The 71,645-nt window shown below is 43.1% G+C and overlaps 2 protein-coding genes across 2 annotated transcripts; one reads left to right on the forward strand and one right to left on the reverse strand.

Annotated features, from left to right (window-relative positions):
* The first annotated feature begins 9,654 nt into the window (after nt 1-9,654).
* Adss2 (adenylosuccinate synthase 2) lies at nt 9,655-36,296 on the forward strand. The gene is made up of 13 exons (NM_001292059.1): nt 9,655-9,944; nt 16,945-17,047; nt 17,767-17,835; nt 19,104-19,154; nt 24,426-24,492; nt 24,775-24,882; nt 25,772-25,853; nt 27,494-27,620; nt 29,001-29,155; nt 30,727-30,851; nt 32,057-32,154; nt 33,467-33,616; nt 36,229-36,296. Exons 1-13 carry the CDS (start codon nt 9,762-9,764, stop codon nt 36,279-36,281), a joined length of 1,371 nt encoding a protein of 456 aa, NP_001278988.1. The 5' UTR covers nt 9,655-9,761; the 3' UTR covers nt 36,282-36,296.
* Nucleotides 36,297-43,173: 6,877 nt separating this feature from the next.
* On the reverse strand, nt 43,174-55,715 carry CUNH1orf100 (chromosome unknown C1orf100 homolog). The gene is made up of 4 exons (XM_027418868.2): nt 55,660-55,715; nt 46,174-46,269; nt 44,802-44,974; nt 43,174-43,338 (listed from the first exon to the last, which is right to left on the reverse strand). The coding sequence occupies exons 1-4, from the start codon at nt 55,713-55,715 to the stop codon at nt 43,178-43,180; spliced, it is 486 nt and encodes a 161-aa protein (XP_027274669.2). The 3' UTR covers nt 43,174-43,177.
* Between the last annotated feature and the right edge of the window lie 15,930 nt (nt 55,716-71,645).

The raw sequence follows: 71,645 nt of genomic DNA on the forward strand, positions 1-71,645 counted from the left end.
ACAATTGTTCAAGAAATAGAGAAAATGACAAGTTTTGATGTGAATTCATAATTACTGTGTCTTTACTGGATGGTGGTGGCCCATGTCTTTAGTCCCAGCACTCAGGAGGCAGAGGCAGGCAGACCTCTCTAATTTTGAGGTTAGCCTGATCTAGAGTCGCTGCCTCCTGGGTGCTGGGATTAAAGGTGTTCACCACCACCACCTAGTAAAGTGAATTCCAGGATCGGTTCCAAAACAATACAGTGAAACCCTGTCTCGAAAAGGCACAAACCAAAAACCGACGAAGCAAACAAAAAGTGTCTTTAATGTAAGAGACTGCCTGCATAGTGACTGGACCCCCATCCTACACTCAGGGCAGACAATTGCTTGATGGGGAATGAAGGGTTGCCATTCTAAGAGAAATCTTGAGTAAGAGACAGATATCGCTTGGAGGTCCTAAGAAATTCAATAAGCAAAATAAAGTGAAATCATAGGATTGAAAAGCAGGCTGGGGCATAGATCAGCTATAGAAAGCAAGCTTAGCGTGTGGTACGGGGTCCACTCATTATAGAGGGGCTTTATGATGTTCAGTCTTGTCAACTTGACAGAATCTAGAATCACCCGGTAGTCAAGCCTCTGGGGGTGACACGAGGGGGTTTCTAGATTAGGTTGATTCAGATAGTAAGCCTCACATGAAATGTGGGCAGAACAGTTTTATGGAGGTGGGACAGGGCATCCTTACTAAACAATGAAAGAGAGAAGTGAGGTGATCACCATCGTTCATCTCCCTCTGCTTTCTGGCAGTGGCCACAGTGTGACCACATGTTGCTGCCGTGTACTTCCTGCCACGATGAGCGGAACCCTCACACTGTGAGGAAATAATGTTTTACTCTCTTAAGTTGCTATCATAGGGCTTTCTGTCCCAGCAGAAGAATAACAAATTCAGAGAGGCAGAGAAAACACAGAATGCATTTCTGCAGAATATATAAATGGATACAGGATGCTGATTTAATAGGAAAACTTAATATTCCTCATTATGTCATTTTGAATCATTGCAATCCCCATAAAACAATCTCCAAAGAATCTTTCATGTAATAGCTGATAACCTATTTTCAAATTTATGTGACTGTGTCCAGGTCCCTGGGTGAATAAGACTTCTGGCCATGGAATGGAGGACCTTCCCGGGAGAGATCCAAGGTCATGACATTATAGCACTGGAATGTAGGATGCCGCAATAGGCATACTCATCAATGGAAGAGACCAGGACACTAAGCCCAGAAACAGACCCAAGTCCACACTGAAGATCTGTGGGGGACAGACATTGTATGTCCAACCAATTAAGAAAAATAGGGACGATTTAATAAGTGGTGCTGATCTAAAAATGTACCTAGGAACTGGAGAGATGGCTCAGGGGTCAAGAGCACTGTCTATTCTTCTGAAGGACTGGCATGAGAATCTTAGCATCTACACAGTGCCCCACAATGTCTTTAATTCCAGTTCCAAAGGTATCCAAAGGTACCCCCTTTTGGCCTCCTTGGGAACTGCACACATATGGTGCACAGTTACACATGCAGGCAAAACACCCATATGCATAAAATCTCAAAAAAGTTTCAAAAAATAGATCTAGATTACATGGAAAAAGAAACTGAATGGCCAGTATCACTTTGGAAAATACCCATCTCCACTGGAATTAAGAAGTCACCAAAGAACAAAATTATAGCAACTGGAACATCTCAGCCAGGTTTATGTGCAGTCCCAGAAATGGCAATGCTCCATTTCATAAAATAGCAGAAATGTTCTGATAAGCCAACTAGAGTGGGTTGGCCTCACAGAAGTGTGAGTGTGGGAGGAACTAAGAATAAAACGTGAATTGGTCGTTTGGAATCTCTAAGACGGGAACAGGGAAATCGATGGAAAACAACAGACAGACCACCTCACGTCAGCTCCAGTTATTTTTTGACTATCTCTGAGCTCAGTAACCGCTTGGGTTTGGTCTGGTAAAATGGGGATGTTATCATGAGCATCTCCGTTTCTATTCATCGAGTTTGGCCTGGCTCAGGAACTCACTCCAAAACAAGAGCCTCCCATGAATTCTATTAAACAAACATGGTAAACAAAAGGTTAATGGAAGAAAGAACTCGGGCAGGGAAGAAGTCGGTCCATACAAGACACCTGCCAAAATAGCTAACGATGAAACAGTTTAAAATTCATTTGGTTAAATTTCAGGAAATCTATCACTTATTTTCCTCCATCACCTTTTGAATCTAGGGATTCACGCATGTCTAACATCAAGCTATACCCTCTGGTCCCCCAAATTCATCCTTTGAAAGAATATTATGGCTGGGTACATAGCTCAGTTATTTAAGTGCTTGCCTTGCAAGCAGCAGGAGAATGCACACAATGAAAACCCTGGCACGGTGGTTCCTGCGTCCAACCACATTAAAGGGTATACATTAGAGGTCACTGGATGGTTAACCTTACTACTTGCGAAGTTCCAGGTTAGTGAGAAAACCTGTCTCAAAATAAAAGTAGACAGTGGTTGGGCGTGGTGGCACTTGTTTTTAATCCCAGGACTTTGGAGGCAGGGGCAGATGGATCTCTGTGAGTTTGAGACCAGGCTGGTCTCCACAGTGATTTTCACCCCATCCAGGGCTACACAGCAAGACCTGTCTCTAAATAAATAGTTAACTAAGCAAATTAAATAAAGGTGGACAATGCCTTAGGCACAACAACACAAACTTTTCATTCTCTAAATCAATACTTTATATGAGAATTACATTTCCTTACATTTATATGACTTTCCTATTTTACCTTTCCCAAATCACTCTGCTTCAGCTCCTACACACACACACACACACACACACAGTGAGCTCGAGAGAGAATATTATTTAAAAGTACAATTCTGATATTCTGTGAAGCCCTGAGAAAAAAATAACATCTTTTTCCACCAATATGGAATTGGATGTTAGCACTCCTTTACTCATTGATAAGACCAGGGGTGACTTATTGTAGCCTGGGAGTCCAATCATACCTTTCAGTAAATACATTTTTATCATCATGTAATCACGCCCTGAGTGCTGTCCTCTCTCAGTAAATACAGCAAGATTTTATTGCTAGGAAACATCTAAAATATATTCGCTATCTGGCCCTTTAGATACCATTGGCGACTTCTCTGTGTCCAAGACAAAACAAAACAAAAATCCAATAGAGCTCACAAATTCCCTACGTTCACAGGCATCCTTAATGCTCTCAGACTCTCATCGGTGATTCATAGTTAGCTTATGCTGAGCGCTCTAAATGTAAGACTGCATTCAACCCACAAAACGAGTTATCTTTACTGTGAAAAGAAGGCTTACAAAGTTGTTGTTGTTCTTTTTTTTTTTTTTTTTTTTTTTGGTTTTTCGAGACAGGGTTTCTCTGTGTAGCTTTGGAGCCTATCCTGGCACTCTCTCTGGAGACCAGGCTGGTCTCGAACTCACAGAGATCCGCCTGCCTCTGCCTCCCGAGTGATGGGATTAAAGGTGTGCGCCAACAACGCCCAGTTTAGGCTTACAAAGTTATCAGAACACAATGCTTTTGCTTCTTCTCACTCATTTGTGCCATTGGCTACTCTTTTTTATATTTAATTTTAATTAATTAAGATTTTTTAAAATGTGTACTGTGTTTTGCCCGCCATACACATGCAATGTCCGCGGAGGACAGAAGAGGGCGCCAAATCCTGTGGCACTCAGTTGTAAGCAGGCAGCGGGCTGGAAACGGAAGCAGGGTCCTCTGGAAGAGCAGCCAGTGCCTGTAACCACTGAACCGCCTGTAACCACCGAACCGCCTGTAACCACCGAACCGCCTGTAACCACCGAACCATATTTCCGGGCCCCTGTGTTCGATTTTTAATTCATTCTTTAAGCAGAATTTAACTATTTAGCCTAAGTTTGCTTTGCCTTTTGGCCCTCTGAGTGCGGGGCTCACTGTGCACCAACACGCCATTCTAGGGCCACCCGTCTTCCTTCACAAGTCACATGACATAAGAGACCCTCCCCTTCTCATTCTAAAAACACAAACAAACAAACAAAAACTTTACAATTGTTTGATTTCTTGTTGGTCGTGTTAAATGTTAATTTGGGGGATAATACTTATTTTTATAGACCATATTCGAAGAATATGATTTTTCTGGTTTAAGGTGCATTTTAACCCGCGTTGAAACTTAAAATATATTGATATTCCTTTCTAGCTGGAGCTTACTGAATACTGACTAACAACAAAAACCACCAAACCTGCATTAAGGATCTCTCAGTGAAGGGACCAGCTTCCCTTTTGGCAGCCATAATGGCCGAACACGTGCTTCTATGACCTTGTCTTAGACACTAGAAAGTCAGATGCCTGCCTCATGATAAGGAAATAATCAGAAGTTAGTCACTAGAAAGTCAGATGCCTGTCTCGTGACAAGGAACCAATCGAAAGTTAGTTAGTCACTAGAAAGTCAGATGCCTGCCTCGTGACAAGGAACCAATCAGAAGTTAGCTGGTGGCGCTATGCTTTACGACCCTGGGTGTGCTTTACAGACAAGCGCACAGCAATGACGTAGAGAGCATAGCAACCACCCTGGGAGGGCCTATGGGCCATAACATCCAGTTGACCAATCAACACAGGGCAAGCCGTCCAAGCCTGGAGGCACACCAATCATGAGCCTGTGCGTACCTCTAGACACTCCCCTTACACTGTCCTATAAGATCTCTTGGGAGACCCTAGGAGCCATCCGCCATGGTGGGTGGGTGAAAGACCCGAGCTAACATGGGGTTAGCTCGTTAAGTTACAATAAAGCCTCGTGCAGTTTGCAGCAAGCTCTCGAATCTGCCTGGTGATTGGGGTGACCGCGAACGTGGCCTGGGACCCCGGATACTTGAGTTTTCCTGGGGTCTAACATCAGGACTTTATAACATCTTCAGTCTCTAAATCAATACTTGGGAATAAATCTCGTTACGTTTATGCAGCATTTCTAGTTTAGTAAATACACTCTCTAGAACCACTCTGCTTCAATTTCTTAAAATAAGATGGAAGTAAAATGCTCCTTCCTAGTCATCTCTGGTTCTGCTTTGGGGGAGGAACAAGGATACAGCTCCAGGGAGCACTTAAGAATTCATGGGGGCGGGGGAGGGAGGAGCAGGGCATCAATCCCCAGCAGGAAAAAAATGGGGGGGGGGCAAGGGGCGGATATGCTCAAAATATGCTTTCATATAAATGGCCTTACATATGTAAGCGTGTATACCTATCATCCCACCATCTATCTACATCTATCTACCTATCTATCTATCCATCCATCCATCTGTGTAACTTTTTTTTTTTTTTTTTTTTTATGATCTAAGGCAGCAACGTGAGGGTTACCACTGCCCTCCTGCAGAACCCCGTGTTGCAGAGGGCTGCCGGTTCCCCGTCTCTAAAGACTCCCAGGCGAACTCAGGTCATCAGCTGGGGAGCTGGGGAGCTGGGGACCAGGCGGGGATCTGCAAGGCCAGTGGCCGGGTATGCAGCTTTCTACCTCCACACTGCCGAGGCGCAGCAGCTCAACCACCACAGCAGCACGGCCACTGCCCGGGCCGACATGGCGCCAACTCCACCTCTGAGCAACCGCCTCTGCAGCGCCACCCGGGTTAGCACGCTCCGGGGTCCTGGTCGGCTCCTGCACGCGCAGAGCGGGAGAGAGTGCGTGCGCGTGCGCACGGGACATGAGGAAGTCTCCCAGGGCGCCCGGAAAGTTAGCAATGGGTGAACTCTTAAACCCAATTTTCAGTAAAAGCTGCACCTTGAAAAATCAGTTGGCACGATAAAAGAGAAAATATAGATGATTTCCCCGACCCCCATATCGTCCTATATAGCACAAACTGGCCACAAGCTCTGACTAGCTGAGGATGACCTTGAACTCAGGAACTGAAGCAGAAACCGGGGAGGATTGCAGCTTAGTGGCTAGCTCCCCCGACGGCTTGCTCAGGACTACCTGCCCAGGGCTGGCACCATCCACAATGAGCTGTGTCCTCTTCAATCCGTTAATCCAGGAAATGTTCCACAGACTTACACACACAGGTCCATCTGACAACTTCCTCAATTGGAAGTTCCTCTTCCAGCACAGTATGTATGAGACTCTCAAATAATTGACCAAACATTACATCTAATTTTAAAAACAGAACAACATCATTTTTCTTATTTTCAAGGGGGGGAATGGACAGAAATGAATAATGACGTGTGTGTTCCTGCAATTAAAAACCAAATACATATGACAGCATTATTGCTTGAGACAAACTCTATTATCATGTAGCATTGTTTGTTTACTTGTTGAAGGCTGCAGCTGTATCTTCATTCTTTTCTATTGTCACTATAAGCAGGAAACACAACTCAGTGTTACTAGCAATGTGTACCCCTCTGACACTGAAACAGTCACTAAAAAGAATTTGGGGAGGAGTACAGCAGAGTTAGTGAGTTTATTGATTAAACATAATGACACAATCCTTTTGAAGACAGTCCAGGGAGGAATAAATCCAATAGCTACATGTGATCCACAAATAAAGTTTAGTATTAGAGAAAGTATGGGCTGGTGTATTTTTCTTATCCATTGAAGTCTATCCATGAAGAAACTATTTTGAAAGATGTTAATCCCAAAGATGGGAGGAGAAAGACCACCTACCCAAAGCATCAGGACTAAATTAATTAAAGAAAGCTTTATTTTTGTGTGTGTGTACATAGGCTGCCTCCAGCTAAGGCAGGGTTTGAAAGGTCAGCACTGGACATAAGGAAGACAAGGATTGTATTACAGTTCGGGGGTAGGAGGCTTCCAAACGGGGGATTTGGTGGGCAAACTCATTAAGATTAGAGGAGCTGAACATAAGCATAGCAAGTTAGCCCTGACAACCTCCTGAAAGGAAGACATGATTGCAAGGTGGGCATAACAACAGGTGGTCACAACAAGGCAGTCATAGGTGGTCAAAATAACCTTTTGGAACAAAGGCAGGGTTGCAAAAATAATTATACTTTTGTCACAAAGTCATGGTTGCTGTTTCCTGGAACAGGCAGTACAGAACCATTTGTAGTTAAGGTTACAGGTGGGAAATAGCCCAATCCTTCACAAACAGAGGTTTAATCATAATCAGGAATGAACCTAGTTTGTCTTTACTGTAAGATAGCTTTGACTTTTAAGCCTAAGATACAGGCAGGATGAGTCATTAAAGATACATTGTGTTGGCTTGCAGATGGAGAAGGGAGTGCCAGTAGAGATAAAACACTGATCAAAGGGATCCTGACTATTTGTGACATAGGTTGGACTTAAGGCATACATAGTTCATTAGCCATGTAATCATCGCATTTGTAGAGCTCAGAAATGGAAGTGCTAGTACCTCTGGTTAAAGTGGAATCCTGGGTGTCAGCTGAAAGATAAGTGAGAAGGGAAGACAGACAAGGTCATGAGGGACCTCAGACAGTATAACACCTTTACTTGGGAGGAAAACCTGCAGAGGAGCTCCTATTGGGGTCAGAGCCCCCAGTCTGTTTATAAGCTGGGATTGTTACAGGGCAGGAAGTGGGCAGGAGGAGGTGGAGGGGAGTGTAGAAAGGTTTCCTTTCTTTATCCTTAAAGAGGCTGTTGGTAGGACTACCAAGTGAGTAGTTAAGAATGTTAGATGATTAAGAAATCTCCAGTCATTAACAGGGTATGGGGTGGGGTGTGTGGCTGGAATCTAGGGAAACAAATGACCTTAGTTCTTTCTATAGTGCTAACTGCTGTGGTTTCAAGGAAATTGACACCATGTAACCCAAATGGAGGAACTTTTCAAATGGCATGGCCATTTCTAAAATAGCCATCAAGGGGCAGATATCAGAACCAGGAGAACGGAAGTGGAAGAACATTTTTAGAACTTCCGCCAGCGTTCTTGCTTCACTGTGTCACCCGTGCCCAACAGTCTTGGTACGTAGTAGGCTCTCAATGGCTAATGATAACACAGTCTAACAGGAACGGCAAACATGGTGATTCCGGCTCAGAGTCTAAGAAGACACCGACCTGGCTAGTATGTGAATAAGAGAAGTAGCAAATGCTAAGCTGGCTTTATGGCCCCTCGGAGACCATGACAGTATACCCACATCAGGAGACAGTGCGCAGAATGATCCCATTCCATTTCTGTTTGTAATAGTGGGCATCAAACCCACTAATTGCTTATTAGCATGTGCTAGTAAGCAATCACCACGCCATACCAGTGAGCTACATCCCCAGTTCTTTATTCCTAGTGTTTTTTCAAAGCAGTTTTTATCCAAACTTTATGTCACAGTTAATTTGGGTTGCAGTGGAAACATTAGATCAGGGCTAGAGACATGTGGCTCAGCAATTAAGAGCCCTTGCTGCTCTTCCAGAGGATGCGGGGATGCTCTTCTCAGCACCTATCAGATGGCTCACCATCGCCTGTTACTCGAGCTCCAGGGGATCTGACGCCCTCTTCTGGCCTTCATGAGCATGTGCGCGCGCGCGCGCGCACGCGCACACACACACATACACACACACACACACACACACACACACACACACACACACACACACACACACACACACACACACACACGAACGAAAAACCCACTTCAGACAGACATTAGGCATACTCTGAAATCAGCGACAATGGAAACTCTGAGAGCAGAACACAGAGGAAGTCCACAGGCTAACCGAATCTGCAAACAAGATGCCTACGGTGCCATTTCAAACTTCATTTGAGCAAGTTAAGCCCTGTATAAAAGTCTGAAGGCCTGGAGAGCATAACTCAGTGGTTGAGTAGTGGCCTCAGATTACAAGGATTGGATTTGATCTCCAACACTTCAAGAGGGGAAAAGCAGGCTGTGGGGGGGAGGGGCGGTAGAGGGGGGAGGGGCGGTAGAGGGAGAGAAATTGTTTTGTAGAAAGGATGTATTTTATTTTATAAAATACGTTGTGGGGATCTAAAAGAAAACAGGCGCATTACGGATATAACGTGGCTAACTGACTCATCTCTGCGTACTGTAAAATGATAAGTTAGGACTTCTCTGCATTTCCTAAATCCTCTACTTTCTCTGCTTTTGAGTCTGCACTTCTAGTCCTGTTTTTAGTTCTAAATGTATTCGGCTCCGTTCCAGCCCCCGTGCGTTTTTAAATCCCCGTTTATATTTTACGAGGGTATTTCGCTCCCTAACAAACCAAGTCTTTCAACTCAGAAAACAAAACTGGCTTTCTCAGACCCAAACCCGTAGACCATGACATCATGGCGCCGCGCCTCGATGGCCGCCTCGCGGCACGGCATGCTGGGAGTTGTAGTCCCACACCCCTCACGGCCCTCACGGCCCTCACGTCCCTCCGCGCCTCTGGAGTTTGAATGCCCCTGGAGGGGCTGGTGGGCGGGGCGCAGAGGGCGGAGCTCTCCTAGCCCCGCCCCTCCGCCCTCCGCTCTCGCGCGGTTCTCGGCGGAGCCGCGCGCCAGGCCGGAGAAGGGGTGTGGCCTGGGCCCTGGGGTGGCGGCAGTTGAGGCCGCGGCGCCTGCGGGCGGTGCTGCGGCTCCGGCCTGCGCGAAGTGGTCCCGCCCTGAGCGGCGCGGCGGCGGCGGCGGCGGCGGCGGCGGCGGAGCGCGGGCGGGCCTGGCGGGAGGGTGGCGGCCCGCGGGGCGGGGGCGGGGCCGGCCTCTGGCTCCTTCTTCCTCCGCATGTGGCTGGCGGCGGCGCAGCAGTTGGGTTCACGCTCGCTTCGCCCGCCGCGTCTCGTCCCGGCGCTCGTGGCCTGAGCGGAGGGAGCCATGTCGATCTCCGAGAGCAACCCGGCGGCCGCCTCCCTGCCCAACGGCGACTGCGGCCGCCCCAGGGCGCCGCCCGGAGGGAACCGGGTGACGGTGGTGCTGGGCGCGCAGTGGGGCGACGAGGGCAAAGGGAAGGTGGTGGATCTGCTGGCGCAGGACGCCGACATCGTGTGCCGCTGCCAGGTGAGGGGAGCCGGGCCCTGGCGGGGACGCCCGGCGCGGGGACGTGTCACCTTGAGGCGCGCCCCTGGGGCTGGGAGCTGCGGGGGACCCCGTCCCGGAGCCCCGGGTGACGCTCCGGGTGGCTCTGGCGGAGCCTGGAGGGTGCGCGACGCTGGAGCTGCCTTTTGGGATCTGGGGACGGCACTGGCGGTTCGCTGCGGGGCGGAGTGGAGGGAGCTACCGCCCGAGGCCTGCTCCCTTCTCCGGCTGTGACCCGGTGAGGACCCGGCGAGGCCCACCCACCCTGGCGGCCAAGGGAGGGTCCTTTTTCCGAAATTCCCAGAAATGGAGGGTCACCCCTGCCCCACCTGCTGCAGGCCCCGGGCACGCAGAGCCTCTCCTCCTGCCATCCACTTTGTTGACATCAGGTTCCGCTACGGAGCTTTGGGACTGTTGGGGTCCACTTTCTTTCTTTCTCTCTCTTTTTTTTTTTAAATTCTTATTTGTATCCCATAAATTAATATTTACGGGAGATCTCATGGGACCCTAAAGAAGGAATCCCTACTCTGTTGAAAAGTGTGAGACAAGTAGCTACAGAGATTTCAAATTGGATATTTAGAAAATTTTGCAGTGTTTCGGCAACATAAAAAGTTGACTTTCGGGAAATCGAGTGCTTCCTACCCGGACACACGTGGTTTTCAGTGTTAGCTTTTTTTTTTTTTTTCCTTCTTCTTCTTTTTCTTCTTCCCTATTTGTCGTTTGCTTTGAAGCAGCCTAGAGGCAAGGCCTTTGTGAAGGCTCTCAGAAAACTGTCTCCTAGTTTCAGAATTCAAAATAGATGAGCAATACCCATGTTCAAAACAAGATGTAGTGTTTGCAGTTAACGGCGGCATGTTTAGGTTGTAAGCATTTTTTTTTTCCTGAAGGTATGTGGTTTTGTGTGTTGATATGCAGGCGGTTTACGTTAGTCAAGGGACCTGGTGGGAAGCTTTCTACCTAAAATTGAATCCCATGCAGAAGCAGGTCTGTGCAAAGCTAGATACTTTGACTTGGGTTATCTTCCTGTGTATTGCCTGCAGACACCTACCCTGTCTCTTAAGTCGAGCTAGCCATGGGAGCAGCTACTGCCTTAGCACCCATTATTCCTTCCCGGGTTTCTGTCCCTGCACCTTGTCTGGTAGCATGCATATTTAACAGTGCTCTCAAAGGTGTCGGTATGGACCCCTGACTCGCACTGCCTGCCATAGGAAATGCTCCAAAGCACAGCCTTCACCATTTACTTTTAAAGTCAGATCTTGTGTGCTGAACTAGAGACTTAGAAAAGTGCCTAAACTCTTGCTGAATAGAAGGGTGGGTTTGAGGCCTGCTTGACTTTTTACTTAGAAATAGTTCACAGGTCCAGTTTCATTGTATATTCTGAGCCCCTGTAGCCATTGTAGCATTTATCCAAAAGGTTCTCAGTATAACTACCTTTAAAAGGTTATAGGATCAGTTTGTAGACTGAAGGTGTTACTTTGTTACCAAGACTGACCTGATGCCTTTGGAATGTCCGGAGAAGTAATTGTGGAGAAGCAAGCCATGCTTGGCTTCCAAGTGTTAGCTGAGGCTAGTGGAGAAGACAAATACGTGATCAGTCAGACTTCCCACACTTATAAACTTACTTACTACTTATATAATCCTTACATTTTTTTCTATATGTTAATTAAGTATACAGTCAAACATTTATTAATAAACATCAGTTCTCTAGAGTGTTTTTTATATATGGATACGTAAATCAATATATAAAATGTATCCATACTTCAATTAGAATCACAAAATAATTCTGTCACATATGAAATGTCATTTTAAAGGGAGGAAGGTTATGGCTGATGTTTCTTCTAACTACTATACATTTTAATAAATAATATACCCTTTGGGGGGGGAAATAGGTGCAAAGCTATTGACATCTCATCATTGGAGCACTTAAGGCCTGTCTTCCAATTCAGGATCATACTTATTTATAAATGTGTAGGTCCTCCAGGTTGATAAATATGTCTGTCTATAGGACGTGAACCAAAGAATGGCCATTACTGCTGTGTTGCCTTTAGTTTTAGATCAATATGGGTTTTTTGTTTGTTTGCTTTTGTTTTTTTTTTTGGAAAGGAGAATCATAAGTAGAGGACTGGCTGCAGACTGATGATTCATCCAGGAAACACCTATTTTGTATCTACAGGACAACACTTAGCTCTGCAATGGAAATGCCAGAATGTCTAAGCTTGTGTCCACAAGAAACTCCTAGTCTAGGAAACCACTGCTGTGTAAACGGATTTGTTGCCAGGGCAGCGTTGAGGAAGGTGGTAGTGTGTGGAGACAGAACAGCACAGAAGTAGCTTGTTAGTAAACCTATTACACTTCTCCCCCAGTAAGACACTCTATTTGCTTTCTTTATTTTGTTGAGTAGCAACTGAGTTTGTACCAGCCTTATTTAATGGTCTGAGAGAAAGGCAGGCTGGTGATCTCGGTTACCCTGGCAGCCATGGCTTGCCAATGATCAGGTAAAACTAGATGCTGGAATTTGGCACTTAGAGTCCAAACTTCTTCACTAAGACCTTCAAGGCAATGCTGTTCCCTGCTTTCATTGTGAGTTGTTCCATAATGGGAATTAAAGGTATGAAACAAAACCCGAGGCTGTCATCATTTTCACATTTGTGTGTCTGAACCTAAAGTAACCATAATGGTGAAAGGATAAGTGGATGCTTTCAGGTTTGCAAAGATTGCCCAAGCACTTGGATGTCATTGCTAAAAAGTAATGCAGATGCCTTTATGTATTTTCTTTTCCTAGCTAGTGTATCTGGCTATGATGAATAGTTTAATCAATGTACTAGTAGTAACTTAATAGTCAGCTTTTGGTACCACCAGCTAATTGAAGTTAGTGTTTAAAAGGGTTGACAGGTGCATTAGATTTAGTGAAACTGTTCACCTGGAAAAGTAAAGCTTCAGTACCAAGAAAGTATCACTGATAGTACTTATTGACTCAGACTGCCAGGTTCTTAAGTTGGAACACTAGACAAGAAACCTTTTTGGTTTCTGGAACAGTTCAAGGGCATGGGGTCTGAGGCATTGTGTCTTTTTGCTCTAATCTATAGTGGAAACCCCATTCCTTCACTCATTTTGAGCCCTGTTGTATAATAGTGTCCATGTATTCAAACAATAAAGACATAGAGTCCTAAGGGGTCTGAGAAGTGCCCAAGGGACTTTGCATGAAATTGTTAGCCCTTGACACTTGGGCTTTTGCTGTTGTAAAAGAAGATACCATTGTTTTGTGTTCATAACACCCCAAGAGGTTGCCTTCATCTCTGTCACTTCGGGAACTCAGAGGTTTAAAAAGAGGGGAGTAACTTGAGGGATTAGAAGGCTTGATAGCAAACTAAGCTAAGAGTGGAGTCCTTTTGCAGACTTGATTTCATTTCCTTTCAGTCCTTGTGTCCCATTCCTTGTCCATGCCCCCTTCCCCTCCCCTTTTAACCCCCCTAGGACCATTAGAATTCAAAATTAGAAACTTAGATATTTGTAAAAGTATTTGTAAAATTGGTCTTGGTGGCCTTTGTTTTTAAAGAGCATAGAAAGAAAAAAAATATCCAAATCATTTGTCTTCTGACTTTTTAAAATCCAATTAGGAAGAAAGGGTGTTCATTGAAAGTCTGAGAACAAGATGACTAAGTATTGTTATTGCATCCCTGTATCCTGCAGTGCCATGCTTTAAAGTATTGTACTGGATGCCATAGAAATGATGTTAAAATTCAGCATTTAATCTTATTTGTATTTTTACTGCTAGAGCAAGATGTGAACTCCAAGAGCAAGGGGTATACTTACTATGTTGTAATGGACTTGTTTCCTGAATCATGTGTGTTCTTTGTTACAGACAATGGAAAGAAACTGTAATAAGCAAAGTGAAGATTTGTCTGGTGTGTGTGTATGTGTGTGTGGTGGGGGAGGGGATGGCCAGGGCTGCTTCAGGGATCTATCTCAGCAGCATTCATGGATTTTAGCACTTCAAATCCTGGTTTTCTGAAGCTAATTGGCTCAGATTGGGTTACTGTATTTGTCTAGATCAATACTGTGGCCAGGGCATGTTTACTTCCATTTGTAAAGTAAGGGGAGAGAGGGAGCCGAACACAATCTTAAAGCTAACCTGGAGTTAATTTTGTATACAAGACAGATGAAAACATCCAGAAAATTCAGGATTGTTCTTCATAAAATATTTTTAACACTCTAATGTACTGTAGACCTCTTTTTTTTTGGAACAAATATTGTTTGGAGTCAAATTATTATTTCAAGTCTAGAAAAAAAAAAACAGTGGAAATTAGCTGTGTATTTTTGTAAAGGCCAAAAAGGGTTCACTAGAAACTTTGCTTTTTTGCTTTGAAAACATGAAGTTTTTGTTCTGAGGTTTTTTTGTTTTTGTTTGTTTTGCTATAATATTTAGTTATTGCAATTTAAAAAATACTTATTCTTGCTTGTTTTTTGAGTCAGAGTCTTATTCTGTGGCTCAGGCTGACCTGGAATTTAATGATCTCGTCTCAGCCCCCTGAATACTGGGATTGCAGGCTTTTGTCATAATGCTTGACTAAGATGTTATTTTATTCTTTTTAGATTTGCTTATTTTATGAATATGTGTTTGTTTGCATGTATAGCTGTGTACCACTCGTCGTCTTTCTGGTACCTGTGAAGGTCAGAAGAGGGCATTGGATCCCTTAAAACTGGAGTTGTATATGGTTGTGAGCTGCCATGTGGGTACAGAGAACAAGTACTCCTAACTGCTGGGCCTCCAGCTGCCTTAGTTACTTTTTTATTGCTGTGATAAAATACCGTGACTAAGGCAACTTGTAAAAGAAAGCATCTAATTTGGTTTATGGTTTCAGAGTTCATTACTTTTCAATTAAGCCTCAGGCAAATTCTTAGGCAAAGCAGCCATAGTCTTTGCCAAAATTTCACTAGAATGCTTGCTAGCCCAGTTGCTACTATTGTTTACCTCTTGGGCTGGGCCTCCACATAGAGTCTGTATAGCTCTCAACAGGATCCTACTAGGATGACTCATTAAGCTCTGCTCACAGCATCCGACTGTTTCCTAGTCCAGAGTCTCAAATTCTTCCACATTCTTCCAAAAAAAGCACATGGTCTGTTACAGCAATAGTTTACTTCCTGGTACCAACTTCTGTCTTTGTTACTTTTCTATTGCCATGATCAAAGCATCTTAAACAAGAAAATGTTTAATTTGTCTTACGGTTTTAGAGGATTGGAGTTCATAATGGCAGAATGAAGGACCAGCTGAGAGCTCACATATTGATCCTCATCATGAAGCAGAGAATTATAAGAATCACACTCTATTTTGACCTCAAAGTTTGCCTCAGTGACATATCTTCTTCAACAAGGCCACACCTCCCAATCTTTCCCAAACAGTTCTAACTGGGTACCAAGTATTCAAACATATAAGCCTTGGGAGCCATTCTCATTCAAAGTACCACACCAGCATCTAGATATTTAACTTAATGTAAGAATAGCAATCAAAGAAGACTGGTAACATGAATCTATTAGTGGATATTTACTATGTGAGATGTTTGCTGATAAGTAGTCTTTGGCTTTTCTTTCATTTATTTATTGTATAGTTAACTTGCATTTATTCTTGGCATTTACTATAAAATGTCATGTATGGCAGTCAAATTTAGGATTTTCTGAAAAACTTTGCACATACTATATAGTAAAGTACTTTTGGGCTCATACTACCTCTTTTTTCTTCATTTTTTTTTTGGGAGACAAAGTAGAGCACGTTCAAGGTTGGTGTGGCCATAAACAAGTTGGTATATTTCATTTGAGGTTCATCTGGGCATGTAGCACACAAAGTTGCGTGAGAAGTGTCTCCATCTCCTCTTATAGTTTGCAGTGGGAGGGTGAGGTCATGGGCAGCCTTGCTCCTATTTAGAAACTCATTGTTTTACTGTCTGCTAAAGTATTTGACTTCTTCATTTGATCAGTATCTGTGTGTGAGGACAGTTGCCTGAGCTTGCAAGCCAATGAATTTTGCATTTTATAAACAATACATAAATATTTTAGGTTAGCATACAAATAGACACTTTAAATCTGAATCTTTACCTGTTGTATTTAACATCTAATTTTTGTAATTTGATATTTGACATTTTACTATTTATTGACCATGTAGGCATAAACTTTAGTAATCTTCCCATGGCTCTCAATGATAATTCTAAGGATTAAGGATTCCTTGGTCCAGTGTCTTATAGATAGAGAAAATTGTAGGGATCTGTCACTAACTAAAGGCTCAAGACTGACTTGTAAACTAAGGTCTTAGGACAGTACTGGGAGCTACCTGGGAGCACATTGTAAATTAAATTAAATCCATCTAAGAATGCAAATCCAGATCCGGAGGCGCTTGGCACTCAAAGAACAATCGGTGTTACCTGAGCATTTATAGCAGTTTAGAATAACTGACTCTCACCGTAGGATGGGTGTGTGTGTGTGTGTGTGTGTGTGTGTGTGTCTGTGTGTCTGTGTGTCTGTGTGTGTGTGTGTGTGTGTGTGTGTGTGTGTGTGTGTCTGTGTGTGTGTCTGTGTGTCTGTGTGTGTCTGTGTGTGTAAATTATCATGAATAGTTACAGTCATGATACATGTCCTATATAGGGCCAAAGACACCTTAACAAACTAGATGAGTTGAGCTTTTTTAATTCTACCCTTTGTCTCATAAAAAGGAATGCAAATTCCTGCCTTCCAGAAATCTGAATTCACCAGTTTCTTGATCCTTTCGGAGTAATCATTCAAGTGTGTTATAGCAGGGAAAGAACCAAATGTTTATAATTTTTTTAGTAACTTGATTATGTGTGTGTGTGTGTGTGTGTGTGTGTGTGTGTGTGTGTGTGTGTGTGTGAAACATTTGGGTTTCCTTGGGTTATATTGACATCGTAGTATGAATTAGTTAAACTATTTACTATATTTATTATCAGGCCCAATTTCCTCCTTTATTCTGTTTCAGGGAGGAAATAATGCTGGCCACACAGTTGTTGTAGATTCTGTGGAATATGACTTTCATCTTTTACCTAGTGGAATAATTAACCCAAACGTTACTGCCTTCATTGGTGAGTGTTTAAACTGACTCCTTGGGGACAACTGTGGTATATTTTTGTTATAAAACTGACTTCATTTTCACTAACCAGATAGTTTTGATGGGTCACTAATTTTGACCATGATACTGTGTAGGACGGAGCCTCTGACTGCTGACTACCCTTCCGGGCCTTTTGCAGTAGAGTTCCCAGGATGTTCACTTTGCGAACATCTCTGAGCATTGTAGTTTTCATTCTGTAAAGAAGCTCTGATCACCAAGTCAGTTTTCCAAAGACTTTTCAGCTCTGACTATGAAAATATATATTTCATTCTGAACCCTTACACATGTAATCTGATGATTTGTATTCTGTTGTTTAAAAATGTTCATGGCACACTAAATTCGTTTTGTGGCCACAGCAGAGTGTGATTCTGAAAGACACTGGTCCAGACCATGTGTTAACTTCTTTCAGAAGCACTGTTATCTTCTTTCGGAACATGGTCCACTTGTTTCAAAGATATTCCAGGTTGTTTTCAGTGTAATTTTAGTGTTTTATATCCCCTATCATTTGTATATATTATAAACTTTGAATAATTTTTGTGGTGATTCCTTAATAAAATGCAATGTCCTGTTAATGAATGTAACTTGTTCTTCTGTTCAAAATGGTTATTATAGATGTCTACATTTTAACATTTATATGTATGTCTATATTATAATTACAGGTGTTTAAGGTGGAGGATTGTTTGTTTCTTTTAGGAAATGGAGTGGTAATTCATCTTCCTGGATTGTTCGAAGAAGCTGAGAAAAATGTTCAAAAGGGAAAAGGTATGAATGAGTGAGTCTAAATGTAATGTGTTATTTTTGTTAAATGTGTTATTACCATTTTTTTTCATCCCATTGACTAATCTTGCAATGGCTCCCTTTTCTGTCTGACTCATCACATTGAATGATAATGAGATATCTGCACCTCACTTGCTGAATCCATTTATTCAGTTTCTTTGTAATTCTTCCCTTAGACTGTTTCCTAAACCAACTTAGAATACATGTTTACGTGTCAAAAACAACTGTAGGGTAGCTTGCTAGTATTGGTTTTTCCTTGAGTACAGCACCTTAAGTGCTCTGCTGAAGAGGCCACCCCTTAGTCTATAAAGAATCAAACTAGATGTTGTCAAAGGTAACAACAGATTCTTATTTATGTATTTATGTTTCTTTGTGTAGCCTTATCTGTCCTGGAAGTAGCACTAGACCGGGCTGGCCTTGAACTCATAGAGATCTGCCTGCCTCTGCCTCCTGAGTGCTGGGATTAGAGGTGTGTGCCACCACTGTCCAGCTTTATGTTTTTTTTTAATGTTTGAAACTTTTGTGCTGGGGATTGAAGCTGGGTGCCTGCATATGATGGGCAAATGCTATATCACTGGACAACTTTTCTAGCTCAGTTTTAATACCCAGATGTTAGTTTTGAAAGCAGTTTATCCTACGAACACATGTAACTTACTAATGTACTAATTAATAAAGGAAACTACCTGTTTGGATTTGTCTATTCCTCCAACAGTCATTTCCCCCTCATGGTATGAAAGCTCACAGCCCCTACTCTTGGTAACTCATAGTTACATGGGGAGGTGCATCTATTTCATTACCATTCCATATCCTAAGTGTAGTAATCTATAAGACTTTGGAGAAATCATTATTTTGCCCAGTTAGATTTCTTTATAACTCTTTCGGGAGGGTGGGTACCATTATTAAAACCAGTTCTCTCCTCTTGAGTTTTCCCCATGCTCTGTACCTGATCCCCACCCCTATGTCCAGGAAAAGATTTTCCTGCTGTTCTTTTTGGGGGTTCTTAGGAGTATTTTATGTGAGTGTGACTGCCTTGAGACATTTAGAACATAATATTTGGAGATAAGAGCATGAATGAGCTTGTATGTTAGGACCAGTGACAAACTTGATAAGCTCAATGCTTCCATGCAGAAGAAAAGATACAAACATGAGTGCTTCAGTCAAAACACTCTTATAAAACATTCTATTCATAAAGAAATTAAGTCTTAAAAATGGTTACACAAAATGTTTGATAAAGTGTATCTTTTCTCTCCTAGGTCTGGATGGCTGGGAAAAAAGGCTTATCATATCAGACAGAGCTCATATTGGTATGGAGGCCATATTGTATTTATTTATAACTGCCTTTTAATCGAATGTATCAAGTGAAAGCATTTAGAAATGAATTATTTCTTATGTTTGTTTATGGACTGTTTCGAGGATAAAATACATAAGATGTTGATTTTTTTTTTGTTTGTTTGTTTGATTTGACAAGGACTAGATTGAAGTACACCTATTTCTGAAGACTAGGGTAACTAAGCTGATGAGTAGCATAAGCAGTATTGTGTGTCATCTTTAGTCATTAAAAATAAGTGGTAGCAAAATACAAAGCATTTATTTGTACATGTTAGCATTCCTGTAAGAGTGCATTTGACCTGAGTCAGGTTTTTAAGATGACTGCTGTGATGCGATGAATTGCTGCTCTTTTAAAATTAATTTCATCTGTCACCAGTAGTGGGTTTTCTTCTTGGTTACCATTCCTGAACCAATAGGATTAATGAGCAGTGACATGATTAGAGATGATAACCCGAAAAGAGAAAGAGGGGGTATAAATCAATAGAGAATTTTGGTATGGCCCTGAATCTATTCAAATATGTTTATGTCCTGAGTAGCTGCAAAATCTTAGCATTGTTCTCTTCTTTAAAAGGTCTCAATCAAAATGGAAATCAAGTAACAGTGTCACTAAAAAAAAACAGCCTCGAATCTGAGCTTTGTGCATCACCTCAGTAACTCTAAAATAGTGGCAGGATGGCTCAGCCAGTGAAAGTGCTTGCCTTGTGAGCCTGATGACCCGAGACCCGAGTTCTTGGGCATCCGTGCCCATACATGCATGTTACACAAGCAGTAATAAAGTAAAAGTAAAAGAACTTTTTTGAGGAAAACTGTACTGAATTAACATACAGTTTTTAATATGAATGTCCTTTTTTTCCATTACATTGTTCACCATGAAGTTCTTATAAAGTCTGAGAAGAGCAATTCTGTGCTATCATTGTAAGACATTTTTATATCAATAGCATACTGTGTGGTTTGTTTTTAGTGGGATGCTTATCCTTATTCTGAACTTGGTATGAGTAGATACAACATTTAGAATACTTTGATATTTTCAGAAACTCAAAGTAGGATTATCTACACAAATGCTTTAAGTTCATTTCTTTGTCTGAGAATACAGGTTGCATATTTGCTGAATTATTTCAGTGCTTTAGACTGCCAGGGAAGAAAAGGAAGGGTGCTGGGGGTGAGATGGTGCTTAGTGTCATAAAGACCCTTCTTTCTTTTTGGCTTTGAATCAAAGTCTTGCTAAGTTGTCAGGCTGGACTGGAACTCACTATAATATTCCAATCTGGCCGCAAGTATGTGATCTTCTCTCACCCTTCTGTCTTAACAGTCTACCATTGGATAAAATCTCAGAAGGTTCTTAGACTAGCATGCCTCCATTTGCTTGTCCAGCCTTTTTTGTTGTTGTCATATAATCCATGTCAATATAATGGTATAAACTTCAGTGTCAATATTTTTGCTTAAAAGAAATTTTAAGATGATAAAGATGCTGTGCAATTTGAAAAATAGTTGAGCAGTGGCTGAAGAGACAGCTCAGTGGCTTAGGAGTATTACCTTGCCGAGAGCCAGATTAGATTGTGAGCACTCGCATGTTGGCTCACAACCATCTGGAACTCCACTTCTGGGGATTTGTTGCTGTCTTCTTACCTCTGGGTACTATTCACACATGTAGGCAAAACACATAAAGTAAAATGACTAAATCTAAGAGATTTGTTTTTGTTTTTCAAAACAGGGTTTCTCTGTGTAGCCCTGGCTGCCCTGGAACCTGCTCTGTGGACCAGGCTGGCCTCAAACTCAGAGTCCTTTGCCTCCTGAGTGCTGGGATTAAAGGTGTGTGCCACCACCACTTCATGGCTAAATTTTTTTTTTATTAATTAAAAAAATTAAGCAACTTAATCATCTTTTGTCCTGCCCTACTGACATAGTTGGTAATAAGAGAGATGTTTATTCAGAGTAGCCTGAGAAATGAATAAATGGGGTAAATACTGTAAGCGTCTCAAGTACAGAGTTGCTGGTGTCTGTCTTTTATTCATGTATCCATTACCTGTGCTAGACATGGTCTCAGACCATGGAGATTCAAGAGTGTTAGAAAGACAATATTTAAAAAAATCCTTTAGTGAAGCTTATCGTATAGTAGTGAACACATTATGTAAGACAAATATATAATGAATGTGTCATGGCACAGCATTGTGTTAATAAAGCTCAAATATAGTGCTGGTGGTATAGTTCAGTGGTAGACAGTGCTGGGTAATTACCAATATCAAATACTTAGATAAGTAAAACTCAGCCAAATTTACCTATATCAATACTTTTACAGTGGTGCTAATGAAACTGCTAAGGGTATACAGTTACCTTTCATTTAAAAAACAATTAGACTAAATTCTCAAGGTAGTTTTTCTTTTCTTCAATGTCTAGACTTCTGTAGAAAACAAAAGCAATATTCAAAACAACTTCAGAGAGAGTAATCAAAAGTAATTGGAAGGCATTAAGGTTCTACACCATTAAAGTCATTGTTCTAATTATACTAATAGCTTCCTGGGGCCTAGGAGAGCAGTAGCTTTGTGTCAGGGTACTAAACTAATTTTTTGATAATACACTTCAACTGCTTTCTGTCAAACATTTATTTGTGGTTTTCTAGTTGCCTTTTAAACTTTTCTGTTAATGGAAAATAAGAATTTAAATGCAGATGCTTTTTATGCAGAAGAAATTGTATGGCATATTCTAATATTTCAATTGTATTATAACTGACTTGCTAAGTTAGTGTTTATTAAAACAACTCTTAAGAATAACTCTGGTCCCTGAAATAATTTTGAAAGGCTACTGTCTGGGCAACAGGATAGGAACATGGTAACAAACTAATCATATGAGAGCAGTTTGAAGTACAACATGATACACATGTATACCACATGATACAACATTCATAAAAGCATGTAATATACTCAATGATAAAGGCTTCTAAGCGCCTGGAAAAATTGCTGTGGTGACTTTTCTGAGCCATTATCTGTAACCTTTGATCAAAGGTGACCACAGCTCATACTTCTCTTGTAGATTAGTTCTGTCATTTGGAACTTTATTTAAAATTACAGTTTGTACTATCTTTTGCATCTGGCCTACACTGAACATTCTGCCTATAATTGTTGCAATTCTCTTGTTATTGCTACTTGAAGCAAAAGGTTTTTCTTTTTAAAAAATTGTTACCTATTATGAATATGCCAAAACTTTTATCCCCTTTACCATTGGTGAAAATTGATTGAGTTTTTCCAATATTGGTTTATTAAAAATAGCATTATTTTGACATCCTATAGTTGTTATTTGCTATGTAATATTCCAGTATAATTTTAAGGATACTCTTTTACCGACTTGTGTGGTACTGAGACATGTATTGATTCACTCACTGCAAATTGAGCTTCTGTAGTGTAACTAGTGTACAGAAATTTCAAAGCTCTCACCAGGCATGCCGGAGAAGACTGGTGGCCATAGAAAGCTCTTGCCATGCAGGGCATAGGAGATAGGAGAACAACACTTTCTGCATAGCTTTGCAGGCTAAGGCTTGTGAGAGGGCAGTCAGTGTCTGTCCAGGTTTTATCACATTTTTCTAGTTTCTATGTAACTAATGTATATCTTCTAATGCTGGTGGTGGTGCACCCCTTTAATCCCAGTACTTGGGAGGCAGAGGCAGGGGATCTTTGAGTTTGAGGCCAGCCTGGTCTACAGAATGAGTTCCAGGACAGCCAGGGCTACACAGAGAAACTCTGTCTTGAAACAGACATGCTGCCACTAATTCTGAGAACTCAGTCATTCTACTTAGCAATTTAGTTGGAAGTAACAACATAATTGGTGGAAAGAAATCATGACATAATATGATAAAATCATTGAATTGTATACCTAAAACTGGTGAGTTTTAAGGTCTGTTAATTATAAAGTTGTCTAAAAAAAGTAAGTAAACTTTAGTTAGAAGTTGAGAAACCAAAACCATAGGCTTGCATGTCTGTGAGCTGTTTATGTAGTGAGTCAATAGATATTTGAGTACTTACTAGTACAGAAATTCACTAGCAAACTGACATTGTCCTAGGACTCAGAGTATTGTGTAAGGGGTATGAGTGTGCCCCGGCCCTCGGGGCTCCAGTAATTCATGAGGTGGATTAAGCCTGAAAATAATGGTTGGGAAAGAAGAGCCAGACCAAGCAGGATCTTTGTCACTGTCTCCTTTATTGATTATTACAAGGGGTTTTTAATAGAGAAAGGAGGAAGCAGAGAAAAAGGAGGTGGGGGAAGGAATGAATGTTAATTGCTCTCAGGCAGGTATCCGGAATCTCAGGAATAGGTGTTAGTTGCTTCTCAGGCCAGGTCCCGGAACCTGAGGGGTGGGATGCTAGACTAGCTGGCGGCTAGCTAGGCATGGGGGGTCGCCAAGGCTGGCTTCTGACATGAGTGTGCATATAGGTGCTTGTAGGTACACTGCATAGAAGTCTATAGTTGTAGCCAAGGACTGCAAGGGATGCTGATGTGAGCACAAGAGTGTTTACCATGTAAGTAGTTTTTCCTAAGAGTTGTTTCAAAGACAAGGATTCGATAAGTTGTTTGTGTCTTGGCAAGAAATTTTGAATGCATTAAAGAATTTGGATTCCATGTCCAAGAGTGGAAAGTGGCACAGGTTAGAGCATAGTTGTAGTGAAAGGTAATGGATGTTCGGGACTAGGGAGGAAGAGGTGTCAACCTAATCCCTAGAGTTCAGAACTTGAAGATGCAGAAGAAAAAAAAACCATATTATCTTTGGCTGCGTGTTGATAGCACACCCCTTTAATCCCAGCACTCAGGAGGCAGAGGCAGGCAGATCTCTTGAGTTCAAGATCTGCCTGGTCTACAGAGTGAGTTCTAGGATGGTTAGGGCTCTTATGCAGAAAAACCTTGTCCTGTCAAAAAAAAAGGGTACCTTTGTAGTAGTTCGAACTTTACTGAATTTTAGGTTAGGATATTCTAAAATTGCCCCCCCCCTTTTTTTTTTCTTTTTCTTTTTCTTCCTCTTTGCTTTCTTGAAACACTAATCCAGGTTGGCTTCAAACTTGTTGTGACCCTCCTGCCACAACCTGTTTAGTGCTGAAATCACAAGTGTAAACTACTATTAATACTTTTAGAAATATATCAATGTGATTTGTCATAAACAAGGTTGGAGGGATTTCTAGCTTTAGTAATTTGATGTAGAATATTTTATCTTGCATGTTATCTTTGTTTCAATAACAACTGTGATTTGTTTGGTTTCTCTTCAGTATTTGATTTTCACCAAGCAGCTGATGGCATCCAGGAACAGCAGAGACAAGAACAAGCAGGAAAAAAGTATGATATATACATACATATTTTAAATTTTGATATAGTTTGAACACATCTACATCGTTAGGTATAAATTCTGAGCCAGAAATAAAACAAAACAAAACCCAGAATAGATAGATAAGAATATTTTACTTAGGTTTCAGAGAAAACTGGTTAGATTATGCAAATAAGCTTGTAGGAAATTGCATAAATAGCAGAATCATATGTAACTTCCTTCTTTGGAAAGATCTGACCGCAGACTTACATCTTCCCTCTGTAACTTAAAGCTTGTTTTGGTTTGTTTTGAAGTTTGGGTACCACAAAAAAGGGCATCGGCCCAGTGTATTCCTCCAAAGCTGCTCGGAGTGGACTTCGAATGTGCGATCTTGTTTCTGACTTTGATGGCTTCTCTGAGAGGTAACAAACTTGTTTTTTCAAAATTTAAAATAACAAAAACATTTTTAAAGACAAGTGCAAAATTGAAGCACCAGTAATCAGATTTACTTTGTGACAAATAACTGATGATGATGTAAGACTATGTCCTAAGAAGATAGAATATCGTTCTTGAGGACTAGTTTTCTGTGACAGCAAATGTTCCCAGTGTGGCAATACTGATGTGTTCACCATGTCCTAGGATCTCATCTTCGATGTTTCAGATTCAGGGACCCCAATAGCCTTTCCAGGTCCTAGTAAATTATTTGGGCACATCTTCAAAACTAGAAATGCTACACCGACCTATTCTCTATAGAATGGTTTCCTTGGGAAATGTAGTGATTGTTTGCACTGGCAGGCAACTACACCAAAAGGGCCTAGAGATCAGTTGTTAGTGTCTAGAATATCATGTAGACCATTCCTTTCATACTTTTATATAGTAGAATGTGATTCACCTTTTCTGTTTTCAGATTTTAGTTATTCTGTTTCTTCTCCAACTACTCATGTCACCTTAATTATATTGTCTTAAACATAATTTTTTTTTTTTTTCCGAGATAGGGTTTCTCTGTGTAGCTTTGGAGCCTATCCTGGCACTCGCTCTGGAGACCAGGCTGGCCTCGAACTCACAGAGATCCACCTGCCTCTGCCTCCCGAGTGCTGGGATTAAAGGTGTGCACCACCAACGCCCGACATAAAAATGTATTTTAAGTATATAATTTATTCACGTTTATCTCCTTTATTAAATGAAAGTAACTTCAGTTTCAGAGCTAATATTATTTTAAGACCACTTAGAAGGCACAGAAATCACTTGACTTGAATGATATTATCTGAAGTATTCTTTAAGGTAGTTAATGCCATGATCTGTATTTTTCAGGTTCAAAGTTCTAGCTAACCAGTACAAATCTATATACCCTACTTTGGAGATAGACATTGAAGGTGAATTACAGAAACTTAAGGTAATGCTTTTTTTTAGCTAAGTGATGCGCTTTTAAACACTAATTGGCCAAACTGACATTCCAGTTTTGTGTATTAACTAGTGAAAGAACTTACAAGTCATTCTTGGACATAGCATGTTTGTGTGATTTCACAGTCTGGTTTAGATGGGAAAGGAATGGTGTGTGAAAGTAGCTAGATCATAGGTCTCAGATGCACCTGCAGGAACTTAGCTTTTATTTGGGAGACAGTGGAAAGCTATTGGAGAATTCTGAACAGAAGAAAGTTCAGATTTAGATTATGAGGAAACCACACATAACTACTGATGTGTAGATCTGTAAAGAAAGGACGTGTAGTGACTTGTAAAGTCAGCAGGTTTAGGATTGATAAACAGTTTCTTCAGCATTTGTTTCTGAGACAAATAACTTTACTGAAGAAGCCCAGTGGTGCCTGCTAACAGAAGGCTTCTCAATCATTGGTAAATGTTACATTGTTTCCTATATGCCTGGTGGTTACTTCTTTACAAGTATCAACATTGTTACTAGAACTGAGTAAGAATCTACATATCATATGTCATTCTGGAGTAGTTGCAGGCCTTATGTCTGCTTATGATTCACATAAATTGGGTGTGGTGGCCTATGCCTGCAATCCTAGCACTTGGGAGGTAGAAGCAGGAAGGTCAGAAGTTCAAGTTCATCCTCAGCTTCTTACTGAGTTGGAGCCCAGCCTGGGCCATTCTTGGGGTGGGGAGGGGGGGGATAAGAAAAAGAAACAACAAGAGAAACAAGATTTTCCTGAGTGACATGTGTTGACACATAAGGACTTTACAGAGTCATTTTAGCCACACAGAGAGGACTGAAATGTATGGATAAGTAAGAGATTAAAGACGAAAGGGCCAGACAGACATTCATTAGTGGGTGCAATGTATGGGCTCCTGGTAAGTAGCTTCTAGAATTGGCATTCTTAGTGCCCAGAGTTGAAATCAGGTTTTATTGCAGTGTACGTTCCACAGCCCTCAGGGAAATTCTTGTTTATATTTTTACTTGAATTCTGAAGTTAAACATTGCTAGCATGTCATGTTAGTATTTGATACTATCAATTGATGGCAAATTATGATGCTGTTACTATAAAGAAGAATGACAGCACTCATCACTAACATTTGCATGCTTGCCAGTGTAGTTTGTGTTCTTTCCACATTTTGTTGTCACTCTGATTTGAACTTGAAAATTGTTGGTTATATGGATTATAAATGCAGCTTTTCAAATAACTTAAAAATGTCAAAGTGCCATCTAATATAAACAGACAGTTCTTTTTATTCTCCCTGAAACCTAGCTTATATGAAGTGAGTACTTTGCTCTGTTCCCATTGAAGTTGATACAGAACTTTTAAATGTTATAGTGCTTGTGTGTGTATGTTGTTCAGGACCTCACACATGCTAGGTAAGTACTCTGCCCTGAGCCACATCTCCAGCCCTCCTGCTGCTGATCACTCTTTTCTGAGAGACCAGAGCTTATCCAGATGCTGCACTGGGGCGAGCGAGCCCCATCACCAGTGCCTTCTGCTCAGATTTGTCAGTTTCCACTGTCCGAGGTCAGGTAGTCTACACTTTGACTGTGTTATAATGTATTAGTGCACATGGAAACTGGTTTTTGTCTTTGTGTAGGGTTATATGGAAAGGATTAAACCGATGGTGAGAGATGGAGTTTATTTCCTATATGAGGCCCTCCATGGACCACCCAAGAAAATCTTGGTAGAAGGTGCAAATGCAGCATTGTTAGATATTGATTTTGGTAAGTGAGATATGATTCATAGGGAGTTTGACTGAGTCCAAAGTACTTAGATATAAATATTAATGTTAGCACTAAGGAGGTTATAAATAGTGCATTTAGCGTTTGTATCAGGAATGAGATAGCTTGTCATCTGGTGGCAAGGAATACTGTGGCAAGCACAGTATAAGTTACATTTCATTAGAAAAATAGAATCTTTTGGATTCTGTGGGTTTGGAGTTCTGTAGATTGTGAATTTTATTAGTTGGTTCATGATTTATTCAGTTCCCATTTCTCTGGAACTGTAAAATGATAAGATCAATTTGGGGACAATCTTCCCCTGTAAATCTTTAAAATAAATAGACATTAGGATTAAACATGTTTTTGAAGATCTAGACAAACCTGTGTATGTTAACTCATTCTGTACATGAGGCTTTCTGGTAGGCTCAGCATTCCCTCCATCCTCATGGTTAAACTAAGCTTACCAAGATGACTATCTCCTTAGTCTTAGTTGATATATATAAATATATATAAATCTAAATGTTCTTTCTTATGCTGTTAACAGTTCTGGGTTCATTTCTGTTTGTCTTTTTAATTTATTTTTTGTTTATATGTGAGTGTTTTGCCTGCATGAATGGCTGTTCACTACATGATGCAGAGCCCTTGGTGTCATTGGACCCCCATGTGGGCACTGGGAGTCAAACCTGGGTCCTCTGGAAGAGCAGCAAGTGCTGTTAACTGCTGAGCCAGCTCTTCAGCTTCTTGACATTTCATTAGCTTTGGATACTAACTAATTAAGTAAAGAGAATGTATTTCTCTATAATAGATATATTTACCCCTTTATCCTGAAATATGCCTTCTCAATCTGGAAAGAGAGTGTATAATTTGGAAAGTTGAGTAGTTAAGTATAAAGGGGAGAAAAATGCACCCTCATAATTGTTCCGGTAATTTGAGGGTTGCTCTTAATAGAGTTCAAAGGCTGAGGAAGTGTTGAACACCACAAAATTACTGTTGCCCCAGGGTCCTGCTGCACCCTAAGTATGTCCACCAGGGAGTCATTTGTTTGAGGAGTCGATCAAAATGTAGGTGGGTTTCTGCATAAAATTCTTCTACAACAGTGAGTACGCACTATAAGCCAAGTTAGCAACTGGACATACTCTGGGGTTCTCTACAGCTAAAATGCTGCAGTTAAAGCTCTACCTATCTGCATTTTTAACCTGTCACAGACAAAGAGGATCACGCCTAGGACACTGAGCTCTTGAGAGAGGGCAGTGACAATTATGGTCAAGTCCATCAGATACAGAAGTAAATTCATATGCATGCTCTTAATGTAATTCTGTTTTACAGTGTATGTGTATATGTGTTCACCTTAGTGTTTTTTATTTTTTCTTTTCTATTTTGTAGGAACTTACCCTTTTGTAACCTCATCAAACTGTACTGTTGGAGGTGTTTGTACAGGTTTGGGTATGCCACCTCAAAATGTTGGTGAAGTATATGGAGTTGTAAAAGCTTATACCACTAGAGTTGGTATTGGTGCCTTTCCCACAGAGCAAGACAATGTAAGCCGTTTCTTAGTAATCTGATTTTTAAAGCATGAAAGAAAAATCGTGTTCCCCTGATCTCAACCTTAATAGACTCCTCTGCCTCTCTCTTCATTCACAAGGGTCATTTGATGTGTTTGCCTTATCATTTTCAGGAAAACCTTATAACTTTGCTTCTTGGAATGATTGGCTAGGTTTGTTTAAATATTAACAACTTGCTCATGAGCTTTTCCTTTGTTGTGAAAATTACATGAGAAATGTAAAAGGAAGAAAGATGTATTCATCGTGTTTGTTGTCGTTGTTCATGGTTTCAGTCCATGGTTACTCTGTGGTGTGTCTTTGGGCTAGTAGTAAGATATACATGGGGGCAAAAGGGCATGGAGTGGGAAGGCTGGTCCCCTCACCTCATGGCACTTGGGACGCAGCAAGTGAGGACGATATGCAAGGGCACACCAGGTCCTCTAACGAGACCCTGCCTCCCATAGTCCATTCAGCTAGGAACTTAGCTGTAGCAAGCTTTTTCATCAGACTCCCAAATAATGACACAGAGACTTATTAATTATGAAAGCCTGGCCTTAGTTTAGGCTTGTCCCACTAGCTCTTACAATTTAATCTGTTTTTATTAATCTCTATTTTGCCAAGTGGCTCTTTACCTCTCCTTCATTCTGTACTGGCTTCTCCACCTGCTTAGATTCATCCCCCTGAGTTTCTCTGCCCAGAAGTCCCATTTAACCTCTCCTGCCTAGCTATTGGCTGTTCAGCTCTTTATTAAACCAGTCAGTCCCTTAGGCACATTTTCAAACAGTGATCAAATATCCTGCAACACTCATGAATGGATTAATCCACTGATAACATTAGTGTCTTCATGATCCAGTCACTTCTCTATTGCCAAATGCTGAGGACCAAGCCTGCAACACATGGGCCTTTTTCTGAGATCATAACAACTTGTTCTTACTGATAGGGTCTAGTTGTTTTTAAGAAAAGTAGCACGAGAGGGAAAGACATCATGTAACAGGGTTCAAGCAGGGGGATTTTTTTATTAGGGGAAGGGACCATAGAAAGGGAAGGGGGAGACCAGCCTCTGGGAGTAGGAGCATCAGGAGAGAGGAGAGAGGAAAGGGGGGGGGATGGGGAAGGGGAGGAGGGGGCAGACAGGGAAAGAAAGAGAGGCTCTGTAGACCAGGCTGGTCTCGAACTCACAGAGATCCTCCTGCCTCTGCTGGGATTAAAGGCGTGTGACATCACTGTCCGGCTGGCAGGGCCCTTTTATCAGGGAAGGTAGTGAATGTGCACAGGTGGTGCTCTTAGTGGCTGCAGCTGAGGGCGTGTCCTGTCAGAACCCCAAGGACAGGCCAGTGCAGATGCCTGAATACTAACAACCTGTATATAACGTAAAAAGTATTAGCTTAAAAATGTAAAAATGAAATCAAAACTGAATATATTCCAAGTAATGTCATTTCCATGGAATTTCTGTCTCCAGCTTATTTCATGAAAGATACATATCAAGAGATAATTGTTTGTTTTATAATCTAGTATAATTCCCTAGTTATACAGCTTTGATATTTTAACTTACAAATTCTGTTATACAGGAAATTGGAGAGTTATTACAAACAAGGGGTAGAGAATTTGGAGTAACTACTGGGAGGAAAAGAAGATGCGGCTGGTTGGACCTTGTTTTACTCAAATACGCCCATATGATCAACGGGTTTACCGCGTGAGTCTTCTTCAGAATCTGTGTTTCAGGAAATAGTAGACGGTTGATAACCACAGGTTTGATTTTGTAGAAAGTAAACTTGCGAGTCCCCTAACAGAAAAGCTTCACTCCTCTGCCTCCAGAATAAATTCATAGTTTTAGAAGTGGAATTAGATATAGAAGGAAGTATACAGGAAGAGATACCCAAGTTACTTTCCTGGATGCCCAGGGCTCTAGGAAGAATGGCAGTGGTGTCTGACTGGTGTGTGTGTACAGAGGGCCGTGAGATGGGTAGGCAGGGAGGAGGTGATGGACAGTGTGCACACAGGAGGCGACAATGCTGTGTGGGGATGGGGCGCACACTTAGTGTCTGACCTGGATCAGACATGGACTCACGCGCTGTGCTGATGTGACTGGACATGCTCACCTTTTTGAGTCTCGGTCTCATCATCTTTAAAATCGAGGTCAGGGTATCACTGCCACTATGGGCATTTGAAAGAGAGGTGAAATGCAGGCATACTGTTGTGCTCACTGAGACACTCAGTAAAGTCGAAGCATTTTATGTGTAAGTAAATGTGTTTGTATCTGCATTAATAGGCTGAGCTTCTAACAAGTAAAAGGAGTTTTTTTGTTGTTTTTAAACAAACAAAACCCAAGATTTGTGAACCAGAATCCCAAACCTAGTGTTTTATCTAATTTCCACAGATTTCCCCTTAAAATCCTGTTTTCAAGTCAGTTTTCGGGAAACTTTGATGTATCACGAAGAGGTCCTTGATGTTTCCTCACTCTGTCAGTTTCTAACCAGAAGGGTGGAGGTGATGTTGAGCAGAGTGAACAGTTGGGAATGGTAGCATGTGTGGGAATGGGCCTAATATCTTGTGATTATGTGGAACAATGCGTTCTGCTGTGTCCCTGGGGCACAAAATGCATCCTTAACTCTAGGCGGCCTTCCCAAGTCATCCCTCATAAGATAGCTGAGCAAGTGTGAAGCCACTAGTGAGACTGTAATTACTAGAAAGTAACTGTTTTATGAAGACTGTGTGTTAATACAGGGTCCTCATCCATGTGGTCTTCTGTGTGTGGCACGCTTTCAAGTATAATCCTAACCAGTTTTCAGAATTGCTTTGGAGCGCTGAGCTTTGCATGAATTTTCCCTTTCTCCTGAATCAGTTAGACTGGGGGTCACAAGTTTGCTGTTTCAACAGTGTCTTTTCTTTCAAAATCAGGTTGGCCCTTACCAAGTTGGATATTTTGGATATGTTTACAGAAATCAAAGTTGGCGTTGCTTACAAATTAGATGGGGAAATCATACCTCATTTCCCAGGTACTTTTTTTTTGGCTGTGTCTGAAGTTTATAAGATTGCTAATATTATCATTTAACTAATGTGTAATATGTGTAATATGTAATTGCTACTTTTAAGATTGTCTTTCCCAGGCTTAATTTTTTTTTTTAAAGATTTTATTTATTATGTATACAACATTCTGCTTCTATGTATATCTGCACACCAGAAGAGGGCACCAGATCTCATAACGGATGGTTGTGAGCCACCATGTGGTTGCTGGGAATTGAACTCAGGACCTCTGGAAGAGCAGTCAGTGCTCTTAACCCCTGAGCCATCTCTCCAGCCCGCTAGGCTTAATTTTTATTTTACTCATAGTGCAGATATATTGACATTTTGTTCAAAATTGGTATTAATTTCAGAGTTGGGTCACAAACATGTACTTAAACTCAAAAGAAAGATGCTGCTTCAAGGTTTCATCTTTTTAAACTTATAGAATGGTATGAATGCCTGTAGCCCAGCTACTTAGGAGCCTCAGGTAGGAGGCACGCTTGAGCCCAGGAGTTCAAAGTTAGTTTGGGCAATATAACAAGACCTGTCTATGGCAACATAAAAGTGGGGAAGAGAGAAAGTTTGGGAAGAAAAGACCCTTGAGTCTTGTATGCTCTTTCTCAGTACATGAACTCACTCCATCCTTCAAGCCCCATGAGTTTTTCTAACTGCTCTGTGTCTGAAGTTAAGAGATGAAGGAGATGCCTACTTGGAGGCAGTGTAGTTTTTTGAGGCCCATCTTGTCACAGGATTTACTTACTCAGGAGTTTAGTAAATACTTCTAGATTTAGAAATGGAGATTGCTGATTTTTCAGGTTAGTTTTCCTTAAACACCAAGGAAATACCAGTTGAAGGAATGTTGACAACCTTAATGAAACTTGGCAGTCTGGGAAGTTTTATGACCCTGAGACTAGATATTCATGAAGAATAATTTTCTGTCATTTTCCAGTTTCTCTTACAGAAAAACAGGCATCTGTTAACATTTTAGGATAGTTACTTAGAAACTAATTAGTCAAATATATATTATGTCCTGGTCGTTACTGCTATCTCAAAGTTTTTTTTTTAGATTTCTTGTTTTAAAGGTTTTATTTACTTATTATGTATATAACATTCTACTTCCATGTATATCTGCACACCTGAAGAGGGCTTCAGATCTTATTATAGATGGTTGTGAGCCACCATGTGGTTGCTGGGAGTTGAACTCAGGACCTCTGGAAGGGCAGTCAGTGCTCTCTTAACCTCTGAGCCATCTTTCCAGCCCCTCAAAGCTCTTTTAATAATAATATAATACTTCTTAACTTTCAGCGAACCAAGAAGTCTTAAATAAAGTGGAAGTTCAGTATAAGACTCTCCCAGGATGGAACACAGATATATCTAATGCAAGGACATTTAAGGAGCTCCCTGTCAATGCCCAAAATTATGTTCGGTTTATTGAAGATGAGCTTCAAATACCAGGTAAACACTTTTTGAGCGGCTGTCTTTAATTTTTCTGTTAGTTTGTGGGGTTTTGTTTGTTTGGTTTTTGGTCCCATCCTCTCTCCCGTCCCCCATGCCCATCCCCCCACCCTCATAACCAAAGCAACTTGGGGAGGAGAGAGTGTATTTGACCTGCTCTTTCATATCATTGTTTGTCATTGAAGAAATTCAAGGCAGGAGGAACTCAGGCAGGACAGAAAGCCTGTGGGGCAGGAGCTGATGCAGAGGCCATGGAGGAGTGCTGCTTACTGGCTTGCTCAGCTACTCAGCTGCTCAGGTGGTCTGGCACCACCTGAAATGGACTAGGCCTTCCCCTATCAATTGCTGATTAAGAAAATGACCAATCTTATAAAGGCATTTTTTTTTTTAATTGAGTATCACCCTCTTCTCCAGTGACTGTTGCTTGTGTTAGGTTGTCATAAAACTAGGCAGCTCATTTCATTAGCAAGAAATTTAAAGTAATAGTGAAGAATGAATTGGTTTACTCATGTAGGTCCTTGCTCATGGGAGGGCGAGGCAGGAGGATTCCTGAGAATGCTAGGTTAGGGCTATATAATAAAAACCCTGTCAAATACAACAAAAAACACAAACCAAAGAATGAGAAATAGATATAACGCATACATAAAGCAAGATGGCCAGGGTTGGGCATGATGAAGTTAGGTGGCCTTTCTGTTACGTGATTGCTTTTTCCTTTCATTCTTTTGTTTACACTGATGGGAACTAGAGACAAGAAAAAGTAGGTGGGAGATACTTTCCACATGCAACATATTATGTACTTACACTGTCTCTGTTGTGTTTTGTTTTTATTCATGATTCATTTCAGACATGGTTTTTGGGTCTCTCCCACCTTGATGTCAGCCTTAGCAAACATGTATGCGAATGGCTTTTAGTCAAAAGTTTTTGAAATATAAATAGCTGAGTCTTAATGAACTCTATACAATACTATAAAGGATTCTCCTGCCGGTATATTGGGGAACCCAGGAATTCTACAAATAATTACAGCTGTGAGGCAGAGATGACCAGTCATTCCCTGAACCACCTCTGTACTAGGCCACTCCTATGGCTGTGCTGTGTAGTTCAAAATTGTCAAGCTATTTCTATACATCTTAATGTAAAATTTATAGAGTAGTTTTGATGTTGCTTATCTTTTCTACTAGGAACTCTTATTAAATTATTTATGTCTCTGCTAATTTGGACCATGCTTTTACTGTCATAGTCACTAGGGGTGAAGGAATTGTAAATACTGTATAGTTACAACAGCATTCTAGTCAGGTTCGTCTGTGCTAGACCTTTCTAGAAGAAAATAAGGACAGGCTGCTGACAGAAAGAGCAACACTGAGAAAAAGTAGAGGATTGCCTCTTTCTGACATAGAATTCACCTTTATTGAGAACATAATTGAGACACTTATAAATTTAAATTATTCTTGAATGGCAATAGTAATTCCTCTGTGATGCAGAAATGAAAACATACAAAATTGAGCACACTATGTATTTCTGCATGGCATACTTACAAATCATAAAGACTAAAAATGAAGCTATTTCATCATTTTTTGAAATAACGTATGACAAGAAATCTTGTAGAAAAAAACCTGAAGCAGAAATATTTGCAACCAAATTTTCTAATGGCTTAAAAAAAAAATCAAATCACTTTGTCTAAAGATGACAGTGTTTCCTGTACACTTTTGTTGTGTTTAGAATACAACATAAAAAGTACTCTAACACAGTTTGTAGTTTTTTAGTTTTAAGCAAGTTTCTTAATATAAAGGATAACAAATCATGTTTTGTTTATAATATGCTAAAATGATTACATGGAAGGACTCTTTAAGGCTTATTCATTATTTTATGTGTGCCTGCCTGCATATATATATAATGTATGTGCATCGCATGCGTGCAGTGCCCACAGAGCCAGAAGAGGGCACTAGGGATCCCAGAATAAGAATTGTGAATGACTTTGTGGTAGGAATTGAACCAGGCTCCACTGCCAGAGCAGCAAGTACTTTGGACCACTAAGCCATTTCTCCAGCTTCCCATGGAAGAATTAAAAAAAAAATTTTTTTTAAACTTTATTTCATGTGCATTGGTGTGAAGGTATCAGATCCCCTGGAACTGGCGCCAAAGACAGTTGTGAGCTGCCATGTGGGTGCTGGGCATTGAACCCAGGTCCTCTGGAAGAGCAGTCAGTGCTCTTAACTAAGTCATTTCTCCAGCCCCCATGGAAGAATTCTTATCTTGACTACCCCAGAAACCCTTTTCTTTTGATTCTCAAAATGTACCTTTTAATGGGTATCTTCTTATTTCACCTTAAAAGGTTTCTGTTATACACTAAATTATCTAACAGGACTGTACCCATAGTTCTACTTCGTTTGTGAGATCAAAGATATTCAGTATTAATTATTTCTGCCTTTAAGAATAATATTGACTTAAATTCATATCAATCCTGCATAGTACTGGTAAATGACATTGGAGCAAAACTTGATACTTTACTTTTTGAAACTCTATTTTTTAAATACAACAGGACTCTTCTCTCTTCATTCATCCCAAAGCTGAATGTCACAAGGGACTTGATGTTCATCTCTTGTTTTGTTTTCCAGTTAAGTGGATTGGTGTAGGTAAATCCAGAGAGTCCATGATTCAGCTCTTCTAAGGATTGCCAGCAGCGCACGAGACACTCCTTGAGAGGGAGGGAAAATACTTAAGCATTTCTCTATTATCTGCAAATTCAAGAATAAAGACATGGAATGAGTTTTAAGCTGGCATTGGTTGCAGTCTCTGACAGACGGCTGTCATGGACAGACTGGCGCCCTCCCATCCAGCTTCTCAGCTGGCATGGCCGCCGCCTCTGTTGCTCCTGCTGCTCATGGTGCCACAGTTCCTTCCCGTGTTCAGTAACTGTATAATCCCTGTTGTTTGAAATCTAAAACTTCCAGTGCAGTTTTTCTTCATTATTGTCATCGTGTTTGAGTTTTTATCCCAAATAGATGGTGAGAACAATTAATGCAGTTTTGCACAGATATTTTTACATTCTGATCATTCAGTTCTGTCATTGTAATCTTTGCTGTTAGAAAAAAAAAGAAAAGATAGGGGTTCTGTCAACTTTTGTAATGCTATTAATTCTGTTTAAATTGTGAACTGATTATTTTCTGCTGAGACCATTGTAAAACTGAGCTTTGGTTGGGAGGGGGAGTATGTTCATGGGACCTTTAATTTGTATAGAATGCAGAACCTAGTTCTCTCTACAATTATTTAATACAATGAACATTTAAATTTAGTGTTCAAAAAGAGATGTTTCCCTACAATAGCAATCTTAATGTTAAAAATTAATTATTAAAAAAATCTTGTGATATTTGGTGGATATTTTTCTTTGCTTTCAGATACGAGCTCAAATGTATATCTTTCTTTTTTTGTTTTTATTTTTTAAGTATACTGTTATTTCTGAGAACAGTGGGTTGGTCTTCAACATTGTGCCTGCCGGTATGTCTATAAAATGACCCATAAGTACCCACATGAACCCTAATTGCCAATTGTCAGCCATAATTCTGATCATGCCTTCATCTTTCCTCCCTTGAAAATAAAGAGGTATTACTTAGCCCTTAGGCTTTATATTGTGCTGTAGATTATCCTTCCATGAACTATAACTGTTTAAATTAGGTGTCCCTTGAAATTATTTTATTATAACCATCAATAGCTGATTAAAAAGAACCAGATATTTCCAGTATGTTTTGTGTGTTGTTTTTCTTGTGTTCATAGTAATGCTAGTGAGGAGGGTGGTGTCCCATGCAGTGCTTGTGACAAGGTAGGCAGAGATCAGTAGGATCTTCGGGAGGGTCTTTTCACTGAAGTATTTTTATTAATCATGGCTCCAGAAAAATTCTAAAATAGGAGCAGTTTTGTTAGACTCAATAAGTGATAAACTCAGGTGATCCCACCAGCCCACTGTAACCATGGAACATGTGGGAAAAGAGCAGCGACAATAAATCCTGCTCCTTACCATGGAAACTGGAGATCTGTATTCTTGGCTATAAGCATTGTATTAGTGAGACACATTTGCATTTAAGTTAGTTGATATTTATGACTCACTAAAGCTCGCCTGAGGATTCAGAAAGCAAAGTCAGCCACAAGCCTTAGAAGCCAGGCACACACCTTTAATCTCAGCAGCCAGAAGATAGGAGGTGGTGCTATACACCTTTAATCAAGACTCTGGATTAAGAGGTAGATAGATCTCTCTGAGTTCAAGGCCACCCAGGGATTAATGAGATTGAATCAGTCTAAAAGAGTAACAGATCACACGCCTTCATCCCAGCACTAGTGGGGTATAAAGATAGAATCAGGGTCTTCAGTGTTCAGTAGGAGGCATTCATTCTCCAGCCGCACTGAGGAGAAGCAGTAGGATCAGCCCATTCAGCCTGAGGTGGAGGTAAGAGTAGTAAGGGCCCACTATGCTTCCCTGATCTTGAGCTTGAACCCCAATATCTGTCTCTGGGTCTTTTATTTTTTGTTACAAGGAATTTTTTCCTCCAATACCCAAAATATCTCCAATTGCTGTTATTTACTGATTTTAAACCACTCTGGATAATCTAGTTTCTCTGAATGTGAGCGGTTAGTTGATTAGGAGAGATGGTCTGTTCTTTAAATAAAGCTGTTTTTCAAACCGTTGATAGCTGTTACAATTTCACTCAACAAGGCTGTATGTACCATATTCTGCTCAGTACTGAAGATGGGGTAGCAGGGGCGAGTGCAGTCTTACTGAAACTCATGGTAGCAGCAGCGTTCGAAACATTGATGAGTGGTATTATATGCGCCAAAGAAGCAGTGATGGTGAAATGGGACCTAATCAGAATGTCAGACAAGGGCCAGACAAAGCTCTTAAGAGATACTTAAACATATTAACCAGATGAATTAGCATGAGGGAAAATGTGCAGGGGCCTGACTAGAAAGAATCTGCAGAGTTGGAGAAACGGAACCAAATCAGCAAGGGGCTGGTGAGGTTGGCAGCGGACTGAGGGACGCTCAGCCAAATAACCAGTACACGTTGATGTGAGAATCCTGTATGAATGTAGTGCCTGGTGCAGCCAAGCTGCAGCAGAACTGCTGACTCAGAAAACCCAACCCAGGGGATGGGGAGAGGGCTCAACAGTTTACATCACTTGCTGCCTTCTCAGAGGATCGGAGCTCAGTTTCCACACTGTGTGGCTGCTTGCAACTCCAGGTCTGGGGGTCTGAGGATGATTTTTGGCCTTCATGGGAACTCACATGTATGTAGTGGGTATATACATTTTTTTTATTTTTGTTTTTCGAGACAGGGTTTCTCTGTATTGTTCTGGAGGCTGTCCTGGAACTCGCTCTGTAGACCAGGCTGGCCTCAAACTCGCAGAGATCACCTGCCTCTACCTCCCAAGTGCTAGGATTAAAGAGGCGTGCGCCACCACCACCTGGGTAGGTGTATACTTCTTTAAACCTAATTTTTTGTTGTTGTTGTTGTTTGTTTTTCGAGACAGGGTTTCTCTGTGTAGCTTTGGAGCTATCCTGGCACTTGCTCTGGAGACCAGGCTGGCCTCAAACTCACACTGCCTGCCTCTGCCTCCCGAATGCGGGGATTAAAGGCGTGCACCACTAACGCCCGGCTAAACCTAAATTTTAAAATGTAGACTATTGATTGACTGCAGATGGAGTCTCCAAAAAGTTAAGCTTACCCAACTGTAACACAAGATACTTGAGCAGGGAAGGTTAATATGCATATTTGATATGAATCTAATTAACCATAGGATTAGGAGGGCAGACACAAGACAGTTTTGGAAAGATAGCATGAAGGGTTGTGTGTGTTTATTTGAGACGGGGTCTTATATGGCCCTGGTTGGCCTGAAAGTCACTGGGTAACCCACAATTACCTTTAAGTGATCTTTCAGGACTCTATTCCCCAGGTGTGTGCTACCATCTGTGGCTCAAGAGGCTCTTGCCTTTGCCAATTGTTACATTACAAAGCTACTACAATCAACACATGTGTCACTGTCACGGGAAAAGGCGAAGGCATTTTTTTAAGAACCTGAGGTGGGGGGGACTTAAGCTATTTTAATACAGATCCTTAAAATACTGAGGGTGCCACAAACAAAACTAAGTAGAAAAATGAATAAATCTACAGAAAATATAGATCGAATAAAACATGAAAATGTGCCCAAAGTTCTTCACTGAAGGTAACTTGACAACCGGCATTAATATTTTAACAATTTATGGTATTTGGGATGCATTTTATAAAAATTAATTGGCAGTAATAAGAGCAAGGACAACTGCCAAGAGGATCAGAAGTTTTGCATGTTATTGATGCTAAATTGCTTTAAATCTGGACTTAGGACACAAATTTGTACTTTCTATGGTAATCACTTAAGTCTGAAGCCAAGCAGTGGTGGCACATGCCTTTAATCTCTGCAGGTTGAGCTCTGGGTTCAAGGCCAGCCTGGTCTACAGAGCGAGTTCCAGAACAGCCAAGGTTACACAGAGAAACCCTGTCTTGGGAAAAAAAAAAAAGATAAACAAGAACCAAGAAACAATTATTTAATAAGACATAGGACATGAAAAAGGCAAACTGTAAACTCAAGTGGTAGAAATTGTTGGCAATTTATGTGTTAGGCTTAAATACAATTTAAAGGCAAGGATTGGCTTTAAAAAATGGAAAACAATCAGATTTCATTGTTTAAGTGTACTTTTAGCTAAAAGAAACGCCTAGCTGTTGAAGATACAGCTCAAATGGTGGAGCCCTTGCAGGGAATGTTCAAGGCCCTGCTTTCACCCTCAGTACTGTCTGTGTAAAGGGGGACCTTGGCCAAAAGACCCAGCTCATCACCCAAAGTATGTGCTGCTGCTATTTCTCCTAGCTCCACCCAGGGATCATGTGGGTTCTGGAAGAAAAGAAATGATCCCCTTTTGTAGGGCTGACTCAGAACCAGCTGGTTCCAGATCTGAGGGGGCGATGCAGAGCTTACAGAGATTGGGATCTGTGGTAGTGTGGGTCACTGCTGTGTCTCATGGCTCTGAATCTGTGATGTCATTATTTCAGTTCCAGAAGGAATAAAGAGAGTAATATTGGTGCTTTGGACTATGAGCCGAGGACTAGTTGGTGGGAGAGGCTACCTGGAAGTCAATTAGCACTGCTTTTGCTGAAGGAAAGAAATAGGAAGTCCAAAGCATAAGTACCCCTGGGGGATTAGAAGTGTCATTATCACATTAAGATAAAAGACAGTGGTTCCCCAAGAACCCATGCTTCTCCCCTATGTGGGTTTTGGAGAACCCCAGTGGGTAGTGGCAAGCTTAATTGGTGACTCCTCGGTGGTAGCTGATGTGCCACATATAATCCATTGCTTAAACAAATTCACACATCCCTTGCTAGGTGGCAGCTTTTGATGTGAAAAATTGCTCCCCCATCCCTATTTTTAAAGGCCATTAGAACTGGTTCCTATAGGCGTCTTCACTTTCCTACCATAGGGATGTCTTGACTCTGGCCAAATGTCATCATTTGTCTTGGAAGGGTTTTTGTTTTGTTTTTTTTTTGTTGTTGTTGTTGTTTGTTTGTTTTTGAGACAGGGTTTCTCAAAAAAAAAAAAAAAGAAAAAGAAAAAAAAGAAAAGAAAAAGAAAAGAAAAGCCCAGCCCTGCCTAGCTGTCCTGGAACTTGTTTTGTAGACCAGGCTGGCCTTGAACTCAAAGAGATCTGCCTGCCTCTTCCTCCTGAGTGTGCCACCACTGTCCAGTGTCTTGGAAGGATATTGATCACTGCTACACTTATCCTTTATACTGGTGGGATTGTGCTAGTTGGTCCTACTAAGCAAGACGTAACAACCACTTGAAGTTCAGTGCTAATACATTTGTATTTCAGAGAGTAATTAATCCAATTAAACTTCAGGGGCTGTCTATCTCAGTGAAATGTCCTAGAGTACAGTGGTGTAGGGTATGCCCTATGGGTTGGTGAGATAGCTAAGTGTCAAGAGTTCTTGGGCAATCCTTGGAACCATGTAAAAGTAGGAGGAGAGAACTGATTCCACAAAGTTGTCCTCTGACTTCCATGCATGTTCCATGCATCCAACATACATGCCTCATGTACATGTATATACAATAAAATAATAACAAAATACAATAAAAATTTTAATGAAACTAAAAAAAAAAAATAATAGCCCTCCTAAAAGAAAGGTTAGGTTGTTGTATCTGGCTTTGTCCACAAGCAGAATAGAAGTAGCATGCCTACTGGGTCTCCTTGTATTTATACATAACCTGTTCCTCATTTGACCAAGCTGCTAGTTTTACCAAACAAATGATTGAAATAAAGGAATCCAGATTCATAGACCCAGCATACTACCAAAAGCTGACAGTTCTGATTGGGCAAGGCCACACATTTTAAACCTACCCAGACAGGGCCACCAATTGGGGACCAGGTATTCAAATGCAGGTGCCTTATTTGGAATGCCCCAAGCCTTCAGACTTAGACCAGGACTTAACACACCAGTATCCTCCACACAAGTTCTTGGAACTTTGGCCTGGGACTAGAACATCACAGCTTTGTGGGCTTCCAGCTTGTGGATAATCTGCACATTTAACATCCATAACATTGATTCATATATAATGTTCTATTTCTTCAATACAAGTTGTTCCATTAGCTTGCTTTCTTTCCCCTGTACCCCCTGAATTCCATTCTACATGGACTGGAGTCTGTTTTGTTTTGGCCTTTGTCTTTCTTGTATCAGTTTCCAAATGCCCTGGTGATGCCTAGTTGACCGTGTTAGAAACTAAGTAAGGCACCTTAAACGACATGGAACTCTATGTCCTTGGAGGAAGTTTACTAATGAGAGGCTCTACTTTGGGGGAGTGATTTAGAAGTCAACTGATGGGTGTTGGGGAGTGTCTCCCAGCAACCAGAATGCAGGATTCCTTTCTTTGGGGTTATTTCTCTTTTGGGGGAACCCTTTAGCTCTTTCCCTGGAGAGTTGATGTCTAGTTATCAGTGATTCTTGTTGAGAAAGTTGTTAATCTTGGAAACAGTTTCTCATTAATTCCCCTTCTTCATGGTCCAAAATCCCACTACAGACCTACAGTTGTCTCCCAGTCTTCTTCCTTGGCTAGTTCCCTCTGGTTCTCTCTCTCCCTCTCCACATTCTTTCTCTTTTCCCTCTTTCCCCCCCTTCTTCCTCTTTCTACTTGTGTGTATAAGTGTAATATAATAATGGCATAATTATAAGCACATATAGTTACTGTATAATCTACGATCCCATGTACTGAGAAGGTAGGACAATAGAGGTTTGTCAGCATCAACAACAAGATGCTAAAAGCTTATGACAAATTATGACATTAACATGTTTTTTATTTTCCTTTTCATGTGATGTTACAGACAAGTGCTGTACTACACAGCTAGCCCCTTCAACAGATGTCAAATGTTCTCAAGGTTGGATCTTCATTTCCGGACCAATTTTCCCTGAAGAGAATTTGCAACACAAAATTTGTTAAGGATTAGATCCATCTGTATACACACTTAGAAATAGTGCTGTTACCATTCATTTACTCACTAAAAATATTGTCCAAAGTTGTTTTCTTGGAATACCGCGCTTCTGTTTAGTTTTAAAAGGTTCCTTGGAAAGCCACTTCTCTTCTTACAGCAGTAGACTTCTGGTAGTGAATTCAATGGTCTAGGATTTGATGAAACGGTGGCTAATTTATGATTCAAACCTGGAATTGAAAACAAATTAGTGCCTTGTTTTGGGGAGTAAAAATGTTTTGACACACCATCTTTGTAGCAACTGTACAATAAAAAAGTAATTTAAGATGTTTACAGGGGCATAATTAAAATATGGGTGCCTGGGGGGGAAGGCACTTATGGCCAAGTCTGACAAATGGGGTTCAATCCTTGGCTCCAGATAGTAGAGAGAGAGAACCGGCTCCCACCAGTTGTCCTATGACCTCTGCATGCTCATGAGTGTGAACACACATCTAACAAATAAGAATGCAACTAAAAAAAAATTAAAGCAAAATATAGAAAGGGTTACTAAATAAAAGGTTCTTCAAAGTTTCCAGTTAGTAGGCATATTATTGGATTATATAAAAGTTTAAGGAAAACTCATTAGATTTTTATTTTGATATCCTGATGTTGCTGTCTGCTGTCCTCTGAGGGCCTGGGTTCCAGAGTGGGCATTTCTCCCCTGCTGTCTCTGGCATCCCTCCAGACTGCTGCTGCCTTCTCTGGAGACAAGAGACCGAGAGAAAATCCTTCCTGACCCCGCCATTCTTAAACTTGTTTTGTAGCCCAGGTTGGATTTGAACTTTCAGTCCCCAAGCTTCTGCCTCCAGAGTAGCTGGAATTACAGGCTTGTATAACCAGTTTTCTGTTTTTCAGTAAAGAAAAAAAGAGGGACTTTTTTTTTTTTTTTTGAAAACTATTAAGCACTTAGTAGTACAGGTGACACTTGGCTGTGACAGGGACACTGTAGCTTCCAGGCCACCATGCTGGAGAGCGATATGATCTGGGTGTGAATTCTGCCCCTGGCTTTCCTCCTGGCTGTGTGATTCAGGGTTAGTTCATGACAGGTCTTGGAAACTTGGCTTCCTCTGTTTAAAACAACAGTACTCACCCCAGAGAGACGCCATCCCCCACTGCAAATTTGGGGATCTCATTTAGGTCTCAGCAATTCACTCAATGAGCCAAAGTTGAAAGCACCAATGACTACAGCAACATGGGTACTATTTAAATGAGTGTTGTGTGAATACCCAGGACCACCTCTGTCCACCTCAGGACCCTCATGTCGGCCACAGCATACAGATACGCTACAAGGGGAGTCTAGAATTTCTGAACTGTGGTGTAAATAATCAATTGTTATAGGCATTTAAACTAGAATGAAAAGAAAGGTTCCCTAGCAGAACACCAGGTTACACTCAAGGTTTTGTTTCCAGTGCTCAGAGTCAGCTTCCTAGGACAGTGAAGAGTTTTCACCCTAACGGTCTCAGATGCAAGGAGCTAGAAAGGCAGGAAGAAGCCCCAGGATCCCTTCTAACTTCTTTCTGATCCCTGATCTGCACATCTATTTCTGCCCCCAGTTTTACTGGTCCCAGTCATGCCCTTCAAGGCAGTAAGCTCCCAGGATATGCCAATCTTGCCACACTGGCAAGTTTATTCTCAGCTAGTTGATAGCACTTACCTGTCTCATAAAATGGCAGGGAGTAGGCTCTTTGGTAAGTTGTTTCATTATACCATGTGTTCATAGGCCTTGAGAATCTTTCAAAGGAAATGTATTGAATGAGCGTTTGCTGGTCTAATTGAGGCTGATAAGGAGTTTTGCTCTTGGATGGAATTGCCAAGTCTATGAGTGGTCTGCATGGAAACAAAAGTAGCTTGCTGAACACCTTTGGAGAATCCGTCCGTTTTCTCGAGAGCTTCGAGTTAGAGGTGTGTCCTCCTCTGCTGTATTCCTACCCGGATCGGGACGACCTCAAAGCTGCTTCCAGTTTCATAATTTAAATACAGACTATACAGGTGGCCTGCCAACTCCCGCCCCTGCATGAGGATGATTGGAGGTTGGCTAGATGAAGTTAACTAAGAGAAAGGGAATTGAAATAGATAGATGATGAACTCGAACGAGAATGGCCATGCCGAGGGCTAATATGCCTTAGAATTTTACAACACTTCTTTTATTTGGGAGTGACATACTCAGAGAAGGTGAAAATTGCCCCAAATCAAGTTTCCCAAATTGATACTTTTACCTCCTGGAGTTCCTAGTCTCTCTCTGGACCAGGAAATAAGGTCGCCATGTCTATGGCTACTATTTTTTGCTTTTGTGTGTGTGTGTGTGTGTGTGTGTGTGTGTGTGTGTGTGTGTGTGTGTAAGCCACATGTAGAAAGGAAGAAACCATATTAATCAAATTTATAAGTTTACTGAGAATGAAACTGAATCCCAGTAAATTTAAGTTATTTGGCCAATCTGGAATTCTAAACTCAGGCTGTTTCTTAAATTCCATAGGTGTTTTAATAAAAATTCTATTTTTACTGCTGATTGTGGAATCAATATATTTTCCTTTAAGAAGATCCGTGGACTAGAGAAAAGAGGAAAAGAATACGAAGTACTAATGATATTACCACTTTTGAAAATGGAAACAAAGCCAGAGATTGTCAGTGCTAGAGATGTAGCTCCCGATGGAACTCATGCCTAACATACTTGAGGCTTTGGGTTTGATTTCAGCACCCAAAGCCCTCCCAAGAAACCTTCCACCCTCTTCTGGCCATTAGGTAACACTTGCGATTAACATTAAAGTTATTGTTACCATTGAGATCGTGTAGCTACAGACTGGCGAGGTGGCTGAGCTCTTACAGAGAAACCTGAGATCAGTTCCCAGCACCCACATTGGGCAGCTCACTTCTGATCTGCATGGGTGCACTCAGGCGCACATACCCACATGCACACACACACATGCAAAATTTAAAAAATCTTTTAAGTTCTTCAGTCCACTTCCCCCTACTTATCATTTTAACTTCGATGACCTTCTTGGAAATTCAGGGTTAGGGGTGTGTCTCACCTTGGAGCCCTCTTCTTGCTGTTATCAAAGTGGACTCTTGCCAGTTGTCCAGTGTAATAGCCTCTGATGTCCTTTCCTTGGTGAGCGATAAATAAACTAGAGGGAGCAGACAGTGATGACAGTCAGTCCCTTACAGAAGTCTACCAGCTGGCATGTGATAAGTAATTTATCTGGACTTTGTGCCCTGTTCCAAGCAACTGAAACCAGTCAGATTTTCCAATCGTGTTGGTTGTTAGTCATAACAAGTGTCTCTGTGTTCATTCGCTGCAACCCACTACAGGAAGCCAGCTCTCTGGCCAGGGCTGGGAGCTGCACTAACCATGGGGATAAACTTCTCAGTGAGTGCTTTTAGCTCACCCATCAAAAGGATATGAAGAGGGGGACCCATCAAGATGTCTCAGTCCCTTAAGGCACTTGCCTCTAAGCCTGACGACCTGAGTTTAACCCCTGTAACCCATGGAAGTCGAGAACTGACTCCATAAAGTTGTCCTGTATCTCCATGTGTATCATGCATGCCCCCCCCCAATAATAATAAAGCTTAGAGCAAAAAAAAAAAAGTGTCTTTTCATCAGACCTGAGCTTGTGGTATTGGCTGGTCTCCCTTCCCCAGTAACCTCTAAAACCTATAATAGAGTGTCATTTATTTCCAGGACTCATAAGCAAATATTTAGCATGTCATTTATTAGGTCAAAAGAGAGAGGATGAGGGAAGGAGGATGGGACAGAGGAAGAGAAGGGGAGGGGGAGGGGAGGGAGGAGGCAACTTGTAAAGTTAATGACAAGTTAGAGAGAGTAAGAGTAGTTAAGAGCACTGGCTGTAGAAGACCCAGATCAGTGCCCAGCACCCACAGCTGACAGTTCCAGGGGATCTGATGCCCTTTCCTGACCCCTGAGGGTGCCTGTACACATACATGTATACTCAGGAACATACACTATAAATAAAATCCTTGAAGTCAATGAAACAGATGCTGGCAATTCCTGAAACATAGGAATAAAAAAATGAGGATTCCTTATTATTTAACCTTTGAAATGTTTATAAAATTTCATAGGAAGCTTTCTACCTAACAGTAATAGTTGACCATATAGGACTGTGATGTCAAGGCATGTGGGTCCTGTGAGGAAAGACAGGTCTCTATACCCTTGTGCTGGGATTACCAGTATATGCTGCTGCTGTTTTGAAGCATAACATGAGCCACCCCCATGGGGATCCAGAAGATGTATGTCTGGGGTGTGAGCATGAACTGTGTTTGTACAACTGGAATGCTGTGGTGTGATGGGGGAGGTTCTTCTGTGTATATGTTTGTCTTATTGGTTGATAAAGTACTGTTGGCCAATAGGAAACCAAGATAGGTGGGACTAGGAGTCAAGGAGGATTCTGGGAAATGTAGTAAAGAAGTCTTGCAATCCAGGCAGGAAGTGACATAGCAGGCAGACTCATATATAAGCAAGGACAAGAAGGAAGTCGTTCCTTTTTTCTCTTTCTTCTGGTGTCTGCTCTGGAGTCGCCATGTGATCCGCCGGCAAGAGAGGGTGCCAGCAGTAGGTGTCCTCAATAAGATAAGTCTTTTTTTGTTTGTTTATTTGTTTTTTGTTTTTGTTTTTTGAGACAGGGTTTCTCTGTGTAGCTTTGGAGCCTGTCCTGGCACTCGCTCTGGAGACCAGGCTGGCCTCGAACTCACAGAGAACCACCTGCCTCTGCCTCCCGAGTGCTGGGATTAAAGGCATGCGCCACCAACGCCTGGCTAGATAAGTCTTATAAAATATATAGATTTATGATAATTAAGACTGAGCTAGCAGATGAGAAATCCTAGTCAATTAGCCAAGAAGCATTTGTACCAAATATAAGTCTCTCTGTGTTACTTGGGACCTTATCGTGGCAGCAGGGCTCCGGCGGCTTCGTCGGAAAGATTTATCGATACAGTGGTGTTGAAGCCTTGGCCCCCCGGGTTGTGCTACTGGGGAATGGAAGAACCTTTAGGAAGTGGAGTTTGGGGGAGACCTTAGGAATATTGAGGCAGGAGAATAGGATGGAAAGTGAAGTCCAAAAACCCTTACACAAAAGCTGTAAGATTAATATATAAAAGGAACCTATTGACAGGGGTTGGAGGAAGAGCTGGTGGGACACTACAGAGAGCCTGGCATCTAGGGTTTGCATAGGGTAAAAGAAGGAGTTTTCTAGAGGAGGGAAATCATATAAGTCAAGACTAAATCATAGTTAAGAGTAGAATATGTGCAGATTGTTAGCTTTTTATTACTGTAGTGCATATCAGATAACTCAGCTTAAAAACAAGAAAGTTTATGTGCCTCATGGTTTTAGGCTGTGTCCAATTAATTGGTCCTGTTGACTTGGTCACACAGCACATCATGGCAGGAGTGCAATCTTCTAAAGGTTCCTCCGTAGCACTACTGGCTAGAGACCAGGCCTTCAGTATACTGACCTTTGGGGCCACTGAAGACCAGGATGATTGCAGGGGGCAGGGTAGGTCTAGCTGTTTAGTGTGGACCAAAGCAAGTGCTGGGCAGGGCAGGTTCTGTCTGTCTATGCCAACAGACCTCAGAGAGCTCTAATTTTCTGAATACCCACCGGGTGTCTGGGCCTGTCTAGTGGCTAGGATAATGGACTGAGGCCTGAGTTACAGCGGGGGATTAAGTCATAAGAGGAGAGAGAAGTTGGCACAGAAATAGGGAACAGATGACGTTGCTGAGTGAGTGGGTGGTGGAGGAGCCTCTGAGGCAAACCTCCTCCAGCCCTGATGTAGAAGGAGTCCCCTGGAGCCAAGCTACAAGTTCCAGAGGAATCCAGGCACCCTGGGCAGGGTTCCTGGGGTTTCGCGGCTGTCTGCAGCAGGCTGTTTGATCTTCTCTGGTATCTTCAGTCCAGCAAAGCCCGCTGAGGCACAGAAGAATTTCACCCCACTCTAATCATTGCTTCGAGAATAGAACCATCTCTACTGGCCTCCTATTGTATGATCTGCTGCAGTCCTTTGAAGAGACCCCCTGGCTGGTTGGGCAGAGGTGCAGAGAGAGTAAGAAAGGGAGTACCTCAGGGAGAGCAGGCTGAGTGAAGTGAGGTTTGGGGAAGAAAAAGATGGCTCATTTTGCTTCTATCTTTTCTCTCTTCCTTTTGTATTTCCTGCTCTCTCACTCCCCTTTCCCACTTTGTCGGTGCTTCCGGTTGAACCCAGGACTTTATACATATTAAACAGTGTTCTGTCACGGAGTCACAGCTCACTTTTATTTTTATTTTGAAATAGGGTCTCGCTGGTCAGTGGTGGTGCACATCTTTAATCCTAGCACTTGGGAGGCAGAGACAGGCAGATCTCTGTGAGTTCGAGGCTAGCCTGGTCTACAGAGCAAGTACCAGGACAGTTAGGGTTACACAGAGAAACCCTGTCTTGAAAAAACAAGAAACAAAACAAACCAAAAAAGAAACTGGGTTTCTCTGCGTTGTCCATGCTGACCCCAAACTCATGATCCTCCTGCCTCTGCCTCTGCCTCTGCCTCTGCCTCTGCCTCTGCCTCTGCCTCTGCCTCTGCCTCTGCCTCTGCCTCTGCTCTGCTCTGCCTCTGCCTCTGCCTCTGCCTCTCCTCTGCCTCTGCCTCTCTGCTCTGCCTCTGCTCTGCCTCTGCCTCTCTCTGCCTCTGCCTCTGCCTCTGCCTCTGCTCTCTCTGCCTCTGCCTCTGCTCTGCCTCTGCCTCTGCTCTCTCTGCCTCTGCCTCTGCCTCTGCTCTGCCTCTGCCTCCTCTGCCTCTGCCTCTCCTCTGCCTCTGCTCTGCTCTGCCTCTCCTCTGCTCTGCCTCTGCCTCTCCTCTGCTCTCCTCTGCCTCTGCTCTCCTCTGCCTCTGCTCTCTGCCTCTGCCTCTCCTCTGCCTCTCCTCTGCCTCTCCTCTCCTCTCTCCTCTGCCTCTCCTCTGCTCTGCCTCTGCTCCTCTGCTCTCTCTGCCTCTGCTCTCCTCTGCCTCTGCCTCTCCTCTGCCTCTGCTCTCTGCCTCTGCCTCTCCTCTGCCTCTGCCTCTCCTCTCTCTCTCTCTCTCCTCTGCCTCTGCCTCTCCTCTGCCTCTGCCTCTCTGCCTCTGCCTCTGCCTGCCTCTGCTCTCTGCCTCTCTCTGCCTCTGCCTGCCTCTGCCTCTCTGCCTCTGCCTCTGCCTCTCCTCTGGCCTCTGCCTCTCCTCTGCCTCTCCTCTGCCTCTGCCTCTGCCTCTCCTCTGCCTCTCCTCTGCCTCTGCCTCTGCCTCTGCCTCTGCCTCTGCCTCTGCCTCTCCTCTGCCTCTTGAAAGCTTGGGTTCTAGGTGTTCTCTATCATGTCCAGCTCCCTCTGACTCTGGGGATTTTTCCAAGTTCTCATATGTGACCTTAACCTGGAACCTGAGAAAGCTTCTAATTTAGTCATTAAAGTGGTGAGGTTTTTTGTTGGTTGGTTGGGGTTTTTTGTTTGTTTGTTTGTGTTTGTTTGTTTGTTTTTAATTAGTATAAGGAGAAATGGCTTGGCCAGAGGCTTTGCCGTAGGTCCCAGCTTCTCTCCTGAAGGTTCAGCTTGAGGGAGAGGATGAATGAACGGGACAATGAGTGCCCCATGTATCAGGCCAGGCTTCTGTTTACAGGTTACCGATTCCTGAGTCAGCCGTAGAAAGCTCTCCTAAGGCGGTGTGGGTGAGCCAGCTGTTTGTGGTTCTACTGAATTACTTGCATGTCCCTGACAGCTTGGCTGTCTGAAAGGGTAGGTTTAATCCATACAAGAGTGGATCTCTCCCCCGGGAGGGTAACTGTAACCAGAGCAGGATCTGGGCTCAGCTACAGGCGACACACAATATGCATGGGTGAGATCAGGAGTGCTTTTTGACCACACAGCACCATTGCCAGAAGGAATACCATCTTGTGCCCATCTGAGTCACCTGTGCTGGGCCTCCAGCCTTAGAGATATAAGATCCTGTTTAATTCTCAGGCACCTAGCAAGGTAAATATCATCTCCTTGTTTTTATAACTGTTTCAGAACAGTAAAAAGAGGCTCAGAGAGGCTAAGTGGACATTCTGAATACCACACAGCTAGTAACATCAGAGCCATGAAGCAAATTCAGTCCCTAAATTCCATGTCTTACTCAGAGCCATCTACAGTATACGTATGACTTTTGTTTTCCAGTGGAGTTGGCATTATTTCTGTTTGGACTGTATGATTCTTCCACTTCTAGGCAGTCAGCAAGCAGGCCTAATGTACAAAAGGGACAAGGGAAGCTGGTTTGTGTTCAACCAAAAGAGCTGTTAGGAAGCTGCGATGTGTCTGCTGTGTTCTGAGGGGGTGTGCTGATGGTGGGTATTGAACTCTCACCCAGGGTTCATCTCTAGGTAAGGAAAGCCACATCTAGACAACATGCTGACAACCAACAGTGGTGAATGCTGTTGGAGAACTGAAGCTTGGGGCTAAGTGTCTCAGCTAAGGATGTGAGCTAATATAGAAGATGAGATTAAAACAGCTGGGAGATGACCATCGCACCTTCCAGGATGTACGGGTCCCATATTTCCTAAAGGAATGGGAGGGCAAGTTCCACTTGCTCATCAGTAAAATGAGAATAATAGCTACTATTTTCATCAATGATGGAAGAAGAATAGTAGACATTTGTAGCTGGAGACTGAAAGGTCCCATCTTTGTTAGATGTTTCTGTCTTTCTAGTTAGAATGAGCTGATCTTGTAGTGGTGTTGACAAGTTTTAGAGATGCTGTACTGATATCTGTCTTAGTCACTGTTCTATTGCTATGACCATCACCAAGGCAACTTGTATAAAAGAAAGTGTTTAATTGGGGACTTGATTACTGTTCAAAAGGGTTAGACCATGGCCTCACTCTGCAGACAGGCGTGGTGCTAGAGCAGTAGCTGAGAGCTTTACATCCTGATCCACAGGCAGGAAGCACAGAGAGACTGGGCCTGGTATGAGCTTTTCAAACCTCAAAGCCCACTCCCAATGACATACTTCCTCCAACAAGGCCACACCTCCTAGCCCCCACAAACAGTTCCACTAACTGGAGGTCAAGCATTCAAACATCTGAGCCTATGGGAGCATTTTTGTTTTGTTTTTGAAGAAGAGTTTCTCTGTCCTGGAACTCACTCTGTAGATCAGGCTGGCTTCAAGCCAGAGATCTACCTGCCTCTGCCTCCCAAGTATTAGGATTAAAGGTGCGTACACAACTGCCTGGCTTATGGGGGATATTCTTATTCAAACAACCTCAATCTACTCCCTGGCCCCTATAGGATTGTGGTGATATCATAAAGCAAAATGCATTTAGCCCAACTTCAAAAGTTCCCAGAGTCATAGTCTCAACATCATTTCAAAGTCCAAAGTCCATGCCTCTTCTGAGACTCAAGGCAAACTCTTACTTGTAATTTCCTGTAAAATCAAAAGCAGATCAGATACTTCAAACTACAATGGCATAGAATATACATTACTATCTCAAAAGGGAGGAAATGGGGCATAGTAAGGAAATACTGGATCAAAGCAAGACTGAAAACCAGCAGGGCAAACTCCAAGTTCTGTATCTCTTGTCTGATGTCCAAGGGTTCAGATGAAACTTTGTATATCTCACTGCCTCCAGTTTGTTGACTGTAACAAGCTTCTGTTTCTTGGGCTGGTTCCACTTCCTGCGTGCAGCTCTTCTTGGCAGGTATCCCACCACTCTGACATGGACAACATCTTGGGCTCTCTAATGTAATTCAGGCTTTACCTTCACAGCTTCCAACAATGGCCTCTCTGGCCTTCACAAAGGGACTTCTCTGCTACACACCTGGCCTTGGGGACTTTTCTTAACCATGAAGGAAGATTCCACAACCCCATTCTTGTATCCTTCTTGACTCTAAATCTAGAACCATGTGGCCAAAGCTATAAAGTTCTTCTGCTTTCTGGGGCTGGAACCTGCCCCTGCCCCTTGAGTTACATTTTCATAAACTTTGTTGATGACTTTATTTGATGCTTAAGCTTTTCTTTACTTTTTTTTCAAATTGGAAGCTCAACTGTGTGGGGTCTTGCCCTGAGGACACCATTCCCTCTATTAATTTTGAATTAGGCCTGTCCTTAAACTTTTTATCTCCTTGGGCACAGGACTTGGCTCCAACATTACATTCCTTCTCTAGTGCTCCTTTTCTCTCAGACTATACATTTTTAAAATGTTTTTTTTGAGATAGGGTTTCTCTGTATTGTTTTGGAGCTAGTCCTGGAACTCGCTCTGTAAACCAGGCTGGCCTCGAACTCACAGAGATCCACCTGCCTCTGCCTCCTGAGTGCTGGGATTAAAGGCGTGCGCCACCAACATCTGGCCCAGACTATACATTTTATATTTCTCTCTGCCCCACTTGCTGCTTATTTCTAATTGTAGATCTGCAGAAGGGTGATCATTAATAACCACATGACACAGTCAGCACTAGGCTGTCTTGAAATCTCCTCTGCCAACACCACCAATCCAAAACTCTTTAATTTAGCCAAGATTCTTTGTTAAAATATCACAAGAATGGTCTGAGACCACTTACTAATATTCTTCCCCTTTGAAAGCTGTTGAGTTGGGTCTCCATAGTCAAAATTGCCCTCAGCATTATTGTCTTCCCCTACTTAGATGGCCCCTTAAGTCCCCCTTAAAGTTTTTAACTGATTTTCTAATTCAAAGTCCTAATGTCTTCCATATTCCTTCAAACAACAACATGATCAGGCCTATCACAACAATACTTCACTCATGATACCAACTTGTGTCTTACAAACACCATGACCAAGGCAACTCTTATGAAAGAAAGCATTTAATTGGGGGTTGCTTATAGTTTTAGGGGGTTAGTTCATAATCACCATCATGGGAAGTAGACAGACATGGCACTGAGGCAGTAGATGAGAGCTTTACATCTTGATCCTGAAGCAACAGGCAATGGGAGAGAGAGAGAATGATCCAGGTACGGGTTTTTTAATCCCCAAAGCCTATGTGATATACCTCCTCCAATAAGACCACACCTCCTAATCCTTCTCAAACAGTTCCACTAACTGGGAATGAAGCACCCAAACATCTAGCCTCTGGGGGCATTCTCATTCAAACCACCACAACACTGACTTATTTATTTTGGTGCTGGGGATTGAATCTGGTGCCTTGGGCATGTTCTACCACCGAGTGACACCTCCAGTTGTTTGTTGATGTGGTTTATATTATGTGTATGGGCACTTTTCACCTACATGTATGACTGTGCACCATGTGTGTACACTGCCCACAGAGACAAGAAGAGGGCGTCAGATTCCCTAGAACTGGAGTTACAGATGGTTGCCAGGTTGATATAGTCATGTGGATGCTGGGAACTAAAGCCTGGTCCTGTGGAAGAGCATGGAACATTCTTAACCACAGAGCCATCTCTCTAACCTCACAACTGACCTTTTAAAAGGGCGATCAAATCTGACACAAACCCTGAGTATTTGCTCTCCCACATAACACTGATTTTCCTCCATTTGGGGGATCTTTTCAGGAATATGTTGGGCTCCACAAACCAACAGAACATCCATCCCTATTCAGTGAACAGCAGGCCTCCAGTCCAGCTGGGAATGACACTGGCTAGCACTTATCTCTAATTGAATTCTTCTTGTGAGACTCTTATGTGGTCACTAAGATTATTCCTGAGCCTTAATTTAACTTTTATTAGGTACCCACACTGGTTTGCCAGTCCGTTTCACTAGTCTAGCCCTCGGGGCATGCAGGGATAAGTTGGAGGAATGTTTTTACAAACAACAGAAGGGCAGATCTAAGTTCTGTCAGGGGCCAGAGCCAAACCACCACTAAATACTTTTTCTCATTTGTTCTGGTTTACTCAACAACAGTGCACAGAGGACCTACTCTGCTTAGTCACCACCATCAGGCAGAGGTTATGGAAGCGATTTTCAGAGATGGGCAAGGAAGTTCCATGCTAGAGTGGGACCAACCCAAACAGCAAACCATAGTGAAGTCAGACCAGGAGGTTCAAGTTCCCTCTCTGCCAGCTGTAACCTGTGAGCTATTGGGACAGTCACTTACCCACATTGTACCTCAGCTTCCTTATCTGGAACTCACAGATGTTATGAAGGTTAAATAAAATAATATATACTAAGGCTAATGCTGACATGCAGTTAAGAGCTGCCTGTTAGCTCATTATTCTAGTGATGAGATGGGTAGGAAATGGATTGTAAGACATAAAAACTGGAAGTTGTGACAAGGGAACTGAAGCGCTGTGAAGTGGGGGACGTGGGTACAGAGATAGGCAGAAGGGCTCCCAGACCAACTGCCAACAAAAATTTGTTTCCATTTTTCCTAGGAGATGAGCCTACAGTAGACAAAGTGATCTTCCCCACTCACAGAAGGACCAAGGATCTGAGGGGAGGAAGGAATGAATGAATGCAGAACCCAGTCTTGATTGCTCTCCCTCCTCCTTTCACCTGGGGTGGAGTTTGGAGAGGGGCAGGGTCTGTACCTTCCTCAGCCCTGGTGGTTTCTGGAGAGACTTACGTAGGTGGAAGCACTGGGCGACGCTCCACAAATTCTCGGAGTCGGATGGTCGTCATGATAGATGGGAATCTGAAAAGAGTTTTGGAGAGAGATTTCATATTGCAAGTTTACACACATTTCCAGGCATTAGCTATTGCTACAGTTTGGATCCAGATTGCCTCCAAAAGGCAGGCCCTCCCCAGGCAGATGGACCTGGGCTGTATAAAAAGGTGGCTGAACCTGAGCCTTTGGAAGCAAGTCAGTAAGCAGGGTTCCTCTATGATTTCTGCTTCAGTTCCTGCATCTAGATTCCTGTCTTGAGTTCCTGTCTTAGCTTTCCTCCATGATGGGGTACAGCCTGTAAGCTAAATAAACTGCTCTTCCCCCAAGCTGCTTTTGGTCAGTGTGTTATCACAACACCAGAGAAGCAGACTAGGTCATTCTGCAAACAGCTTTCTGGTTTTTGCAGCCTTGTCATCCAACTGGCTTCTTCCAGCCCCACCCAAACCTGACTGTGATCCTTTTAAAAGCTCTCCCTTCTCAGTATTGAGAACTTTTCTATTTTCATGCTCACCTTAAACCGTGTTGTTTCTTGCCTTAGTTTTGATTGCCATAGCAAACCAGTACATTAAACATTCATGTGAGCAAGTCCATAACTGGGAGGGCAGTTGAGTGTGTGGAGACTGAGGTTGGAGAGAGGCCTGCCGTTTCTAGAGTACAGTCATGATTAGAGTACACCGTGATTAGGTTGTCTACATAAAGAGAGCAGTGTCTCTAATTTGAATACGGCATCTTGAGGTAGCAGGCAAACCTTCGATGGAGACCCCTGTTGTCCTGGGCAAGTTATTTCTCAGCTCTGAATATTGATTATAATACCCTTCCGTAGGGTTCATCGAGGCAATAATGTGTGTGGGCGTGCTCTGTGCCATAGAGGCATGCTTGAGAAAGGAGAAATATGAGTTTATTTGTGAGTCTATGTAATATGTACCAGGTAGTACACTGTAACTAACAGCATCCTCAAGGAAGGCCTTCAAAGGACTGTGACTATTTTCCTCACAAGAAAATATATACTCAGATGTGAAGTAACTTGTGCAAGGTACAAGAGACCCGGGCTGGAATCCTCAGACTCAAGAACCATCCATCTTGGTGTTTCTTTTTTCTTTTTTTTTCTTTTTTTCTTTTTTTTTGGTTTTTTGAGATAGGGTTTCTCTGTGTAGCTTTGGAGCCTATCCTGGCACTCCCTCTGGAGACCAGGCTGGCCTCGAACTCACAGAGATCCATCTGCCTCTGCCTCCCGAGTGCTGGGATTAAAGGCGTGTGCCACCAACACCCCGCCAAGAACCATCCATCTTAATGCCTGAGTTACATACACCAAAATAGCCCAGAGCACCAAGAGACCTCAGTCAAAACAAAACTGGGACTATTCAAAAGGAACCAGGAGGGAAGAGAAGAGAGCGTTGGGGAAAGTGTATGAGAGGCCTCTCTTTTCCTTCTAGAGTCAAGTTCAGCTCACCCTCGGGCTCCTGCCAGCTCTTTTACCTCTCAGTGGATTTTTCAAATCAACTTGAAATTTCCCAATTGCATTACACTGTAATAATTAGAGAGGTTGGTGATGTATCCAGAGAAGCCTGTTTACCGCATAGAATCTCTTTTTCCAAGAGACCTACTTTAAATCCTTAATTAACATCTGCTAACTGTACATATTAGTGAGGTTCAATGTGCCCTTTCCATACATGCATACAGTGTACGCTGATCAAATCTAACCTACACTCTTTCCACACCTGACCACCCTCCCCAATCCCTATTCTACTTTCAGGCCAACTTTGGTTCTTGAAGAGGGGACATTCGTTCTTATCCTCCTGCATCTCTATCCCTGCTTTATACCTTATTTTTCCCCAACACAAGGCTGCAGGGGTGGTTAAGATGCTTTAGAAGTCCTGGGCATTTTTCCCAGTGTCAGGCACCTGAGAAGTTTTTCCTAATGGAGACAGGCTTTTTGAAGACTTGGCTTAAAAGTGATTTTAAAACCAGCATTGACTTCTATCATACACACACAAAAGTTAAAAAAAACAATATTGTTGTCTGGGCCTGGTGGTGTAATACCAGCGCTTGGGAAACGGATGCTGGAGTTTTGCGGTACAGCAAGACCTTGCCTTAGAAAATAATTACCAAATCAGATGTTGGTAGGTTTAACCAATATATGAATAAGTAATATGAATAAATGGCACATTGCCAATGAGTCTGTTTAGAGAAGAGGCAGGAACAGAATGTCAGGGCCCTGAAATTGTTGCTAGTGTTTAATCCACCAAGATTTAGAATTCTCAACCAATAGTCAGTGTATTGTATCCTCATTACAGTAACAGCATCCCTGAGGCCAGGCAACTATACAAAGAAAATAAGTCCATGTCTAACATTTGCGGCTGTTCAAGCATAGCACCAACGTTAGCTAGACTCTGAGGAAGCATTCATAGTGGAGAGCATGTTTGGATGTAGTCGGTCATTAAGGGGTTTGTGCGTTAGAAGGTGCTGGGTTGTGAGTGTGGGGGAGGTCACTAGGCATAGAGGTTGTTTAAAAATCCATGCCCACTGAGTGCTCTGGGCGCCTGTCTCACTGTGGTATCTTCCTCGTATATGTTCTCCACTGAGTCCTGCTCCATGGAGTGAGTTCCAGGACAGGTAGGAGCTAGGACTTATACAGAGAAACCCTGTTTCTTGAAAAAACAAAACAAACAAACAAAAAAACCAACCCCAAACCAAAAAGCGACCCCCTATTTAGTAATACAACCACTGGGAGGGTAGAAAGGCACAAGAGGTACCAGCCTTGCTGGCATTACCGGTTTGGGTGGTAGCACGCAGGGGCCTTCTTGTTCCTCAAAGCAGTCCTCCTCTGAGGGCAGCAAGTATTTGAGTCACCTCCCTGTGTGTGGTATGCTTAGAAGGCACATGGCAGAGTTGTGGGTCTTGGTCCCTTGACATCATTCAAAGGGGATTATGATGCACTGTGGGGCTGAGAGAAAGAGTTTTCAAAGTCTCTAAAAGCTGGCATAGCTGCACATTAAACGAAAGGGCAGGAATTGGTGTCAAAGGGAAAGCCATACAGGTAAGTGACCCAGACTATCAAATCACTAGCACTTGCTTTTCTATAAACATTGCTTCAATGGCAATATAAGGTCAAGGAGTTGGTGTGTCCTTTGCAAGTTGGAACTGAGAAAGTAGGGTTGGCACAGGGACAAAGGAACCCAGCCCTGCCTGGTCTAAGACCACACTAGGCTTCAGAAACCTGCTGCTGCTAAAGCCATTGAGAAGGCTTTTAATTGTCCACGAATATGATTCTAACCAACCCAAAGACCATCACAACAGCAGCATGACTGCGCACACAGAAAAGCAAGTCACAGCCTGAGAACAGAATGGCTATAGGATGGTGGTTCAGAACTGGCTATAGCAAATTTCTAAGACCAAAAGAAACACTGGCATTGTCTACCATAGGTTGGCCTGGAAACAGGGCACTTCTGCAAATAGGAAGTGAAATGGCTCTACAAGGCTCCAGATGGCATGCAGGGGAAGACTTGGCAATGCTGTGCTCCCCCTGGGAAGCTTAACCCATATCACCACAACACAATCTAATACCAGAATCTTGGTGACGTGGCATTTTGTTGAAAGCAGACAAACATGAAAAATGTAAACATGAGGACAAAACAACATTGGGCCCAGGGGAGCGGAAGTGGTGCGCTGAGTCTCACTTGGGAGAAGCAACTTCGGTTTTTCGGTTACCTGACACCTAACCATCCCCGTCTCTGCCATGACCCAGAGAGTCAAGCAACCCCATTTGGAATAAGAACTAAGAGAAGCAAAGAACTTAACCAGAAATCATACAATTGGGAAGTCATGGATCTAGGATTTGAATCCAAATCAGTTTGACTTGTAAGTCCAGTTGTAATTTGCATTTTAACTCAAGTATATCAACCTTTCTTTTCCATTAGTTGACACAGGGTCTCATATATCTCAGGCTGGTCTTGAGGTCACTATGTAGCTGAGGATGACCTTGAACTTCTGTTGACAAGACTTAGATGTGGGCTGCCTGAAGGTGGGACCATAAACCCCTAACTCTGGTGTTCTTGCCCAGGGAAATTGTGGATTAACAAGACCAAAAGATCAACACACACACACTCAGCAGACATGGGGATGTTGTGCTGAAGGTAGGACCTTGGGTGCACTGTGTTCTGCACTGGGCTCCTCTACCTGGGACTACAGGCTCCTCCAGAGGCAGGTAGAGAAGTCAAAGAGGAGATCCCAGGGCTGGCAGGCAACCAGCCATGGCTGGCAGGCTGAGTTTCCAAAGTTGGTGAATAAAGGGATATTTGTAGATGACAGTTACCCCATCTTAGAATGAATTCTGACTAATGGGGCACCAAGACACCACATGTTCCCCCAATATTAGCCCTGATTTAATTAATGATTACAAATATCCCTACTAGTCTCTCTGGGTTGAAGATTGTGCATTACTTCAATGTTCCACTGTTTTCCTATATTACCTGAATTGTGAGAACACATGCTGTTTTTAAACGCCCCCCCCCATTTACTTAGTGGGGAAGAGGGGCCTGCAGCCTGTATGTGGAGGTCAGAGGACATTTTACAGGAGTCCCTGCTCTCTTTTTACCTTTTGTGGGTCCCAGGGATCGAACTCAGATCTTTGAGCTTGAGCTTGGTGGTGAGTGCCTTTGCCCACTGAGCCATCCTGTCAGCTTAAGGGAATATTTAGAGGTTCTATGCAAATGAGGAAAGTCTCTGAGATTTCTTAACATCCCGGGAGAAATGAGGCATTAATGAAGAGAAGCTGCCCCCACCAGACACTGGGAAGGAGTCTTTTAATGATTATGCTTCCAAACTTGAGAATCTGAAGAGGAAAAGTGACAATTGCCCTGACACTAATCTTCACTGTCATCTCAATTGAATTTGGAGTCTCCTAGGAGACTCACCCCTGGGCATGTTGGTTGGGGTGTTCCCAGAGAGCTTTAACTGAATGTGAGTGACACCATGTCATAGGGTAGGGTCCCAGGCTGAATAAAAATGAACAGTGGAGAAAACCGTCTGCGCACAGCAACCATCTCTCTCTCCTTCCAGATCATTGGCAGGAATGTGCCCAGTAGCCTGTCCCTCTTGTCACCAAGCCTTCTTGCCACGATGGATTGTATCTCCTCAAATCACGTGCCAAGACAAACTCTCCCTCAGTTGTCCTTACCAGGCATTTGTCATAGTCATGAGAAAATGTCAAACTCACAGAAAAGCTGAAAGAATACATTGACAAGTATGATGAACACACAAGCACCTTTGACCTACTTTGACCAGTCTTAATATTTTGCCACATTACATAACGTGTTTTTGCATGCTGGAGTCCAAACCAGTGCCCACATGTCAGCACACGCTGTGCCACTGAACTACTTCCCCAGGCCCCCTCTATTCGCTCATTGTTTAGAGTGAATTTATTAGCTGAGTTTCATATATGTATGTGGTGCATTCTGAGCACATTACACCCCACCCTCTCATCCCTTCCCTCCCCCATCATCCCCCCCCCATCATCCCCCCTCCCTCGCCCATCATCCCCCCTCCCCCATCAGCCCCCTCCCCCATCACCCCTCCCCCCATCAGTCTCCCTCCCCCATCAGTCCCCCATCCCCTCTCCCCTCCTCCCCTCCCATCAGTCCCCCCCCTCCCCCATTCCCTCCCCATCAGCCTCCCTCCCCCATCAGCCCCTCCCCCAGCCCCGTCCCATCAGCCCCCCCCCCATCAGCCCCCCTCCCCATCAGCCCCCTCCCCCATCAGTCTCCCTCCCCCATCAGTCCCCTTCCCTCCCCCATCAGCCTCCCTCCCCATCAGTCCCCCTTGCCCATCATCCCCCCTCCCCCATCAGCCCCCCTCCCTCCCCCATCAGTCCCTCCCCCATCAGTCTCCCTCCCCCATCAGTCCCCTCGCCCATCATCCCCCTGCCCCCATCATCCCTCCCTCCCCCATCAGTCCCCCTCCCCCCATCAGCCCCCCCCCCATCAGCCCCTCCCCATCAGTCTCCCTCCCCCATCAGCCCCCCCCCATCAGCCCCCCTCCCTCCCCATCAGTCTCCCCCCCATCCCCCCTCCCCCATCAGCCCCCTCCCATCAGGCCCCCCCTCCCCCATCAGCATCAGCCCCCTCCCCTCCCCACATCAGCCCCCCTCACCATCATCCCCACTCCCCCATCAGCCCCTCTCCCCCATCAGCCCCCCTCCCCCATCAGCCCCCCTCCCTCCCCCATCAGTCTCCCTCCCCCATCAGCCCCCTCCCCCATCAGCCCCCCTCCCCCATCATCCCCCTCCCTCCCCCATCAGTCTCCCCCCCATCAGCCTCTCTGCCATTAGTCTACCACCTCCAACAGTCTCCCTCCCAACATTCTCCGTCCCCAATCAATCTCCCTCCACTTTCATTTCTGCTTTTTTTGTTTCATGAACCAATGAGTCTTCTAAAACAAGGAATTGTAAAGAATGATGGTGTTGTCATCAACCGCTGTGCTCTGCTTACTGCTGGGTAGTGTCAGGACTTGACTTTCAGGGGAGGGCTGCTGATAGAGGCTGGTGTCACTTTACCTCCACTACAGACTAGCCTTTGAACTCTGCAAACACTTCTACTGAAGAAGAAAGGTGACCTGGATTAGTAACACACCTAACCAGTAAGTTAACCCCGGATGGGCAGAACCCCAGCACACAAATACCAGTAACAAGAATATCAGGACAATATGTCTTCTCCAAAAATTATCACTCCTATAGCCCCAGTGAAAGCCCCTGAAATAAAGCTCTAGATAGAGAAATAAGGAGGACAATTATATACAGGGGCTGGAGAGATGGCTCAGAAGTTAAGAGCACTTGCTTGTCTTACAGAGGACCTGGGTCCAGTTCCCATCACCTACAGGACAGCTTACAACTGTATGGAACTCCAGTTTCAGGACATCTGGTGTCCTCTTCTGGCCTCCTCCTGCACCAGGCAGGCATGAGGTGCACATAACATACATAGATGCAGTTGAGACACTCATAAAAAATAGAAAATATTTTAAAAACAAAACAGAAAAAGGACTACTTTGTCCCACAGGACTTGGGTCTGAAACCTGACTGGCGCATTGAGGGAATGAAGAAAGGGCATACACATAGAAGTACAGAAGAGCTGGGGTTAGGTGGGTTGTACAGCTCTGTGCCAGCTGGGAACGTCAGCACTGAGGGAGGAGTTAGCTCATCTCTCTGTAGGTCTCTGCAGGCTGGAGGAGGAAGCCTGGCCTTTGCATGCACAGGTCAATCGTTTGTTAATCCTTGTGCTAGCTTACACTGCCACCAAGACTTGCTCTTAGACCAGAGGAAGGCTTTGCCAGTGTGGAGCCTGGTCTTGGTCTTTGACAGGACTGTGTCCAGGTCAACAATATACATTTGCTCAGGACTTCACTCATTCTCTGGAAAGGACAACTACAAATTTATAATACAATTATAAATATGTTCAAATATATTAAAGAGAAGAATAAACTCTTGAATAAATTCCAAGAGAATATGAACAGCTGAATGAAAGTCAGAAGTGAATTTGGGATATGAAAGTAGAATTCAATAAGGACATAGAAACACGAAAGACAAAAACAGCCCAACAAATTGAAATGATGCTGGAAGTGAACATTTTAATAAGTCCGGTAGAAGAGATCATGTGTAGGACATAATATTGGGGCTTGAAGAAGAGATAGGAATTGGATCATTTTGTCAAGATAAATAATAGGTTTTTTTTTTTAAATCTGTGAATGGAGCATGAAGATCTTTGGGAAGCCATAACAGAAAAAAAATCTATGAATATAATTTTAAAGAAGAAAAATAATTTCATGCAGAAGACATAGAAAATATTTTTAATAAAATCAGAAAAACCCAAATCTAGGGAAACAGATGTCCATATAGATTTAAGATATACACAGAACACCAAATAGATAGGACCAGAAAAGAAATTCTGCATGGGCAGGATGTTGTGTTGCATGCCTTTGAACTCAGCACTGGGGAGGCAGAAGCAGGTGGATCTCTGTGAGTTCGAGGCCAGCCTGGTCGGTCAACATAGCAAGTCCACACCAGCCCCATATGGTGAGGCTCTGCCTTAAAGCTTCCATTCTTACCCACTCTTGACCTAATGGGCTGTCTCACTACAGGCCCCATAGCAACAGGCCAACTCATAGGCTGAGACCTGCACACTATGAGCCAAGATGATCTTTTCCCCACTGTAAGTTGGTTATGTCAGACATTTTATCATAGTAACCAAATACTAACTGATATAGCTTCGAACACACCTTTGTGTGACCCCCTTAGTCTCTCTGCTTCTATGGAACATTCTTCAAGCCAGTGGGAAAGGCAGGCTGTGGGTCAGAAATGCTGAGCTGAGTTTCTGGCTTTGCTCCCTGACTTTGGGTGTGTTTTCTGGCTTCCTCTAGTGAAGATGATGGTTGCTGCCCTGTGGAAGCATCCTGCTTCTGTGCTTTCCATTGGATAGGCTCATGTGATGGTTGAGAAATGTGGAGCCCCCCCCCTCTGGGGGCAGTGGAAAAAGCATTGCTGGGTGGTTCTGGCCGAGAGAGGAGCCTAGAGGTGAAACAACATGCTAGCCCTCCTGTTCTTTTGGGTTGGACTGCACCCTTTGTCCCAGAGCTGGGTGGCTCTACACTGGCAGGGGAGAGCCGGCTGAGGCTGAAGTTGCCAGAGGAAACCAAACAATTCTTATTTACCAAACTGTCAAAATCCTATCATTGCAATTAAGGAGACGGGCAATTAACTGTGTCTTAATTACAGCAGCTGCCACTTCTTCTGAATGCTGTAATTTACGAAGAGAATGGGAGGAGACTCTAAATTAATGTGTGTCTTTAAACAACGAAAAACATTGATGAGGCCTGAAGGAAATTGTCAGCGGTGGTCTTGGGGCCCCTCCCAGAAGGAGGCATTGTTGGGAGTTGCCTCCAAGTGCAGTCTTGATTTTCAGAGCCTTTGTTGCCTACCGGCTGCGTTTTCCATAAATGCCCAGTGACATTGTTACATCCTGTTTTATGTACAATGCAAATTCCCACAGCAGTATCATCTGTGGCAGCCGTTGTACCATCTCAGTTTGGTTGCTTTTAGACTTAGCTTTAAAACAAAGAGATTTAAACAATGTGTCCAGACACCCAGGCAGAGAAAGGAGGTTTTCTGTGGAGGCTTGTAAGGGGTAGATCTGCCTCACTGCACTTTTTATAGGAGAAAACAGAGGGTTGGGGAAATGAGGACCAGGTCATAGCACAAGCTAGTCAGTGACCAAGTTGCCTTTAAGCCCAGAGCTTGATTCTCTCCAGGGACAGACTGGCATCGTGATGTGCAAGTGAGGGACCCAGACAGGGAAATGGCAGAGCCATGACACTGATGATGGTAAGCAGCTCTGGGAAGTCCTTCAGCAGGACTCAGACTCTGTAGCCTAAGCGTGTTGAAGGCCTTGTGTTCGTTCAGTCCCCAGCATCAAAGAAACAGGGCTCGGGTTGTAGCTCAGTTGGTAGAGTGCTGGCCTACTACCCACAAAGTCCTGGGCTTCATTCCCAGTACCCTGTAAGCTGACTGTGGCACATGTCTGAAATCTTAGCACTTGGGTAATAGAGGCAGGGTGATCAGGAGTTCAAGGTCATCCTTGGCTACATTGTGAGTTCAAGGTCTGGGCTACAAGAGACCCTAGAGAGAGTGGGGAGGAGGGAAGAGAGGGAAGGGGAGAGGAAGAGAGAAGAACAGAGGGACAGAAGGAAGGGAAGGAGGGAGGAGGGAAGGAAAGCAAAAAGGGAGAGAAGGAAGAGGGGAGGACTGGAGGGAGGGAGGGAGGAGGGAGGGAGGAGAGGAGAGGAGGGGGAGGAGGGGGCTGACATAGTGGCAGGAAAGGTAACTGGAAGCTGGGGCCCAGGCTTAGCTGTGAACTCGTGGATAGCTCCAGTCCCTGGGAGGCCTGGGGTATGTGGTGCTATCAAAGCTCTCAGGCTGCACTGAGCAGGCTTCAAACCTGCCCTTTTCCAGCCAGGTGATCTTGAGCAATGTCCTTGTCTCTGAACCAAAGGAGCACGTGGCCTTTCACCTGAATACTGGGAGACTGCATCAGACTTTCCCAACTGCTGGGGGGATAAAAGGACAACATGGCCCAGGGCCTGGCCCAATGCCCAGCACGGGAGAGGCACTGGTGTATGCCAACATAGTTCTTCTTTCCTGGAAGGTGACTAAGGCCTTCCCATACCAAAGGGTAGGAGGTGCTGGTGACCCAGATGAAGGTGTTTTTGACAAGAGCTAAGCACATGTTAGGAGGGGACAAGGGTGGGTACCAGTTATCGTCACGAAGAACCAGACCAATGCTGGACCACTGAGACCATAGACTTGGTGCTGAGTCCTGCAGAAACCGGCTTTGAGGATGTCCAAAATAAATCCAGGAGCTGTGTGAGAGACTAGACAGCCCAGATGCATGGAGAGAAGAGATGCTTTGCTATGGAGCTGAGTTGGCTCCACACACCCCCAGGATGCTGCAGAGCTGAGCAGCCATCCTGGAACCTGCTCTGTAGACGAGGCTGGCCTCAAACTCAGAGATCCACCTGCCTCTGCCTCCTGAGTGTTGGGACTAAAGGTGTGTGCCATTGTGTCAGCCTACAACTCTTCCCTCAAAGGGAATAAAAGAAGAATTTATTCTGAAGCCAAATACGAGTGGCCACAGCCCAGAAACACTGATTTAGGTTATCCCAAATGCCACATTTCAATACGGCAACAACAGTTTCATGAGTCTTTTACAATTAGAGAGTAAAAGTCACAAATCAAAGTATTTTTCAAGTACTTTTGTGGAAACACCACGTAGCCAGGTTATTGTAAGGTGGGGAAATCTCTGCCATATTCCAACACTCTGTAATCATGACCATTCTAAACAACCTGGTAGAATTTTTTTTTAGCACAGGTGAGGCTTTTCTTCTGGGAACTTGATTTCACACGGGAGAATGTGACTGCATTAAAAGCATTCAGGGAGGGGCGCAGCCCTGCAGACACACCTCAGGCTGCTGCATTCTACAGGATCTAGTTGAGATCTGTCTTCTAAGACAATCAGCCGATGCCTGTAAAAACCTTCATGTGAGAATCGACTCTAATCTGAGTGTTCCCTGACAACCCACATGATAAAGATGGAACTGGCCAAGGGAGTGCAGGCTCCGTAAGGGCAGGGAGTAAGTCAGGACGTATGTTTACCCGGTAGACTTGTGGGTGTTTGCCTTTGTGAGCATTTGACTGACCTAAACTGGGGGCATTTTCTGGAATCCAGATAAGGTCCTGGCCAGTGTCCACCTTCCTGGCCAGTATCACATAAAGCTTGCTTTAATTGAGTAATTGTGGAACTGGTCTTTCTCCTTGCTATTCTCAGATTTAACAGCTTATATTTCGTCCTATTTGGGCCCCGTGTTTGTTCTGTGCTGCTGTGGTAGGATTCACAAGTCTGAGTCATTTCTGAAGAACAGAAGTTTATCTGTTGGGAAGTCTGAGATCAGGGCACAGGTGTCTGGAGAGGGCGGCTGTCTGCTTCCAAGATGGTGGTGTCCTCTGAAGGTCAGGAACTCTACCCTCATATGGCAGAAGGAAGAGGACCTTCCCCAGAGTGAAACTCGAGATTCAACTGCTTTCTGAAGGCCACCTCTCCCAACACTGTTCACTGGGATTAAATTGAATGGGAGCAGGCAATGGGTGCTCATCCCTGCTGCTTCCCCGCCCCCTCCTCTGACTCCATGTCCAAGGAAAAAGCTGATGTTTGCCATCTGCATTTGATGGGATGTGAGCTTTGGAGAGCCTCTCTCAGGGGAGTGAGCATTTTAGCATCCTCATTTGTGATCAACATAATTATGAGTGTTCTGCTCCTCAGATGAATGGTGACCGAGTGGCAGTCACCTGTGCAGAGCTCTGGATCACTGAGTTGCTGTGGGTTTCCTAGGGCAGAAGACAGAAAAGGAAAAAAGGTGATGATGGCACAGGGGACAGAGGCAGAGGTGGGATCCCAGGGGGAAGATCAAGGTGCATCCCACTATTTTACAATAATTGACTTTCTCTTTAAAAAACAAAAAACAAAAAAACAAAACTGGAGTCAATTTTTTTAGGATTCGGGCATGGGATTCATTGCATGTAGACCTTAGGCTTCATGAAAAGCACCCTTACCTGCTGAGCCATTTTCCCAGCCCCAGGAGTGTCTTTCAACGCCTTTATTACTTCAACCTCACTTGAATTTTCTTCTACTTTCCAGTTGTTACCCGCTCATTTACTCAAATGGTCAAGTGTTGAGTATATAATTATGAACAAAATGTGGACTTGTCCTCAGGAGTGACTATCATAGACACTCGGTAAGCTTTCCCCAGCTGACCTTACCTACTTCCTGCAATGTGTCCAGTGACCCGTAAGTGCTCTGCCATGCTGAATTTTCATGCTGGTTGTCTGACTTTCTTGTCTTTCTCTTCTCATAAGTCAATACCTTTTGTGAGAGAGGAGTGGGTTCTCTCTCTCCACTATGTGGGTTCTGGGCATTGAACTCAGGTCGTCAGCCATGACAGCAAGCTCCATTCATTACCTGTCGAGCCATCTCACTGCCCCATGCTCAGGCTTCTTGCTAGTGGCCCCATTCCACTTATTTATACACTGCAAAGCCACCCCTAAGGCTCCAGGAGTTGAAAGTGAGGACCAGTTCCTTGGGTGACTCTGAGAGCAGCTACAGGCACTGGATGGCTGCATTCTTCACTTATAAAGGAAGAAATATATCTGCTAGGAACTGAAGTACACGTGGTAAGGCCTGTTGCTATACTCCGAATTTATGTAAATGGGACAGTATTCTCCTACCTGATCCAATGGGGTCTGAAGGGAGTCAGTTATGATGAGCATTGTAGCTTGAATCTAAAGTGTCCCAGGAAAGCTCAGGTATGGATGGTTTGGTCTTCAGATATAGCAATGTTCATAGAGGGTAAGGGTTGGGGGTAGAGTGGGGTGGAGTGCCTGAATCCTGAGAGTTCTGACTGCACAAAAAGGTTAATTTATCTGTGGATTCATAGTTTAATGGGCTAGCCGGAAAGGCTACTGGAAAGCCCTGACCCATGTTTGACTAAGAATATGATCTTCATAGATGCAGGGATATTTATTACTTTCTTTATGGTTCTTCATAAGAATTTTTGAACTTGTTTTTTTGTTTTTTGTTTTTCAAGACAGGGTTTCTCTGTGTAGCTTTGGAGCCTGTCCTGGCACTCTCTCTGGAGACCAGGCTGGCCTTGAACTCACAGAGATCCACCTGCCTCGTGTGCCACCAATGCCCGGCAATTATTTTGACCTCAAATGAAAATTACAGTTTTGAAAAAATTAAAATATATAGAGATGTAAACATGTAATAGTTATAAGTGGCAGAGAGGGGACATGTGCATTTATATAGTCTCAAGAGTGTTACATTTTCTTTCATTTACGTTTGTGTCCGTGTGAGGGTATACACATATGTATGCATGGGTGCCTCTGGAGGCCAAAGCAGGGTGCCACAGTCCTTGGAGCTCAAGTTACAGGCTTTTGGGAGCTGGCTGCTGTGAGTGCTGGGATCTGAACTCTGGTCTTCATGACAGAGCAACAAATACTCTCAAATACTCTTAACCTTAATGGCGGAGGCTGCTCTCCAGCCCAAGATGTCTGCATTTTATGGGAAATAATACATATTAACTACAAGAAAATATAAAAAGTTAAGGATCTCTCTCTCTCTCTCTCTCTCTCTCTCTCTGTGTGTGTGTGTGTGTGTGTGTGTGTGTGTTGTGTGTGTATGTAATTACCTACCCACCTGCCTGCTTGCCTACCTACATGTATGCATTTCTAGGGAAGCCACCAATAAGTAAAGAATTATAGCTAAAGTCTGCTGCAGAAAACCAAACCAAAGCAAAGGTCTCCCCTTGCTGGAGTTTCACTTTCTGCACTTTCAGTGACAATAAATGAGGCTCTAAAAATACCAATGGAAAGTTCCAGAAATAACCCAAAAGTTTAAATACCATACAGTCCTGTTCTGAGTCCCGTGATGGAAGCTTTTCCCACTGTGCTCTGTCCTGCCTGGTCTTGAATAATCCCTTTGCCAGGCAGGGCCAAGCTGAGCTGGGTACTCAACCCATCCATTGGTCATTTGGACTTTAGTTGCTGGACTAGCCATCTCAGCACCCTGTGCTTGTTTGTGCTCAGGCTACCTTTATTTTACGTAATAGTGACCCCTGGGCACAAAATAGTGACATTGGCAGTTCAGATATGCCAAGAGCAAGTAGTAAATAGCTTCCTTTAAGCAAAAAGGCACAAGTTCTTCCCCTAACAAGGAAACCTGTTAAAAATGTACATTATGTGCTGGAGAGAGGCTCGGTGGTTAAGAGGGCTTGCTGTTCTCCCGGGTGGTTCACAACCACTCAAACTCCAGCTCCAGGGGACCCAGTGTTCGTTTCTGACCTCTGAGAGTATCTATATACACTTGTTCACACACACACACACACACACACACACACACACACACACACACACACACACACACACACACACAGTCTTTAAAAAGTGCATTAAGATTGCTAAAATCTGAATGAAGAATGAATCTTCTTCAGTCATGAAGTTGACGAGGGAAGAGTGATGACCTGTGCCTCATTTGCTGTCACATCTCAAACTGCAATTGCAGCTGGTCCTGTTGCATCCACAGTCAAGAAACAGAGAGGAATGCCCCACACCCCAGTTCATGGGATGGTGCCTCCCATTCTGAGGGCAGAGCTGCCTTTACAGATCTGCTCAGAGATGTTTCCATGACGATTCCAAATCTCATCAAGCCGGTAATGAAGGTTAAGTTTCAAAAAGAGTCAAGAAACATAGGTCAAAAATCTGTTCCATAATATCACAGGAAGAAAATACATCTCTACTCTGAGCTATTTACAGGACACTTCCACTTAAATACAAACACACAAAGAGAAAAACAAGAGCCTATAAACATACACACCAAACCAGAAGTTAGCTTAAGAAAGCTAAAATAGCCATACAAATGTCAGAAAAAATAGATTAAAAAAAAAACCAAAGTGGGTTATTAACAATAATAATAAGAGGGTTAATAAATCAGAAAAGATATATTTGTGTATGCTTAGAGTAAGAGAGTTTCAAATACAGGAAGCAAAAATCAACAGAAAGAGATAGGTAAACAATGTTAAAATTGCTGTCAGAGGTTTTCACTATCTTTCTCTTGGCAGTTGATAGAACAATTAGTCAAAACCACCAGCAAGGACATGGAATCTGTGGCAAACACAATCATCCACTGGATTACTATTGACAACACCATGCCTGACAAAGGCAGGATAAAACCAAGAGCAAGCAATACACTCAGCTAGATAGTCTGGGCTCTAGGGGTGTTAGGCAGCTTTTTGTTGCTGTGACAAGCTAGACACGGTTCAGTGTGTGGCTCAATAGTCCCACGGTTGTGGGCTCAGAGCAAGGTAGAAGGGCAGTGGGAGTGTGTGGCACAGATGACCAGGAGGGGAGAGAGATAGCTCTCTGGAGGGTCACTTGAACCCAGGAGTTGGAGGTGAGCCTGGGTAGCATAACCAAGTCCTTTCTCAAAAGTAAAATTATGAAAATAAAATTGAAATGTTTGAAGTGGAAAGAAGGAAGGAAAAAAGGAAAGGGCCTTTGTAGCAAGAATAATAACAACCCAGAGACAGATATTGGGGTTCAAGCTGAAGATCAGAAAAGCAAAGCAGCCATCCACTAGAGAGTTCTTACCTCTACCAATGCTCAGACTGAAGGAGCAATCCACCAAACCTCAGATTGCATCTCCAGACTGTACTGCTCTCCAGCAATCCTCAGAATCCTAGACTGTCTTGCTCTCCTCAATGTGGCTGGAGACTGAATGCCTAAGACTGACTTTGCTTCTTCCTTATATACCTCTCTAGTTCTGGGATTAAAGACTGTTATTCTTTTTTTTTTG

Source organism: Cricetulus griseus, chromosome 5 (assembly GCF_003668045.3).
Source record: "Cricetulus griseus strain 17A/GY chromosome 5, alternate assembly CriGri-PICRH-1.0, whole genome shotgun sequence".
NCBI lineage: Eukaryota > Metazoa > Chordata > Mammalia > Rodentia > Cricetidae > Cricetulus > Cricetulus griseus.

Excerpts from the sequence above, each read along its gene's own strand:
- Adss2 (NM_001292059.1), top strand. The coding sequence starts at position 9,762 with ATGTCGATCTCCGAGAGCAACCCGGCGGCCGCCTCCCTGCCCAACGGC. Across the intron at positions 29,156-30,726 it reads TTCCCACAGAGCAAGACAAT|GAAATTGGAGAGTTATTACA; the intron begins GTAAGCCGTTTC and ends TCTGTTATACAG. Across the intron at positions 30,852-32,056 it reads ATGATCAACGGGTTTACCGC|GTTGGCCCTTACCAAGTTGG; the intron begins GTGAGTCTTCTT and ends TTTCAAAATCAG.
- CUNH1orf100 (XM_027418868.2), bottom strand. The coding sequence starts at position 55,715 with ATGACGACCATCCGACTCCGAGAATTTGTGGAGCGTCGCCCAGTGCTT. Across the intron at positions 46,270-55,659 it reads CGCCCAGTGCTTCCACCTAC|TTTATTTATCGCTCACCAAG; the intron begins GTAAGTCTCTCC and ends TGCTCCCTCTAG. Across the intron at positions 43,339-44,801 it reads CCTGCCATTTTATGAGACAG|GTTTGAATCATAAATTAGCC; the intron begins GTAAGTGCTATC and ends TTTCAATTCCAG.